General features: G+C 41.2%; 3 protein-coding genes across 3 annotated transcripts in view; 1 reads left to right on the top strand and 2 right to left on the bottom strand.

Annotated features, from left to right (window-relative positions):
- Nucleotides 1–7,375: 7,375 nt before the first annotated feature.
- map1lc3b (microtubule-associated protein 1 light chain 3 beta) lies at nucleotides 7,376–15,594 on the top strand. The gene is made up of 4 exons (XM_080437070.1): nucleotides 7,376–7,638; nucleotides 11,067–11,122; nucleotides 13,160–13,266; nucleotides 13,555–15,594. The coding sequence occupies exons 1-4, from the start codon at nucleotides 7,599–7,601 to the stop codon at nucleotides 13,730–13,732; spliced, it is 381 nt and encodes a 126-aa protein (XP_080293196.1). The 5' UTR covers nucleotides 7,376–7,598; the 3' UTR covers nucleotides 13,733–15,594.
- Nucleotides 15,595–21,802: 6,208 nt separating this feature from the next.
- Nucleotides 21,803–58,793, bottom strand: zcchc14 (zinc finger, CCHC domain containing 14). The gene is made up of 14 exons (XM_080438610.1): nucleotides 57,152–58,793; nucleotides 55,341–55,559; nucleotides 49,309–49,510; nucleotides 44,698–44,768; nucleotides 43,810–43,881; nucleotides 43,121–43,188; nucleotides 42,304–42,482; nucleotides 39,831–39,867; nucleotides 36,727–37,186; nucleotides 36,274–36,362; nucleotides 32,873–32,991; nucleotides 29,938–30,093; nucleotides 24,486–25,796; nucleotides 21,803–24,375 (listed from the first exon to the last, which is right to left on the bottom strand). The coding sequence occupies exons 1-14, from the start codon at nucleotides 57,647–57,649 to the stop codon at nucleotides 24,320–24,322; spliced, it is 3,537 nt and encodes a 1,178-aa protein (XP_080294736.1). The 5' UTR covers nucleotides 57,650–58,793; the 3' UTR covers nucleotides 21,803–24,319.
- A 4,805-nt stretch (nucleotides 58,794–63,598) lies between these two features.
- Nucleotides 63,599–67,365, bottom strand: part of jph3b (junctophilin 3b) — a gene marked incomplete at both ends in the record, with an annotated part of 45,404 nt that continues 41,637 nt past the window's right edge. The window contains one exon of the mRNA XM_080437004.1: nucleotides 63,599–63,679. Within this exon, the coding sequence (XP_080293130.1) occupies nucleotides 63,599–63,679 (81 nt within the window). The remainder of the gene's footprint in view (nucleotides 63,680–67,365) is intronic.

Raw genomic sequence — 67,365 nt, 5'->3', positions numbered from 1 at the left:
GCAAACAAGTCACATAACTAGAACCATTTTCCTTTTATGGTTGTGAGGTGTGACGTCCACTTACCAACCAAGATTTTACAAAATGGGACAAACACCAAATAGAACAGAATTAGAATGATACCCACCAATTATCCAAATTCAAAAGAGCGCATTTAAATTTTATAACAACTTCAAATAAAGTGACCCTGACACACTCCGTAGTCCTATAGAGAGAGACTCTCAAGAGATGCCCATCAGCTGGTTCTGGAACTCTGTTCACATACAATCAGGGCCACGACAGAAATCCCACAAGACTAAACCAAATTACTTGCCTATGAGGCAACCACATTAATTATAAGAAAACTAAAAGAACACACACACATTGGAAAGAATCAACGAAAAACCAGAGCAAATGTAAATGCTATTAGGCTCTAAACAGACAGAATATACAGTGGCAGAATACCTGAGCAGCATAAATCTTTAGAAAATAGCCGATCTACAATGTAGATCGGCTATTTTCAAATGGCTGAAATGTATATGGGGCTGAAGTGGCTAATTTATGCTTTGTACTAATAATCAAAATCTACAAGGTAACTAGTAACTAAAGTTTTCAAATAAATGTAGTGGAGTACAAGTACAATATTTGGATCCAAAATGTAGTGGAGTAGAAGTAAAAGTATTGGAAATTGGAAATACTGAAGTAAAGTACAAATACCTCAAAATTGTACTTAAGTAAATGTAGTTACTTTACACCTCTGGCTAGTACAGACTCAGGGAGCACAGCCTTGCCATTGAGAGAGGGCACCACACAGGCAGACCTGGCTCCCAAGAGAAGACAGTCTATGCACCCAGCTGCTCTTTCTTACTACCTGCCAACTGTATCAATAGCCCGGCGGTTCGCATCTCGGCCCCCAGTCTATGTGTAGAAGTGCAGTGTAAACTACATTTACTCAAATACTGTACTTAAGTATAATTTCAAGGTATGGTTTTGTATTTCACTTGAGTATTTCAATTTCTTGATACAGTACTTTATACTTTTACTCTCTCAGTATCAAATGTTGTACGTTTTACTTCACAACAATTATTTGACAGCTTTAGTTACTAGTTACTTTGCTTATTTATAATTAATCAAATTTTCGAATAATAAAAAAGAAATTGCAGATCTACAAGCTCATAACACGTCGCATCCTGACCCGTTGTGAGCTTTTATATCAGCTACGTTTGAATAGTCTAAATATAAAATAGGTCTTAAATAAATGGTTCATGCTCAATAATTGTAGTCCAATAACATGATACTCTGTATGGTTCTGACATTTTTTTTGGGCGGTGAAACCGCCCCTATAAGTGAGGTTTGGATATTTGTACAACAAATCCTGTGCTGTGATTGGCCAAAAATATACCTCGCCTAACCCTGCACCGTGATTGAAAATATAAATACATTTATTGAAACACTCTTTATGATGGAAGAAACCATAACTTAAAAAAAACAAATGTATTGTTTTTTTTAAAGTTATGGTTTCTTATATAGGGCTATGCACATGTGTCATGTGACACTGGCCAATCACAGTCCTGAATAGACTGTGATTGGCCAGTGTCACATGACACATGTGCATAGCCCTATATAAGAAACCATAACTTTAAAAAAAACAATACATTTGTTTTTTTTAAGTTATGGTTTCTTCCATCATAAAGAGTGTTTCAATAAATGTATTTATTTTTTGTACATGATTGGTTGACTCCATTCAGTATTGTGATTAGCTAGCAAGACACCGCCCACTTCACACAGGGTGTGATTTTTTTACTTTTGCTACTTTTTGAAGTAATAATGTAGTTTTACACTAACTGTGGTATTGCTACTTTTACTTAAAGGTATCATGACATTCATTTTCACTTTTTTTATTTTCAATGTTTTATTTGGGGTTTTATGACCCCAATTACACCCAAAAAACCTGAACTTAGAACATTCAGTGGATTTTCTGTGGTCTGGGGTTTTCTGAATAACTAGGCTGAAAAGTAATCTGAGCTTGGCCCTTCGACAGTGAGGTCACAGTCGATTAATCCCGCCCACTCTCCTCCTCGCCCCTCCCCTCCCCTATCCTTTCCTTTGGGGGGGGGCGGAGCAGAGGCGATGATTGACAGGCAAAATCCCTCACCAGCGACACCCGCAGGCAAAGATTTCTTTTTTCATTGCAGTTGAAAAGGCTTTAGAAATGTGAGAGAAAAACACCTGCCATGGATCACTGGAATTGAATTTTCACTTAAAACTTTTTGTACACTTTTGAAGGACCAGGACAAAGACTTTGAATGTGGTGTAAAAGTGAATGTCATTAAACCTTTAAAGGAGTGGGAGTACAAAATTACTTATTTTCAATTACTCACCCCATAAAGCCTTGAATTCATGGAGATTTCTTTGTTTTTGTCACATTCCTGAGCCAATAATTTGATGACCGGGTCATCGGTCAATAGGAGACTCAGTATCTCCGCCGGTCATTAAAATTATTGGCTTAGGAATGCGTCAAAAACAAAAGAATCTCCATGAATTAAAGGCTTCATGGGGTGTGTACAGTAATTGATAGAAAATAAGTAATTTTTTGGGTGAACTACTCCTTTAAGTCCAAAATCTGAGTACTTCTTCCACCACTGTCAAAGTGTCCCTGAGCAAAACACTTAAACCCTAACTGCTGTACTAATAGCGCTGACTGCCAATGTAGATGGGTAAATGCAGAGGACAAATTTCACTATGTGCAAATATACAGTGACAAACAATATCCCATAGGAGTGGGTACCAAATCAGAGACACATACTTCCCAGAGATTATTAACACCCACACATATTTTTTAAACATGACTAACTAATAACCACAAAAAGGTGAAAAGGAAAAAAACCACTGTAGAAAAAAAAAGGAAAAAGTTGTATAAATAAACTACTCTGTTACAAGTAAAAGTCCTATAAATCTTACTTGAGTAAAAGTACAAAGGTATCGGCATAACAAATATACAAAAAATACCAGATGTAAACGTCCTCATTATGTAGAATCGTCCATTTTACAATCATATTATATTGGATTGTAATTAGTAATGCATTAATGTGTTCATCACTTTAATGTTGCAGGTGGGGCTTATTTTAATCACTTTATATTCTGCTATAATAACCCTAATAATACATACATAAATAGTTACACAGTGGGGTAAAGTACCTAACTACATGTACTCAAGTACTGTACTTAAGTAGAATTTTGAGGTATTTTTACTTTCTTCAGTATTTCCAATTTTCAATACTTTTACTTTTACTCCACTACATCTCAGAGTAGTAGTTAGCCCAATTTTTGACAATTATGGAAAATGAATGCTTATAGCTTTCTTCACAAATGTGTTCATAAAGGTGTCTACTATCACCTCTGAATTTGTTCTACCACAACTCAATTGGGAAACTTTGTGGGAGCCAATCAAAGTTGGGGTACCCGGAGGGCCTGCATGGGCTGGAACTGGAAAAAATAAAATTGGCCAATACGAACTTCAACATCTATGTTTTTTTTTTTTTCAACCATTATTTTTTTGTGAAAAATTACTCCTGTGGCCTAGCCATCAAATTGTGGTGGTCGTAATTGTCACTTATTTATCTTTGTTGATTTGTATATTTTGATTCTTGGGGTTCTTAGAAAGTCAGATAAAGATATCTCCATTTTCTTCTGTTGCGTTTAGTTTGCGTAATTTGCATATTTAGCTAAATATTGGCAAAAAAATATAAATAGCTATAATTTTGATTCTAATTAACTTAGAAAGGTAATTCAATTCAAGTCCATGTTTGTGTTGTCTAGAAATTAATGTATTACTATGCAGTCATGCAACCTTTCCTCATTAGCATAATATGCATGAATAATGCAAAAAGCAGATTAAGAAATCAAGAAAGTGCTGCATGAGATGATCTCATACTCTCATAGACAAGTCTATGTTTATTGTTTCCATATCCAGAAATTATTATCTTGACATTATTAAATCAGGCATCCATTTTTAATTGGCATAAACAATGTAACAATTTGGCTGAAACCAGGAAATAGATATATTAGATGTTCATAAATTAATCTCTTCCAATAACTTTAGTTATGTAACTTTTCCTTATCATTTGCATAATTATCATCTAAAATAAAGAATGTAGAAAATGGTCACAGACTTCCCAGATTAAGTTACTTTTAATAGCAATAAACTGCATAGCACACATAAAATGTATGAACACAAGAAATGATGACCAAGTATAAATATACTCTAAATATATGTAGGTAATGTGCTTGCATAGCTGATGGTACCATCGGGTTGCAAGAAAAAAGACATCAGTGGCAGTTAACTCAATCCAGATATTTGTTGCCCCTCTTCAGACAGCATCCAGACCTTGCAGGTCATTATCCAGCCTCTTTGTGCACACTACCAGCTCAGTGGCCTTGTGATTTGAGTGTCCGCTCTGAGATTGGGAGGTCAGGGTTCAATTCCCCGGCCGGGTCATACAAAAGACTATAAAAATGGTACACAATGCCTCCCTGATTGACTAATAACCCCAAGTATCAAAATATACCACTCTGCAAAGATAAATAAGTGACAATTACGGCCACCACAATTTGATGGATAGGCCCCCTGAAAAGTAGGCGTGACTGATTTTATGGCCAGGAGTAATTTTTCACTCAAAACTAATGGTTGGAATGGATTCAGCACCCCCGAAAACCCATAATTAGACAATTAGACATTAGACAGACAAGTTCACATTGGCCAATTTTAATTTTTCCAGTTGTTTGCCCAGGCCCTCTGGGTACCCCAACTTTGATTGGCTCCCACAAAGTTTCCTAAGGGAGTTGGGTTAGAACAAATTCAGAGGTGATAGTAGACACTTTCATGAACACATTTGTGAAGAAAGCTATTGGTAAGAATTTATTTTCTGTAATGATCAAAAATTGGGCTAACTCTCCCTAACTAGAGGCAAATATTGTTCTTTTTACTCCACTACTCTACAAGCTCCACTATACTGTTATTGCTATTTTCAAAAGATTTGTATACATTTTGATCTTGTGAAATGGGACATTCTGCCCATCGAGTACTTTTACTTTTGCTACTTTAAGTATATTTTGACGCCAACACTTCTGTACTTTTACTCAAGTACATTTTGAATACCGGACTTTTATTTAATAGAGTATTTGTATGTGGTATTAATACTTTTACTTAAGTAAAAAATATGAATAGTTTCGTCCACTACTGCATACATAGATACCAGTGTTGGAAAAGTTACTAAAACATAGTAATATATTACTTATTACTTGTTTAAAAAGTAATATAGTTACTTTACTTATTACTCCCTGCCAAAAGTAATTAGTTACTTTACTAGTTACTGGAAAAAAGTAATATATTACTTTAAGTTACATATTACTTTAGTTCAGTGATGTGTTCTACCGTGGTACGCTGTATATGTAGTATGGCCTGCAGATTTTTTTCGTCGCCACCGTATACATTCAAAAACAGTTCGAAAAGGCGTATCTGATACTTTGATAGCATCTGATATGCTGCACCCAGGAGTGGGTGGCTGGGTGGCGCAGCAATACAAACAGCAAGAATGTGGTCTGCCGTCTGACCGTCTGACTAGTCTAACTCTGAGGTGAAGGCTTATCATGTGTGGCTATTGTTCTTGAGGTGATAATTAATGGCTATACTGGCGAAGGAATTCACACATTTCAACGACCTGCCATTCACTTCATTGAACGTAGGTCACTGAATTGAGTAGCCTACTTCATTAGTATTCAAATTGCGCGTCATAGCACAGCAAAATCTTGAATCTTCAATACAGTTTGTGTCTTCAATGCCAAGTTAATACTGTTCTGTAATAGATACAGGAATGCTTGCTGTTAACACTGCTATTATATATGATAAGCCTAACCAGCATTTATTTATAACAATCCTTGCACTTCTATGGTAATAAAAATAATAAAAATAAAATGCATCCAAGGCTAAAAGCAGCTCCGAAGTGGTTGAGTTACAGGGTAATTAACATTAGAAACAGTAGAAAATCAGTACAAAGCATATTGTAAGTGTAGCCTACTCAGTGTGTTACTCTGAAACTGGGCCTGAGTGGGCCTTGCCGAGTTTGTGCGGATTAATTATACGTGCGTGCGTGCGTGCGTGTGGGAGGAACTAGGGGGGAATTGTTATAGTATACCCTCCAAAAAAATCTAGAACACACCACTGCTTTAGTTACTTTCCAACACTGTGTTGGAAAAGTTACTAAAACCTTACTTTCCAACACTGTGTTGGAAAAGTTACTAAAACATAGTAATATATTACTTATTACATATTACTTGTTTAAAAAGTAATATAGTTACTTTACTTATTACTCCCTGCCAAAAGTAATTAGTTACTTTACTAGTTACTGGAAAAAAGTAATAATATTACTTTAAGTTACATATTACTTTAGTTACTTTCCAACACTGATAGATACATACATACATACATACATACATACATACATACATACATACATACATACATACATACATACATACATACATACATACATACATACATACATACATACATACATACATACATACATATACATACATACATACATACACATACATACACATACATACATACATACATACATACATACATACATACATACATACATACATACATACATACATACATACATACATACATATATACATACATATATACATACATATATACATACATACATACATACATACATACATACATACAGTGGTGGAAAGTAACTAAGTACATTTACTTAAGTACTGTACTTAAGTACAATTTTGAGGTATTTGTACTTTACTTGAGTATTTCCAATTTCCAATACTTTTACTTCTACTCCACTACATCTCAGAGGCAAATATTGTACTTTTACTCCACTACATTTACTTGAAAAAATTAGTTACTAGTTACTTTTCATATATAAATTATGATATAATGAAACATACATTAACCACTTTAAACCTATTTTAAACCTAGGCTATTTGAAAATAGCAGATCTACAAGCTCACAACGCGTCGCATCGCGACGCGTTGTGAGCTTGTAGATCGGCTATTTTCAAATATTTAGTACTTTTACTTTTGGTACTTTAAGTACATTTTGATGCCAATACTTTTGTACTTTTACTCAAGTAAGTTTTTTATTCCGGACTTTTACTTGTAACAGAGTATTTTTATATGGCAGTATTGGTACTTTTACTTAAGTATGGAATTTGAGTACTTTTTCCACCACTGCATACATACATACATACATACATACATACTGTAGCCTACATAATATGTCTTTCTGTCTGTCTGTCTGGGAGGGGGAGCTGGATGACGTCACGGGTCAGCTGACAGGTTTGTTTTGCTGCTCCAGTCTGTCCTCGGGCCAGAAGAGAAGAACACAGACAGACACAAGCAGAAAGGAAACGAAACGAACGACGGCGACATCAGACGACTTGAAACAACTTCGTATTATTTTAACTTCAAAATATCACAGTACCAGTGTTTCATATTATTTACAGTTTTTTGTCTTAATCGTTTTTATAATCCCGCTGCTGTCGTCGATTTCTGTCTTCAGCTGCTAAAAACTGGTTGACTTTGACGCAATATGCCTTCAGAAAAAACCTTCAAACAAAGAAGGACATTTGGTAGGTGTTAATCTAGCTTGTTGTTTTTGTATATACTATAATATCACATGTTTACTCATGTTCTATCTTTATAATGACATGGATTATTATGCTATAGAATAGATCCATCAGTAATCCGTCAGCCCCGATCTGTATTTTGTGTGTATCGTAAATGTTGACCAATTTGTTCTCTATGATCAATCTTAATTTAGTTAACATTTCCAATCATTAGCACTACTTGTTATCTACAGAAAGATAGGCTACTGACTCACTGGAGAAGTAGGCTACACTTCGCTCTGTCCTAGGCCTATATGATAGTGTCATATCAAAGATAAACAACCTGTCCCCAGTTATTACTTAGTTATTATTATTTGTTAAACTTTATATTATTATATTAATGTTTTAAACATTATATTATGTTGCTATTTAAATACAATTTCATGAAATATAATGTAGTTTGTTTGCTGCGTAAAAATTAGGCCTTTTGTTGTTGTTCATTTGCATCAGACTGAGACTGGTGGCAGAAAAACAAAGTGGTGTCGAAATGCGGGACAGGGAGAGAGAGAGAGAGCAGTGTTGCCATGTCTGCTTATTATAAGCGATTTTGGGCTTGTTTTGTTGTTCTGTAAAGTTGCTTGTAAGTATTGGTAGTTTTTGGGCTCGTTTCCGAAGTGTAGTTGACATATTTTGTGCCAGGGACCCCCATACCATTTGTGTTGTTAAAATGTTTAAACAAATATTCAAAATGTTTCACTTTTTTCCCCAAGACTTTCTTTTGAAAATAGCAGATCTACAAGCTCACAACGCGTCGCGATGCTATTTTCAAATAGCCCATGTAAATTATGTTTAAATAGCTCTGATCCAGAGCCTTAGCTAGTTCTCTCTAACGCTCTGTTAGGAGCTGATGCTATTCCCATCGACTGAAAATTCCAATACCGTGTGAGGTCTCCAACTTTAGCCAAAATAAAGGAAACGATTTAGCTACTCCTCAAAACAAAAGCGTTTTTGTGGTGTTGAAAGTCTATTTTCCAGGGTGGGAAGCCCCTCAGCACCCCACCTTCTCTGTATAATACACTTTTTGGGCAGAAAATAAAATATGTCCGCCAGACGGAAATTATTTTATTTACTCCACTGCGCCCTCTACAGGTCTGGTCAATGGTAATTTATATTAACCAGATCTGTAGAGGGCGCAGGTGAGTAAATATATATTTTTTTAATAATCTGGTGGACATATTTAGTTTTCTGCCCAAAAAGTGTGTTATACAAAGAAGGTGGGGCCCTGAGACGTTTTCCACCCTGGATAATAGTCTTTCAACAACACAAAACTGCCTTTGTTTCGGTGAGTAGCGAAATTGTTTTGTTTATTTTCACTAAAGTTGGAGACGTCGCACGGTAGTGGAATTTTCGGTCTATGAGAATAGCATTGCGCCTGGCAGAGCGTTAGAGAGAAGTCGCTAACGCTCTGGACCAGAGCTAATGTTTGAAGTGCTCTTACTGTGGCCTATTCTTTTGGGCTTGTTTTCATATATATCGTTGCTGGTTTCTCTCTCACAATCTGGCAACACAGAGAGAGGGCTGCAGGATTGGGGGATGGGACTGTTTGCAGTCAGAGGTGAAGAGGGGACTCAAAGATAAACCACAAAACGTGTAGCGTTAACACGTTTCTTTTCAGGACTTGCGTCAACGACGCACAGGCCAACACATGCAGATTCTGGCTTTAATTATGCGTTCTCACTGCCCCCAATTAGACGAAGAGGCCTAGTTTTCTAGTTATAGTTAGTTTTAGCCTTGGACCAAGACTGTCATAGATTTCTTTTATCGATTCTGACATTTGTGTATCTATGACACACAAAGAATCGATAAAATAAATCTATGACAGTCTTGATCCAAGGCTAAGTTAGTTTACACACAGTATCCATGTGTCATCATTTTTGCTTGTTTATGGCTGTCGTTGGTACTTTGTCATTTAGTTAAATGCACTTAAAACGTAATCTTACCTCAAGTGGAAGGCTTCCTACCCCTATAGCGATACCTAAGCCAAATGTATGCAACCGCATAACCTCAGGGCGGACACATACCAACACGTGTTTGCCTGACATTCAATCACCATCCCATGTAAACAGCATAGAGGGCATAGGCCTACAATAATTTGTGTTTGTTTTTGGCCAACATTTTAGATTTGTTGGTGCATTGTCTCTACACCAGATCTAAAATCATCCATTTCGAATTAAACTTTGTGTGAGCCTGTTTAAGGGGATTTTTTTAGTGCAATTGCAAATAATGATGACTCTAAAGGGTGAATTAATATGTAGTTTCACAATTGATAACTTTGTGTGGGCCCATTCCATTGGGTTTTCCCACATTAATGGAAACCTTGACACAGCAGGAAATTCTTCTCATGAGTTCTATAGTTCCTGTTTTGACACCATATTCGTATTCCACACAGGTGGTGACTCATAGTGGGATTGGCTGACAGTTGAACATTTGTATTTGAAAACAGTGTCCCTGCTCTGTGGTTGTGAACTCATTTAAATGCAATAATGTGACAACAATGGATCTTTATCACTAACAGACAGCTTTAAGCAAATATGGCTTAACACTTAGTGAATTCCTAAGATTCATTATTCAGTTATGTCATAAACCATTGAGTGACTTTTCATTTCCAATGACTTGTAGCCTAATTCACAATGCAAAAGCTAATGATTATGATGGCATTGGCAATAATAATGACAGTGATTGATCTCTATCAAATCCATTGTTGCCCGGGTAATCATATATTTAAAGCCAATATTTTCGCTGATGGTTGTTTATATTCCTTGTTTACTTTTACCAGACCAAAGTGCACATAGTGTTACATAGTGCTGTGGCAACAATCAACATTGATTTAGTCAAAATTACAGATGGCTTGAAAGGTCAAAGATGTCAGATCTCATGTTTTTTTGGCAGGTGAACATTTCTATCTAAAAAAAAATCTTAGTACAGTTGCTTTGTGTCTTAACTGTATTATTATTGTATTATTATATTGTAATTCACGCAGAGAAGCAAGAATCATTTACATTACATTACCATTCTACAACAGAGAAGGCATAAGCCTACCTAGATTGATTGATTGAGGTGGAAATAGGAGGTGTATATCGGTGCTGGAGAACTCTAAATGTAGAGCATGTTGATACCTGCCTGTCAGTTTGTCAGACCTTACTTCCTGTTGGTTTATTGTCTTCCTGTTCATCAGCAGATTTCTGTTTCTCTGTCTCCCACATGCTATATACAGTAAATGCACTCCTCACTGTTAATACTGTGTACACATTTGTACACTCTGATAGTTAAATGAACACACTGAGGATTTTGCAGTGTATGTAGTAGCACTCATTATTTTGTCTGTCTTGCTGTTAATCTGTCCTTTTCTGTTTGTCAACCTGTCACTCAGTTGGTTCTTTCTGTGTCCACAGAGCAAAGAATAGAGGATGTGAGGCTGATCAGAGAGCAGCATCCCAACAAGATTCCGGTAAGTTGAAACTTGCATACAAATATTATTGGCATACCTAGGTATGTGTGCACACAGTATGTCTCCATTTAGAAGTGTTCATTTCTAATTACAGCAAGAAGAACATGTTTTATGTTACTCTATGCATCATAACACATGCATTAACAAGTAAAAACAGGTTCAGCGAGAGACTGACAAACCTGCACGCCAAACTGAAACTGGCAATCATGCTACCAGGAAGATTTCCTGATTATTTTGACTGAATTTTATCCTCATCCCTTTTCAGAGCAGTTTTTTAGGACCATGACACAATACTAGAGATGTTTTGTTTGGGTGCTTTTCACAGTTGTCATGTTACAACCTCTGTACTTGTGAGTAACAGACAGGTGGGGATGTAGCCAGTTTTCTGTTACATCGTAACAACTTAACCCTCCAAATCTTCTAAATTATTTAAAAAATAGGCAATCTACAAGCTCACAATGCATCATGATGTTTTGTGAGCTTGTTGATCTGATATCCCCCCGACACACACACACTCAAACATACCTACCTCCTGTTACAGCTGTTAAGCTTGGAGATAGAATATCACCACAGCCTCCCATCTGCTGGCCCAATTAGGTTTTCCTCTCAAATTGAACCACACACACACACACACACACACACACACACACACACACACACACACACGCACACGCACACGCACACGCACACGCACACCCTAAACCTGCATGTCTTTATCTTCAGTACCCATCATGGCTGATCTCTTTGTGTGTGTGTTTTCTGTTTTTCCTTGCATGGTTAAAAATGGCCAAGTCATGCTAATTGTTCTGACCTGAGTCCAAATGTGCTGTGTCATTGTAATATGACTCCATTTGGATGGCCACATTGGAGCCTGGGGCAAGGGAGTTCTATGACAGACTGATTATAGCTCTGACACCAGCAATAGAGAGGAGCTTTCTTACCATATGGAGGCCAACCTGCTTCTGAAAACGGCTCCCAATTTCTAATTGGTGTACAGACCCAGTACACTTCACAATCATGTGCCCATGCAACTCTCCTACTGCCTCTCCTGTAATGCCTGCACATACTTGATCAATATTGCTGGGGACACGCACGCACGCACGCACGCACGCACACACACACACACACACACACACACACACACACACACACACACACACACACACACACACACACACACACACACACACACACACACACACACACACACACACACACACACACACAGCATACTGTTCATCTTTTGAGTTATTAATGTAATTAATATATAGTCTGGCATTGTGTGTGTGTTGCAGCGAGAGAGGAAAAACAGCTCTAGCGAATGAGAGAAAGAAAATACGTTGAAGTGACTTTTGTCAATTTAGAAGTGTTTGTTTTGACAACAACTGAGTGGATTACACAACTTTAGCCTGCTCTACTTATTTGGAACAAACAGCCTTTATGTCGCTCCCTCTGTGACGGAGGCTACAGCATCAGTAGGGAAAGAGTGCCACGAGGATGGCTGTCATACAAATACAGAATAAATGTTTGTGGATTTCTTTCTTCTCAAAATCCTTTCACGAGCCGGATTGCACCCCTGTGCCGGCCACATTTGGCCCGTGGGCTGAGAGTTTTGACAGCCCTAGCTTAGAACCAAATGCATTATGATCATGTGAATTCTCATTTTATGGGTTGTCAATTCAGTAAGGATGTTGGACTGATCACTTTGAACATTTGTCAATAATATCACCCGGTAATTTCTCCTTAGCATCTAGCCAAAATTAGCCAATGCAACGCTTTGTGAGCTTTTACATCTGCTATTTTTGGTGCGTACAACAGAGTATAAATTAGGCAGTACACCTCATCCTCATCTTCCTGACAAGTGCAACCTCATCTCCCTATTGGCCATCGAGTCTCGACTCAAGACCGACTCGTATGTCATGCAATATCAGACCCAAAATGGAAGGATAGTGATTCTTGTAGCCGCTCAGTAATGCACTACAGGTGAGTGCAGGATGAGAAATAATGTGTGTGTGTGTGTGTGTTTATGTGATTTAGGTTATCATTGAGAGGTATAAAGGAGAGAAGCAGCTTCCTGTTCTGGACAAGACCAAGTTCCTGGTGCCAGACCATGTCAACATGAGTGAACTCATCAAGATCATCAGGTAGAACCGACTGAACTTTAGATGCTAGAATATACAAATATGGAATACCCCTCCTTGATGCTTTATTTTTCTTTATTTCTCTCTTATCCTCAAGTTTCAGGAAATTAATTGGTTGTTTGATTAGTTGAAAGGATGAAAATGTGCATCTCTTGCTAAATCCTATGTATTTACAGGGCATTATATATATTGTTCATTAATACATGTTGTCCCTCCCAAATAAATAGATAAATGAAATGAAAGATTCCTCTTCTTGTCTGACCCCTCAGTCTGGTCTTTCTTCCTCACTAGGAGGCGCCTCCAACTCAACTCCAACCAGGCTTTCTTTTTACTGGTCAACGGCCACAGCATGGTGTCCGTGTCGGCTGCCATCGCGGAGGTGTATGAGCGGGAGCGCGATGAAGATGGCTTCCTCTATATGGTGTACGCCTCCCAGGAAACCTTTGGAACTACCACGGCTGATCACTGAGCAATGGTCCTTCACCCCCACATGGCCAGCGATTGGACAATGATCGTTTTAACCGCAACTCTGATCCGACCCTCCCTCCCTGCTGCCTTTCCCATAATGACGTCTGCTTGCAGTATCATGTCCTTAACAAAGATTGTAGGGGCCACACAGCTACATGCATACATGCCATTGAAGGGCTCCTATAGTTTTAGCCCTCTACTGTTAATTTGCCCCCACCAGTTACAGTAAAATCAGTTGGTGGATGTCTGATTCAATCTTTCATGGGACATCAGTTGGATGAGCTGTTAGGCCATTCATCCAGAACATTTGCTAGATTCAGTAGCATAAAGCCATGTGTGAACTTACCAATCAACTATGAGTTTGAATAGAGAAATCCATTAATTGATGTACTGCTACCAGTGCGGTTGTGAGACACAAGCCTTGATTGATAAGAGGTAATGACCAGTTTACTACCGCTCACCTATTCTATCAAAGTTCTTTGAGTTGATGGAGGAGGCGAATCATTCAGCTGACCTCGCCCCATTCGCACACACACATCTTCCACATTTGCATATGATTAGTGGTCACGTGATGACCTCAGTCTAAAGTGTTGTCTCTTCACCTCCTTATTATTTCCATGTTGAGAAACATGGGTTTTCAGGCAATTTAGTCACTCACATCTCTCCTGGATTTTGTGGAGTTATACAAAGTTTACGTATATACACTTTAGCCAATGGGCAAAGATTACCTTAATTTTTAAGATTTTAGGAGGCAGGCCCCTAGAAAGAGAGCAAGAGGGAGTGACATACGTGTTAAGGATTTGTATGCTCGCTTCTTGTTTTTAGTGGAACTTTTTATTGCAAATAAAAGGTAGAAGCTGGGGGATTTGACGTCACCTCCGGTATCCGAGACAACTTTTGCCCACGACAAATACCAAAAGAAACCAAGTAGATTGATCATGCAATGCCTCTATAGTGTTTGTTTTTTCATGACTTTGTTGAGTCTTCCTTGTAAAGGTCCTTTTGCAGCTTTGATATTTGTCCTGCTTTGTAGCCTATAACATTTTAGCATCTTACAAAAAAGAAAAGAAAAAACATGGGAAACTGCTATGCTATTGAAACAGATGATTGTAATTTGAGGAAGAGAAAAAAAACCTCAGTGTACAGATAATATTGATTATATGGTTTTGACTTTAAAGGGGGTTCATTGATTATAACTAGCCGGCTTTGGATGATATAAGGAGTATGTTTGATTGCACGTGATGACGTTTATGAGTTATGACAATGATGAATCGTGAAGGAATTGAGGGATTTGTTGGGCAAGCTGATCAGGGCATCATGGCACAGCTGTATGACTGTCCAGTTTAGCTTGTCTTTGACCTGAAGGCTAGATTTCCCCAAAATATCTTTGCATTAATATTACAACTCACAATATTAAACAGAACCTGTATTAGTGCTATCAGATTTTGGGAAACCTTGACCTGCCCACTCTGGAGGGAGACCCATTTAGAATATCCTATTGCCTCTAGATGATTCTTTAGACTTTATATATAGATTTTACTGTTGTGCTTCTACTTCCTTTTTGTTCCCTTTCCGACTTCTTAATGGATGCAGGTTTAGTCCTTTTGTTCTTTTTATTTAATGAATTTTTATTTCCTTGAATAATATGTCTATACTCTCTGTCACGTCGTACAGGGGCAACTTTTCTCAGAACAGTAAAAACCAATGTGTGTAACAGAGGGTTGGAGCATTTGTTTCTGGGCTATCTTTCTGCCTGGCCCTCTGTTTCACACCCACACTCAAATACATAGCAATATCACAGTCTCCTCTTATGTATTTATGTTGGTATTTTATAAAGAATAAAAAAGAAATATATATATAAAAGGTTTGGTTTTCTTGCATTGTTCTGGGGATGATACTGGAATGGTCCTCATAGAAGCTGATAAATATCTTAGAAACTACTTCAAAAGCCAAAGAACAATGTTGCATTTAATTTTTGTATTAATTCTAAAACTACCTGCTATGGTGTATTTGTTTGATGAAATAGAATGGAACGGCATATTTTTTTGTATAGTAGGCGACTACTATAGTAAGTTAGGCGACTATTCTTGTTTGAACTATCTTCTTTAAATATTAGTGGCATCAATAGACATCTGTAGAAGTTCAGCCCCACCCAGACCTGCCAACCCTTCTGTTCTCACCAGGATCCTGTTATTTGACCCCATCTCCTGGACGTCTCCTGTTCTTCCATTTCTCCTGTTCTTATCCTGTTTTGGGGGATTCCACCCTTTTTGTGTGGCCCCTCACTGATATGCAGCCACGGCCATTCATGTTAATTTGATATGCAAAAATCACAATGGCAGTTTTGATTGTTCTTTTTGTTGGAAGGTGTGAGTGGGCAAGGTGTGAGTGGTCTCTCTCTCTCTCTCTCTCTCTCTCTCTCTCTCTCTCTCTCTCTCTCTCTCTCTCTCTCTCTCTCTCTCTCTCTCTCTCTCTCTCTCTCTCTCTGATTCTGGCACACACCCCAAAAAAACTCTCTTTCTGAGAGAATGGCAATGTTACTCTTTAACTGTCGCTTTATGTAAACTCCAGTCCAATGCAATTTTAAAGAGATAGTCATTTTATGTAATTAGGCTAGTGGTTATTATTAAATATGGCTCTTTTATTGCTACTTTTAACTTTTTTAAAGTAAAGGCTGATAAAAGTGTCAAACTCCCAAAATCCACCAGAATACTGGAAATTACATCTACTGTTGTTATCTGACGGTCTGAGGTTGCCTGATCTCTCAAGAACAGATTCAGAGTAAAAAACAGCAGAGGGCGCTGTTTTTCCTTTTTATTTGGCGATGGGTTCCCAGATTGGAGGTTGGCAGGTATGGTTTACCTGTAGTCAATCTGGGAACCCAGAACCAAATGAGAAGGAAATACAGCGCCCTCTGCTGTTTTTACTAGAGCAGAATCTGTTCTTGAGAGATTAACCTGTAGTAAACACATGATCTACAGGCTGCAGATCATATGTCACACTAAACAAAAATGGTGCTAAATAGTGCTAAAAGTGGTTATTTGAATCGTGATTATGTTCTACTAGACTCGGGTTCTGGCCGCTACGCTACCCTCTGAGTCTGTGCTCAGGAATGTGTCAAAAACTAAAAAATCTCCATGAATTTAAGGCTTCATGGAGTGTGTAATTGATAGAAAATACATATTTTTTGAGTGAACTATTCTTTTAAGAGTCTTGTTCAGGGACACTTTGACAAGGCCTGGGATCAAACTTGGGATATATGGCTTCCTAGGCAGGCTCTCTAACCATTCAGCTATGGCCACCCCATCAGTAGTGATTTTTAGGCAGTTTTTCTCTGTAACAGTAAAGGGGTTTCAGGGGAAACTAGCAAAATGAGGAATAATATAATAACTAGAAAATGTGCTCCTCGGAGCACAAGTCTCCGCCAGCAGACTATAGCAATTATATTATCATAGCAATAACTAATGAGATACAGTAGAGTAAAAGATATATACTGTAGTTAAATAAAAAGGTGTATGTTAAAGAAATATTTATTAAAAGAAAAATGATTTAAAAATCATATTTTGTCTTCTAATGTTTAAAAATATGTTTAAAAAAATGTTTAAATTTTTTTTTTTTAAAAGATAGGATGAAAAAAAGACATCCAAAAAATTCTTTATTTATGTATTTCTTACAAAAATGTATATACTATGACGCATCTGATATATATCAATTATATTATAATAGCAATAACTAATGAGATACAGTAGGGTAAAATATATATCTTTTAGTTAAACAAAAAGTTCTAATACTTTTTGAAGTGACACACCTTTTTATTATAGGATTGTATTTCGTCATGCGTCCCTCTAGCCAATCAGAGACATTGATGTCAACATATTGACACGTATTAAGAGTTCGGCTTTGTTGTGGGATCATTTCAACTCTAGTCCTCTTCTACGTTACAATTGTAGATGAGTATGCTTTCTTAGCTTTGGCCTTCTGCGCCTTTGCTTGACCAATGTTAGGTGTTCTCAGAGGGAAACACACACGCACAGACGGGTGACTTGGACTTACTGAAGGTACTGTTCCAATCAAGTCTGATTGATCCTGTTTTACCTCACTTCAAAAAGTAGAAGCTTTTTGAAGTGACACACCTATTTATAGAATTTTATTTCGTCACGCGTCCCTCTAGCCAATCAGAGGCATTGCTGTCAACAAATTGACACGTGTCACGTGAAGCTTGCCCAATGTTAGCTTGGCTAACAATGTTTGCTCACACAAAGCGAAAACATATTTTCCACCTTCGGCGGAGACAATAATAATAATATAAAGACTGTCTTGCAAATAAAGCGTCATGTCTCTCATTTTTGGGCGGTGAAACCGCCCCTATATGTGAGGTTTGGATATTTGCACCCCCCAATCCTGCGCTGTGATTGGCCACCAGTGTACCCCCCTAACCCTGCACCGTGATTGGCCAATCACAGTCTATTCAGGACTGTGATTGGCTAGTGAAACATGACACATGTGCATAGCCCTATAAATAGGACTATGCACTTAAAAAAAACACATTTATGTTTTTTTTAAGTGAATCACACACTCATAAAGAGTGTTTCAATAAATGTATTTATTTATTGTACATGATTGGTTGACTCCATTCAGTATTGTGATTAGCTAGCAAGACACCGCCCACTTCACACTGGGTGTGATTTTTTACAATGTTTTGATATTAACTTTATATTATTTAATAAATTATGCATTTCATCCTCTATTGTCCAGCAACCTTTATGATAAAGGCGAAAAAAGATAGTAGACCCGTGGGAGACAGTTTGCTCAGATGCCGAAGTGTCTGTGCTATGATTCGATCCCATAATCTTGCGGACTGAAGTCAAGAGCTCTTCCGAATGAGCTAAGATCTCCTGTTATATCAAATACATTGTAAAAAATAAGAGACATGACGCTTTATTAGCATTTAGCAACTTTATTGTCACAGGTAGTTAATAGGAATCATATCTTGGATTTATTGAATTTAGAAGGGGTGGGGGGTATTCTACCATTTCGTAATTCATTGTCAGTAATCCATCCTATCAGCGTTTTGCGACGACGTCGTATCGACGTTGTAAAATACGTGTCTTTTCAACAGATATCTCTTTACCCACTGGGCACACACAATACAACGCCCATACGTCGTGCATACGCCGTCCATACGACGTCCGAGTCAGACCTCAGTCAGCAGCTGTTTGAAACGACATCGTATGGACGGCGTACGCACGGCGTTTGGGCGTTGTTGCATTGTGTGCCCAGTGGGTAGAGACGTCTGTTGAAAAGACAGGTCTTTGTGCAACTTGAATTATGGATTTGGAAGTGAACGGTGAACACCAGTGATATTGTAAGTTTATTAAGTGGAATTCATAATTGTCAATTATTGTTTCCCCCCCTTCCTATAAATGTAAGGCACGTTTTAGATTCATCACGCACAAACCTTACATTTCCCCACCAACATAGAAAGAATGCTATCAGTAATTTATCTATGTAATGTATATACACAATAAAAATATGCTATGAATAATTATGTTGTCAGTGCCATTTATAAAGCCCTGCATTGACTTTTTTCAGCCAGCAGGTGTCGTGGCAACAACATGAGACCAAAATACTTGATAGTCACAACTTTTTGCCTTTCGTAGTCAAATGCATTTATATAAAAATAATAATAATAATAATAATAATAATAATAATAATAATACCAGATAATGTCCCTGCCCCTTGACATCCTTATTTTTTAACTCTATGGTTGACATAATCATTTTAGCCTGCTTTACATATGTTCTTTATGGTAGTTAATGGAACCTCACTCTCTAGCATACCTGCCAACCTCAGACCGTCCGTGACCAAGATACTAACATGGTAGTTAGTCTTACTCATAGGAATTTATATTGTTGACAATGAGTTCTGACACATTTCTCTCTGTTGCTCTTAATGAAAGGATACAGAATAAAAATGTTAATCTAAATATCGGCATGGGCCACTGAAAAACCTTAATTGGTCAATCACTAGTCTTAATGCAATTGGGCTTAATACATCATCAACTTTTTGACACAGACTCAAAAGTAGAACAAAAACCTGTGGTCCATTGCAATGTCTAAGTTAAAGAAAGAGGCCATGTGCACTGGGAAGGAAAACAGAATCTGAATTGGTTTACTATTCAATTTCTTTTAATCTCTCAATATTTTGATGCAAAATATAAAACAATCACAATCATCAAACAATCATCTTAAACACACAAAGTGATATAAGATTTGAACTTAAAAATAAACAGGATAATTTTCAAGATCAAATTAGCTGCAAACAGTTGCACACAAAATATTGCAAAAGGGCATATTACTAAATATGAAGCAACATGCATGCTGCAGCACTGTAACTCTTGAATTCAGTCTTGCTTGAATTCACATGCAAAACAAATTACGAAGCACATTTCATTTGAAATCATTGCTTCTTTTTACAAGTGTAATCATTAAAAGGCCTCCTCAATCCTGCTGTAAACGCTTCCTTCTCAATCTTTTCGGTGAACATTGTTTTGAACACACAGTAGAAATTCACCTTCTCAATCTGGCAGTGCTAGCTCCCATTTTATCTCAGAGACTTGGAGACCACTGTATATGATATACTGTTTGAGAAAATGCAGGAAAGACTTTAAAGTAGCTGTACAATCACTGAAAACTACTGTACAATGTATTTTACGCCTCTCACATTCATCAAGAATGTCAGCTCTCAGGTGTTTGAATTTTCAAACATGGCAATTGCTTTATTCCTAAAACATTCTACAAAGTATATCAAAGATTTACAACATAGTATATTGCACATTGTTTTGGTGAAATGCAAACTATGTATTACTAGCAGAACTCAACACTAGCAGGATTGTATGAACAGCTGGTTTATTTAGATTTCTGCTACTATAATGCAGTAGAATAACCTTTATACGGTTCTCGATTTATCACTTGAAAAAGTTGTGATTGGCAACTGTATAATTAGAAGTTACCATTTTAAATAAACATTCCCAGTGCTGCATCCTCCAGGGGTACAGCTAGAAGGTCATCTGAAGGACAAACTATGTCCTTGAGTCTTTCAAAAGACTGGTTCCTGCCCAGAAATAAGCTCTTGTCAAAGTCCAAAGTACACCGGGTAACTTTTTCAACAATTCTGCCAGGTAGTTGTGTTTCTCTCTTCTTTTTTTTTCTTGCTCAGTCTGTCTTTATTAATTACATTTCTCAAATAGATCCAAAATTCCCATTTTATCTCCCTATTCATTAACACCTTTTAGTGTTCATCCATCTCTAAAATCCTGTTTATTAAGGTGATTCAAGTGCTTCACTGGCCACGGCCAGGTGGCTTTGTACCGAACTAAATTAATTTAAACAATGCTATGAAATGTACCAACATTCTTTCAGATAATCAATACCGCCTTATCAAAAGCAAGAAAAAAAGAACCCCTGAAGATATCAAACAAATAAAATAGGGTTTCCAACCATAAAAATGTCAACAACTCTTTAACACTCAAAAACATGTTCAGAAATGTCAGCCTTGCATAGACTCTACACACTTATTACAAAATAAATTGCCCCAACTTTCCTAAAGACAAGTCTTTGAATCACTTCCAGGCAATTCAACATTCATACATCAACATTAAGAATTACATTTTTGTTGTTGTTGTTGAATACCTAAAGAGGTCAAATGTGGAGGTGAATGCACAGTATATATTGTGCATCCTGATGACACTTTCTTGTTTGATGGCCTTGTTTATTGAAAAGCAGTATTTGGCATCAGCAGCCATCATGCCATCAGGTTGACCTAGAGGTAGAGAGACTAATCAATAACCAAAAGGCTGTTGTCTAGCCCACCTGTGTCTGTGTGTGTGTGTGTGTGTGTGTGTGTGTGTGTGTGTGTGTGTGTGTGTGTGTGTGTGTGTGTGTGTGTGTGTGTGTGTGTGTGTGTGTGTGTGTGTGTGTGTGTGTGTGTGTGTGTGTGTGTGTGTGTGTGTGTGTGTGTGCGCGTGCGTGCGTGCGTGTGTGTGTGTGTGTGTGCGTGTGTCTCTTGTGTGTGTGTGTGTGTGTGTGTGTGTGTGTGTGTGTGTGTGTGTGTGTGTGTGTGTGTGTGTGTGTGTGTGTGTGTGTGTGTGTGTGTGTGTGTGTCTCTTTCACACATGCGCATGTGTGAAAGAGTTGGCTATGTGAAGAGTAATTCCAGTTACCCTGTCAATTAGCCAATTAAAGTAATATATTTGTGTAAACTGGAAGGCATAATCATCACAACTGCAGAAACTGTAGGTTTATAGTTCTATTTTTTACTCTTGTGACCCAGTAAATTCTCAACTAAGCCATACATAATGGGCTCTTAAAAGTAGATGACCATATTGCTTTGTCCAGTAGTCACAACAAGATGTGGGACACTACAATTACTTGTGTATTCTCTCATGGTTGAGATGTTGCAGACTTTCTTGCCCAGAGCATATCTGGTAACAAAAAATGCTTTGAAGATGCAACTAGGGCAACAAATGGTCTGGCACACTTCCCCCATATAGATTCTAAAACAGTAGTTGGAAATGACGACTGGAGAAGAAAATATAATTGCACACTATGGAGTGCACCGTAACATGGTGCAGACAGCAAAAACAGAGTAACGTGGCATAAAAAGGTTTCATACTTCGTCGCATGATGGTGTCGTGTAGAAAATAGCCGACCTACAAGCTCACAGTGTGTTGTGGATGTGGCGCGTGAGTTTGTACGTCTGCTAGCATAAATTAGGCTTTAGGGAAACTGATTCTCTACCCTTGTTCTGTATTCTCTAATCAGCTATTTCCAATTATGTGTGTCACATACACTGAACCCTTCTACTGCTGCATATGTTGTCACGTCTTGCTTTTGATATCTCTCTAGTATTCAGCAGAGGTATTATTGAGAATAAATTGGAAGGGAGATAATCACACTGTCATAACCGTCACTGGTTTGTACCGTATCCTACAATAAATACAGTGTGTGGTCTTTAGCGTGAGAAGATCACCAGCCTCCCAAGACATGAAATGAAAGCTCTATGAAGGTGCAAGTATATAAACCTAGTTCAGATAAAAGCTGAAACCAGAAGTGAAACAAAACGCTGAATAGGATAATGTGTATGCATGCTGGTATACAGTACTTTCTATAATTTGCATATTCATAGAGGGTAGAGCTTTTCCAGGTTAAGTGTAAACAGCATCTGATGTGTAGGGTACGTTTGTTATAACAGAATACTTTGGCATCCTGAATATGAGTAGTTATTGGGATGCATGTAAACATACTCAGGGTCTTTGGTTTGAGAACAAATGATCCAGTCTGATCTCTACTTACTTCTATCTCCATTATTTCCCCTTCCTGAAAACTGTAAATGATGAGAGCTTGTATGATAAAGAATCTCACCCACTTTTTTACACCTGTAAACCTGTGATGTGAAATAAAGTTGAAAATCAATAGATAGAATTATCACTTATTATCCTATCAATGTTCTTAAAACAGTCCTTTTACTGCTGAGCCTAAGATGGCTTTTTGATATACACAGTGTATATGAAAAAGTGCACTGACAGACACAGTGAAGCAATGTTCACTTCCAAAACAAAAATATTACAATTCTATAGCAATCTTGTACCGAAGGAGACAATCGACCACCATACACCAATAAACCTCCTTTCCATTCATTCTTAGACTTTGTTCAGACTGCAGGCAAATCTGATTCGTTTCTCAAATCTGATCCTGGGCCGACGAGTGACACAGACGAGTGATCATCATGCTGCCCCTACCAAAAAGATGGCGGACTGTTGGCACTACTGCTTGGATGAAGGTTCAGTTTGTGGTCATGTTTTTATGGACGAGACAGAGATCCAGCTTTGACACTCTGGAACAAGTGAAGACATGCTTCATATCACTGGGGAAGTCGGGTCTCCCTCTACACTCCGTATAGGCAACACTGGCACCCTAAGGAGGTTTAACCACTTAAACCCAATATACTTAGTTCACCAGGGTTGCCCAGAGCTCCATACAAGTGTAGGTCCGCTCCCATTTCCCTCTACACAAAAACAGCCGATCCACTAGCTCACAACTCGTCGCATTGCAACGAATTTTGGGCTTGTAGATCTGATATTTTTGCCAAACGTTCGCCCCCAGAATAGGGACGCTAGGGTTCATGTGGTTAAGACGCCAACTGCAGGACACAGTTTTAATCTCTTCACCTTGTCAGAATAAAGAGTTTTGAGGAAAAGTGAAAGATCCACACTCCCCCTCCGGCTATCCCTTGGTTAGGCATGTTCTTCTCAGTTGTTTATCTGTGTAGTCAGATTTCCGCGACTGCTGCTGTCGAAACTCTACTCTTTGAGGGTGCAGATGACTCTGAAACGGATAGAAGGCACTTTCCTTTTGAAGTCAACATTCTCTGGACACAACCAGAATGCTAGGTCGTGCCAGCAAGTGTCCTGTTCTATTAATTCTCATTCTGTCACTGCTGAGTGGCATCTTCAGGACAAAATAAGGTGCAGATGTGCCACAAGGTTGGCGGAAGGCGGCAGAGAGGTTGCCTTTTAAAATACCCATGGTTATTCCCCCGAGTCCTGGCTGTCAGGATGAGGCGTGTACTTCAGTCGAAACATCCCTGTGAAATACAACAAGGAAAGAAAGCCATTATTATGAGGCTTTTGTGTAGGTGCTCTCTACAGTATCTTGAAACGTGAATGTAATTTATTCAGCCGTTCATTGTCTCACCTTGCTGTGTAGAATCCATAGATGGCTGCTTGCAGTCCTGAGCCCTGTGTCCACCGGCACCGCAGTTATAACAGGACAGGTTCCCCGCTGCCCGCTTCTGGCCTCCATTCCCCATCACACCGTGGGGCTGGTAGAGGCCGAAGCCGTGCTGCTGGTCATGTGCCACCGGGCCGTGGTGGTAGAGGGGTGGTGGCGCCACCAGGGGGTAGGAGAAAGGTGCTGTGCCAGCGGCGCTGGAGGTGGCTATCAACGGGCTGAGGTGGAGCAGGGGGCCCAAGGTGAAGAGGGAGGGGCCGGCCGAGAACGGCTGCAGGTAGCTGGCCGCCGCTGCGGCCGCAGCGTACCCAGGCAAAGCCCCATAGGCTCCACAGTTCCCACGGCAACCACACGAGCTGCAAACGCACACAGAAGACGTGTGGCCCGAGCCTTGACTGGCACCATGGCTCTCCAGTGAGGAGGAAGACGAGGAGGAGTGAGAGGGGCTGGAGGCAGGTGGGGGTGGGCCGTAACTGTTGCCGGGAACGGCCGCCATGGGAACGCTGCTTCCGGTTGCCATGGGGACAAAGCCGCCGCTGCCCCCGCAGCTCCCGGACAGAGAGCCAGACTTTGCAGAGGAGGAGGAGGAGAAGGAAGGGAAGGTGGAGGGGGAGGACATGGAGCAAAAAGAAGAGGAGGTAGAGGGATAGGAGTAGTACCCGGAAGGAGAGAGGGATGACGAAGAAGAGAGGTGAAAGTGAAGAGGGGGATGAGAGACATGATGGTGGCTGTTGGAGGTGGAGGTGAGAGCAGAGCTGGTCTCCACCATCAGACCCACAGCGCCCCCTGCTGGGCCACGGCACACGACCGAGTCCTGGAGGGCAGAGGGGTGCAGGGGAGAGGAGACGTCCACGTTCAGCCCATGGAAAAGGTTCTCCAGCCTCACTGCAACAGTCTGGCCCTGCCCGACTCCTACCCCTGTAGCAAAACCCGGACAAGAGCCAGGCAGGCTGGAACCCAAAGCCTTGGCCCGGTCCTCTGGGCACAGAAGGGGAGGCCTGGGCTTGCGCGGGGAGGTCAAGATGCGTGCCGGGTTTAACACCGGGGAGAGCAGTGTCTGAGGGTAGCTCGCCTGGACCTGGTAGGGAGACTGAGGGATGCCGAAGGGGAGGTGGGAGGAGCAGGGAGGCGGCGGCGGAGGCGGAGGAACCGGATCCGTCTGGACGGGAAGGACCTGGGCTGTGGGCCGACTGGACCCTGGAGAGCTGGAGCTCAGGAGAACCACACACGATCTGTCCTTCTCCTGTCCTCCTGCTGCGTCTGGCCCTGACAAGCCTGAGAGGGGAGGGGGACAGGGAGGGGGAGAGAGAGATCAATCAATAAATAACAATAATTTAAAAAGGCATGAATCAGAAATGACAGAAAATGCTTAACTAAAATCCAAGATAAATTAATTAAAACTGATCCAATGATGGAAGTTAAAGGGAAGACTAATTCCAGGCAGATGGGGCACTGACAGAGAATGCTGCCTTTCCTAGCTCAGTCTGAGCACGAGGAACCCTGAGCATCAAGACGTCACTGGAGGGGGTCTGGTAGGGACTGGGGTCCGAGTCAACATGGAACAAATTTAAGGAGGGAGCAGGGGCGCTCGTTTAATTAAATAAAGTTACTCAAACTAATCGATTCCATCTATAAAAAAGATATAATGGATTGTGGGGGGGGGGGAAAGGTAAAAACGAAAAAAAAATCTATTTGCATTTTTCTCTTTTTAATAGCCACAACAGCAAATGTACATGTGCAGATGGAAATTGAAGTCATTGGTGCTTAGAATAGCCACAGACACAAGGATCCACCTCTGCGTTCGTTATTACGGGGCCAGAGCTCAGCTCTGGACCTGTTTTAATATTGCCTGTATTCTTCTGTTTCTGCCACTTTTCGCAGTTCTGGCTGAACCGTGCTGTCGCTTTTTACGAAACGGCCATATGGTAGATGGTCATGAAAAACTATCAAGAAATAAATCTCACAATCTTTCGTCAAAAGGTGGCGCTATAGCACTCAATTGAAAATGCCAACTTTGAACAGGTACAACTCATGCCCTGTTTGACCTACAGCCATGAAACTTGGATACACATATGCGTCTCTTCATGCTGAACAACTCAGAGGGTTTCACCCTCTGACTTTTGACCTCTGACCTTTAGATCTCCCACCATTTTGAATTATATGAAAAACAGTTCAAACCTATCTCCTCCTGGGATTTTTTAGTAATCTGCACGAAACGTTTTACACATGAACTTTGGACCTATGCCGACAAACAAGCAGCAAAGATTTTCCATAAGTGAAAAAATGAAGCTTTAATGAGCCAATGAATATTGCAGTTTTATGACAATTATTCATCTGCCCCTAACACATACATGCAGACTCACATTTCTTGAAACTTTGCGTTAATGTTGAGGGTCATTCCAAATATTACTGAAACCAATCTTACTCCAATTGGTCAAAGGGGGGCGCTATAGCGATTTTTTTAAAGTGCAAACTTTAAACAGGCAAAAGTCATGCCTCGTTTGGCCGACAGCCATTAAACCTGCTTACACATGTGCCTTGACTCATGAGGAACACATGTATCACGTTGACCAGTAAGCTCCGCCCTTAGATTGTCCGCAATTTTGAGCAGTTTGAAAAACACTTAAACCCAGGATTTTTCAGCTATTTGCGTGAAACTGTATCATCTGTGTGATCTCCTTTTTCACAGGTTCTTGTCTGTTGGTCCAATGGCTTCTCCCTTAAACGTGTGCCTCACAACCTGATGGTTGCCAGTTCAAGCCTCACTTGATGCGGACTTCATTAAAGTTGCATTGAACACAACATGATTGTGTCAATTAATACATGTGCAATTGTTAAACATAACCTGAAATACTTATTTGAGAGGGTATGTTTTTGCAATGTATGACATACTTCATTCTGAAAATAGCCGATCTACAATCTCAAAACTTTTCAGATAGCAACGTGTTTCTGAGCTTGTAGATCGGCTGCTTTCACTGGTTCACTTTTATCTTCAACAGACAACCTCAGCCTGGACAAAGCTATAGCACTATAGGTAATGTTGCAGCCCGTCAATCCGAAGGTTGAGGGTTCGATTCCTGTTAATGGCAATAGGTTGACACGTCCAATCAATCCATTCTGCTTCCATCCTTCTCTCTCTTCAATCTATTGTTTCCATGTCTCTCTCTCTTCAATCTATTCCGTTTCCATGTCTCTCTCTCCGCCCTTAGATTGTCCGCAATTTGGAGCAGTTTGAAAAACACTTAAACCCAGGATTTTTCAGTTATTTGCGTGAAATGGTATCATCTGTCTGACCTCCGTTTTCACTGTATCAGGTCTGTTGGTCCAATGGCTTCCCGCTTAAGTGAATGTTTCACAACATCAAGGTTGCCGGTTCAAGCCTCACTTGGTGGAGACTTCATTTAAAGTGCATTGCAAACAACAAGACTGTATTAATGAATACATATGCAATTGATAAAGATAACATTAAATGCTTATCTGAGAAGGTATGTTTTTGCAATGTATGACATACTTCATTCTGAAAATAGCCGATCTACAATCTCAAAACTTTTCAGATAGCAACGTGTTTCTGAGCTTGTAGATCGGCTGCTTCAGTTTTATCTTCAACAGACAACCTCAGCCTGGTCAAAGCTATAGCACTATAGGTAGTGTTGCACCCTGTCAATCCGAAGGTTGAGGGTTCGATTCCTGTTAATGGCAATAGGTTGAGATGTCCAATCAATCCATTCTGCTTCCATCTCTCTCTCTCTCTTCAATCTATTATGTTTCCATGTCTCTCTCTCTCTCAATTAATGCATGTGCAACTGTTAAAGGTAACATGAAATGCTTCTTGGAGAGAGTATGTTTTTGCAATGTATGACAAACTTCATTGTGAAAATAGCCGATCTACAATCTCACAACTTTTCAGATAGCAACGTTTTGTGAGCTTGTAGATCGGCTACTTTCACTAATTTTCGTTCCGAGGAGACACAAAAATGCCTTTATTGGTAAATGGTTTGTGAACCAGTGATCTAGAGTAGTTCGGGACACAGAGGCTTGGTTCATAATGGACGGAAATACTTATAAATATCAACAGACACTACCAGTAATTGTGTCAATTAATACATATGCAATTGATAAAGATAACCTGAAATGCTTATTTGAGAGGGTATGAAGTATGTATGACATACTTCATTCTGAAAATAGCCGATCTACAATCTCAAAACCTTTCAGATAGCAACGTTCTTTCTGAGCTTGTAGATCGGCTGCTTTCACTGGTTCACTTTTATCTTCAACAGACAACCTCAGCCTGGACAAAGCTATAGCACTATAGGTAGTGTTGCAGCCTGTCAATTCGAAGGTTGATGGTTCGATTCCTGTTAATGGCAATAGGTTGAGATGTCCAATCAATCCATTCTGCTTCCATCTCTCTCTCTCTTCAATCTATTATGTTTACGTGTCTCTCTCTCTTCAATCTATTCCGTTTCCATGTCTCTCTCTCTCTCTTCAATCTATTCCGTTTCCATGGCTCTCTCGCTCTCTCTCTCTCTCTTCAATCTATTCCGTTTCCATGTCTCTCTCTCTCTCTTTCTCTTCAATCTATTCCGTTTATCTCTCTCTCTCTCTCTCTCTCTCTCTCTCTCTCTCTCTCTCTCTCTCTCTCCTCTCTCTCTCTCTCTCTCTCTCTCTCTCTCTCTCACTGCCTCTCTGCCTCTCTCTCACTGCCTCTCTTACTCTCTCTCTCTCTCTCTCTCTCTCTCTCTCTCTCTCTCTCTCTCTCTCTCTCTCTCTCTCTCTCTCTCTCTCTCTCTCTCTCTCTCCTCTCTCTCTCTCTCTCTCTCTCTCTCTCTCTCTCTCTCTCTCTCTCTCTCTCTCTCTCTCTCTCTGCCTCTCTCTCTCTCTCATCATCATGTAGATCAGCTACTTTCACTGGTTTCTGTTCCGAGGAGACGTACAATTTCGGTAGATGGTTAGGGAACCAGTGATCTAGAGTAGTCAGCAAAACAGAGGCCTGGTCCATCAGGGACGGAAAGACTTATATATATCAACAGACACTAGCAGGGTTATCATATCTATAGCTCAATGAGAAGAAAGGCAGCCCATGAGTCCGGAGGTCACTGGTTCAATCCCTGTCCCCGACGATGTGCTGAGGTGATCATGATTTGGCATTCTTGGGTTTACACATAGTGTTTCTTGAGGATAGGCTTAGGCGTTGTTTTAGTGAGGGTTTAAAATGCTCATTTGTTAATTGCATGGTCTTCTTTCTCTCAAGTTCATTCTTCTATGTTTCTATGGCTTATTGTGCATATTACTTATCATTGCTTCTTTCTTTTTTCTTTCTGCATTCCCTGGCCCCGCTTATCGCTGCTTGCAGCTATATTTTCACTTATTCTTACTCTAGTCTAAATTACAAATGTCTGTTTCACTGATGACTCACGTCTATGGATGTCTCTGGCCCGATCAAAGGCGGAGTCACGGCAGAGCGGGATCCGAGGTGAGCAGGGAGAGCTGGAGTATCCAGAAGATGAACTGCTGTCTCTGGGGAGAGGGACGGGATGGTGGTGGGACATGGCGTCCACATCCACTCGCAGCTCTAAAAAAAAAAGAATGTGTCACTGTCCAGTCAATTGAGAATGTGTGCTACAACACTGCTTAACCACTTTCAAACAGACATACCGATTTTGGGCATAATCATTTTAGGTGGAAATTCAAGAAAGAACATTTTCAGAAATGGCAGAAATCTGCTATTTTTGTGGCGTGACACCGTGGTACAATGGAGTATAGGGTTTACGAGGTTAAGGATTAATACAAGAATATCACAAATAATTATAAATGCATAATGTAAGTGTAGACCAGAGGTGGGCAACCTTTCTGGGGACATGAGATCTACTTAGTCGTTTCCAAGGCTAGCAAGATCAACCATCACCTCGCAATGTAAATCACCGTCATACAGCCTGTTAACATCAGAAACCCATTCTTTGTTCTCAAATTATGTCTGGGAGAGACTAGAATAAATTTATGGATTTCTGGAGGCCATTGAGAGAGCACAAGAATTAAGCTTCCCTACAATGTAAAGTATAGACAGTCTAAAGCTCTGTGAGCTGGCAGGACTGCTGCTGGAGTTGCAGGTGGCAAAGCAAAATGGAAAATGTCCTGGTTTAACTTGACACAGCCAGAGGCATAGGCCCAATCGTTGTAAAACTGCCCTTTCATCTGCAAGAGAAGTGGATATAAAAAGGCTCTAAGGCTCTCAAGAAAATACTGTCAGATTTCCACCTTTTTCTTTCTTCTTGGATGTTATCGTGAAAGAAGCGAAAGAAACAACCCCAGTTTAAACATGACTTTCTTCTCTGCCATACTGAAGAAAGACAGGCCAGAAGTAACCCATATGTACATCAGAGTGAGTCCCTCCCTAGCACAAATGTGTCACCCACAGGCCACTTTATGGAAAAAAGACAGCAGTCGACAGAAGCTCCAGGGAAACAGTGCCCCCTACATAATAAACCGCATCCCCTTAAAAGTGCCGAATGTTCAGGAATATGAACTCAGATGACCGTAGGAAATTCCTCAGACAGAATTTCATCTGTTTCTGCTGTATCCAGGGTTCCCACACATTTTTACCAATACATTTTCAAAACTTTTCCATAACTTCTCCCAAGTATGTTACCACAGTTCCAGGCCTGGTATATAGCAATCATACTTACTCCAGTGTGCTATGCCCCAAGAAGACAGGCAGTGTAGAAAAAACATTTTTTTTTAAAAGAAAGCCACACATTATTACTTCTAAGGCATTGCGGATAGGCAAACTGCTTGCGCTCCTTTTAAACTTTATTCTCCCCGCCTCTGTTGCACAATGTATCACGTGATTGATTTATTCTCTAGCGAGGGTGTCACGTGACAATAAACAACATATCTACAAGCTAACAATGCATCACGGTGAAACGCATAGTGTATACATGTATACAATGTATACAAGTATACATTAGGGGTGCGTTCAGAAATATGCTCTGAGAGCACTGAAGCATTCTTCTGACGTTCCGAAATTCTGAGTGGTCACCGCCCTAATTAACTGATATCAGAGCACTCTATGGCGCCAACCCCAGAGCGCTCTGAAATCTGAGCAAATTATCAGCATATATTTTCCAAATGCACCGTTGGACACATTCATGCAGAACATGCGGCACATGTTCTCAGTTCTAAATATTTCCGTGGCAACCCTGTGTATGTCTTCTACTGCACACCAAGCAAAGAGCTGTAATGTCCCCATCCAATGTGCTGAATATATTAGAGCGAGAGCATCTCACTGCACTCTACCCAGGTCCAGCTACACTGTACAGACAGCAACACATTCTTCTCCTTCCACTTCCTGTTCCCTGATAGAGCATGTCGAAGAAGAAGATCAAACGTCTGGTCCAGATGTTACCTCCAAGTGTAACCAGATGAATGGTGTCAAGTTTAGTGGCAAATCCTGTTCAAAGGTACAGTATGTCTGGTCAACACCTATCCAGATGGACATCAGAAAGAGACCCACAGGGTGTATACCATCTTGGATGACCCGAGCAATCAGTCTCTGGCCAAACTGGAGTTCTTCAACGTGTTCATTATAAAGGGAGAATAAGCTCCATACACGTTAAAGACATGTGCAGCCAGGGACAGTTGAGACATCTGGCAGAAGGGCTCAGGGTTTAATTGTCAAGTCAGTCGATGGCAAAATGTCCTATAAATCTGGTCTATTGATATACTGCGAGGGCCATTACTGTGTTAATGTTCAGTGCTCCACTCCCCTATTATGATTTGTTGGGGTTCAGAATCAAACCAGCAAGCCTGAGCATGATTGGACAGCGGACCCTTGTTTTTCTCTGGGTTTTAAAATTGCGCTGTGATAGACCAAAAAGACCCTCAGGTTCGACCGGTTGACATGTACATATAGCATTATTCTTTTTTTCTGCATTTGTTGTTTGTACATAGTGTTATTTTACTGTATTTTTGTGTTGATATTTGAACTGTTGGTGCCACTATATATGACTATGAATTGAATACCAAGGACCTCAATGGAAACAAGGACTTTTTTGAACTGACGTAAGTTACATTTAAAGTATTTTAAATGTAACTGTGCTGTTTTACATTTTTGCCTAATAAAATATTCAATCAATCAAAGATGTGGTTGCGCAGCCCTAGTTTGGACAGTCCATAATAACTTAATTATTAATAACATAATAACTGTTTTAGAATATGATTCAAGACTAAAAGCAGGTCACAGGTTATTATTATTCGTTTTTACTTAAGTACAGTAGGCTACTAATGTAAATATACGTAGTTACTGTCCACCACTGTCTATGTGTACATTTTGTCACAACATGATTGGTTGTTACCTGTAGTGGATGAGGGTTGTGATAAGGGTCCCATGTGACTGGAGGGGGTAACCCGGGCGATGCCACCACACGACACAGGGAACTGGGAGGCTACATAGCGCTTCTCCATCTTCAGCTCCCTGTTGGACACACACACCATTTAACATTTTCACATTGTTTTTCAATTAAATAAGATTTATAATACCAACAAGGGGAAGAGTATAGCTAGTTGAATGTCATTTGAAATTTTGATCATATACAGTTACTGTTACAGTTACTTATATACTTGGTAGTGGTACCCATGACACATTGCGCAATCATCCAAAGTGAGGAGCTAACAGGTAAAACGTTAAAATGGTTGTGTTTAGGCATTATAATAGAGATGGCATAGCATTATAGGCATGGGCTTGGTGATGTTACAGTCAAGGTAAGAATCTGGAAGGGAGGTTAGCCAGCAGTTAGACAATGAGATTGCGTGACATCAGAGCTTGAAGCAATTAAGTACCAATATGCAATATTGGTTCAGGAGTTATAATCTACTGAATTTAATCTAACATGTTCTTTCATAGAATGTTCTCACGCAGAGGAAACTACTAAATAAATGCAGTTTGATCCTAGAGAAGTGTGCTCATCAGGGCGCAGATACTTGTGCTATGATGTCAGCTATACTGTATTTCTGCTGGGGTCCACAAACAACCAACCTTCTAGCAAGAAGAGAGTTTGTGTCCTGAATCTTAAAAAATAGAACTGATTCACTCTGTGGCCACCAGAGGGAGGCATTGTCCTCTGAAAATAATTCTTAAAGCTCAATGACACTTTGGTAGAGATTTCCATTATGTAGTTGTAGCTACCTTGCCATGATGTAACTCTAAATATTGGTATGGTATCTTGCATTGTTGCTCCATTGATTAGAAATTGACATTCCAAAACTAGTAACCTCATTGACTTACATTGCACAATGACATAGCTCTAAAAGTCACTCTATTAGCACATAAACAAATGCAAACAAAGCAGATTCTGCCAATAACATCACAAAAACCTGGTACATCTTTTTTTTCAAAGAAAAATGTCAACTAACGATTGATTTTACTGCTTGAAGATCCGGATTTGGATCTGGATTCGCGGATCCATTCTGGGGCTTCTTCCTAATACAAATAGCTAAATTAACATTAAAAAACAATAAATAAATGCCTGGGTTTTGGGATTTTATATATTGGCATAATATGCTTTGCGTTTGTTTTGCTTTGAGACCTGTTTCAGCATGCAATGTAAGTCAATGAGGAGATTATTTCAGAATACCAATTTCTGATCAACGGAGCAATGGAGCAAGATATCTCACCAGTATTTGGCACGATCTGGTACGCCGGCAATGGACCCTGCTGAACCGCCTATGTACTGCATGGGTCGGCTGCTTCAAACTGCCTATGCAGAGGTGGGGCCTGGCAGACAGCGCAGCATGCGAGGTGCGGGGAGCTTCAGCAGACCCCCGACCACGTACAGTAATCCAGTGATTCTCAAACTTGTGTTTGCGACCCACCCATCTAACACGGCTACCGTGTTAAGTGGTCTGATGGGTGGGCCGCGTGCATCAATGGAACTAACATTAAGTTCCTATTCATCAATATCACAATCACATTTAAAAAAATATATAATAGTATTATATTATCATTAAAATCGTAGTGTATTGAGAGTTATTTGGGGGCCCACTTGCAATATCCCCACGGCCCACCAGTGGGCCCCCGACCCACAGGTTGAGAATCACAGCGGTAATCGACACCTGTCCTCTGTATAGAGGGGAGAGGGCCTCTTCCTAGTGGGACCAGAGACGAGGGCGTGGCTGCACGACACTGAGTTGGACATTTGATGACGATACACGAAAGAAGATGGCCGGGTACAGTAAACTAACTAACTACACAACCCAAACCTGTTCTGAAGCCTCATTGTGCTTTAACCTGAACACTTCACATGATCTGAGTCTATAAGACATGCTGGATCTGTCAACCTTCCCTCTCATGGAAAGCCACCATAGGAACTTTCCATTTTCTCTCTAGTGCTAGTGCAGTAGATAACACGCACGCACGCACGCACGCACGCACACGCACGCGTACACGCTCACACACACACACACACACACACACACACACACACACACACACACACACACACACACACACACACACACACACACACACACACACACACCCACACACACACACACGCACGCACGCGCGCACACGCACACGCACACGCACACACACACACACACCCACACACCCACACACCCACACACCCACACACCCACACACACACACACACACACACACACACGCGCGCGCGCGCGCACACACACGTACACGCAGTCACGCACACACACGTCATCACCTGCTAATGGGAATGTGTTGAAACTCTGAATGGAAACAGGAGATACTGATCTGGAATCTAGGTGTGTGAGTAGTGCGTGAAAGCGTGCATGTGCATAAGAGTGGGCCGTTGTGAGTGGATGTGGTTAGTGTGTTCTAAAAGTTGTTTCCTTTTCTATTATCTCTTTTGAAGTACATATTATCTGCCGGAGCTCATCTAGTACTGTAGTTAACCATTGACCATGGTCCACTGCTGTTCTTTATTCACTAACAACGGTGCTGATAGTCTGCCTGTTAATGGTTAAGGGGAGACATGATCAGCCTCAGCTCACCGTGTTGGCTCACCCGTGCAAAACATAGTAAAATCCTGTGTTAATCTAACTTTGAGAGTTAATTTCACACTAGGGAGTGAATTTAACACTGATGATTCTACTGGATGAGGCCAAGGACAAACCAAACATTGTTTTACAGCCTTTTATGAAATGTGGTAAACACTCATCAGGCCCTAGTATTTAGAATCAATGCCAATTTGGACATAAATGCATAATGTTACTGATGACCCATATGATTTATTTTTTTCACAGTACAGACTTGCGTGTTGCTCAACACGCTCGTTGATGTCATCAAGCGTGCGTCCGCGTGTGGGAGCGACAAGTTTCCTTTTCAGTGTTCTACATTTCTACTATCAGCACTGACCATGTGTTTAGGTTCAACATGATGATAGCCTACTGTACTTTAAACTGCTGTGAACCTTGTGATATTGAATTATTTATTATATTGAAAACTTTTTTTTTTGTTCATCCATCAAGTTTTTCTCAAACACATGGCTAGGCCAGTGACTGTACACACAGTAAAATCCTCAGTGCTCATTTATCCAATTGTAACTCAAATGGTTAAATTTGCAAGCTCTCAGAGTTAAATTAACAGTGAATGCAGTGAGTGCTCAACTGCTGCTGGGTTTGTAATCCCATAATGGAACAGACTATTGTCTGTCACATTCCTATGACAAGTAAAGGCAGTGAAACGTGCACAGGAAGCATCAATGCCTCATTCAACACTGACTTCTGTAGCTCCAGCTGAGTCTTGAGTTTCTTCTTGGCTCCCTGGGTCAAGTCATACTTGTTCAGGTCCTCCTCTGTCAGCGCTAGGAACTGTGGGAAACGTGGGAAAGTGGTTTAGAAGTGGTTCCCTGCAACCTATCTTAGGTGAAGTACGGTAATCATATTCACTCATGTCTATACACGTGGTTCTCAAAGTGGGTTGTGGAGACCCCCAGGGGTCCTTCAGGTAGTTTCAGGGCATCCCCAGCTAAATGATTGATAGTTGAGAAACAAATGGACCCTTACAGGTCTGTAACTCAGAGGATGTACAAATGGAACCGAATGGACCCTTACGGGTCCATTCGGTTCCATTTGTACACCCTCAGAGTTATGGGGGAGTCCCTGGCCTAAAGCATACCAGTCTGGAGGGGGTCCTTGAAATGAACAAGTTTGAGAACATCTGGTCTATTCTCACCTCCTCCATGGTCAGCTGTTTGAAGACTGGGTAGTACTTATGGAGGCGAAGCCGACGCAGCCAGTCCAGGATACCATTTTGTTCTGGAGTGTTGGGCAGGCACAGGGGAGAGGTCTGGGAATGGGACTGGGAGTGTGAGTGGTGCTGGGACTGGGAGTGGACCTGGCTACCGGGCTGACCACTGGTCTGTGGCTGAGGATGGTGCTGGGCGTACGAGTGGGACTGACAATGGGACTGGGGTTGGAGAGCGGTCTGAGACTGAGACTGGTCCGACGCTACCCCAGCGGTGGTGGGAGGCTGAGCCGGGGGAGGGGGAGGGAGAGAGGACAACTGAGGGGAATGCCTGAGGGGAGGTATGGAGGGAGGTAGAGGGGGAAGCGAGGGGAGGTGCAGAGGGGAGCGATTCAGGACGGAGCAGTGGATGCTCACAACTGGCTGGATACTGGCCACTCCACACACCCTGAACAGACAGGAAGGAAAGGGATTTTTGTGAAATCATAATGCGGTTTTGAGCTTCATTTACCGTCCTTCCTAAACGCCTTTCCGAGGCACACCAACCACACATTATTATTGCACAATTTACAAGTATAAAAGTTATGAATACATTTTTAATTTACCATATCCGTATTTTGTGTTCATTTCCCAATACAGAGGCACATTATATACCCTAACAATATTATTTAACTACTTTTGACCTGGAATCCCTGGCACTTTTTAGCTAATCTACAAGCTCATGTGTCGAACCGCGACACGTTTTGAGCTTGTAAATGAGCTATTTTTTTTTTAGGTGTGCCTTGAGATTTTGACTTGCCCATTGGTGTGCCTTAGGCACAAAAAGTTTGAAAACCACCAGGGTAGAGCACCCTTATTACTGTTTCAATAACATTCCACTTTGCACTCACACGGTTTCACACACTCACACAGCTGAGCTGCCTATTACATACTTGAACTGCAACCACAGCCCTCTTCTGTCTACTACTGAAGGCTGAACTATGTTTCAAAGCATCGCCGTCGCTGCACATACCTATGACTTGTACGGTGTACATACCTATGACTTAGCGAGTTATTTATTGCGAACGCAGCGGAAGGAGGCGCGCCAAAGGCGCGCCTCTGTGCAAGTGGAGCTTACTATGACACCGTGCTCGGCTTGTGTACTGCCTGTGTGCAGCCAAGTAAATGTCCAATATAGACGTACCATACATCAAATGAAAGGTCTTTGAAAACTGAACACACCTGTCAAGGTTGCGTTTAAGCCCGCCCCTTCCCCCGGAAGCCACGCCCCGGAGAAGGCTCCTAAAAACTCCCCATTGAAACCCCATGTTAAATGAAAAGTGCCTGAATCGCTACGAACAAATACTTTGGCCTTGGATTTTGGCTCCGCCCCCCGGAAGTGGGTGAAACAGGCACTTCAAACACTTTGTTGAACACTTTTTAATTTGTATTTTTCTAAGATGCTCCTTTTAACGCAGAATTTTTAGTTTTTTTTTTGTTTTTGGTTACTTAAAAAAAAACAAAATCATTAATAACTTTTTTTTTTTTTGCGTTCGCTTCCCACGTTCGCGCGTCTTACTTGTAATACAGTGTCATTCACAGGAACAGAATTTGTTAGCAGTGACATGCTTATATTCTAAACCCAAATTAAATGTTTACATTCTCTCACATTCACTTTGTGGTACAGAGCGGTAGTGATGAAGACATGGTTTTTACTGGAAACATCTGGCTAGATGCTCGATGACTGGAAGAGGCTGAAACAGTGACCGGATGTATGGTCCATGAGACCACTGAACATGACGAGAGGCAGGAGGGGGAATTTGACGTGCTTGTTTAAGCCTCCCTTTAGCCTGGGGTCCTCAGATGGGCTCTCCTAAAGGTCCCAAGATCACGACTAGCAATTAGGGGTGATTGGGTTTTTGCTGTCCAAGCTCCTAGACTCTGGAATGTCCAACCCGAGGCTATGCGATGAGCTGACTCTGTATCAGCTTTTAAATGACTTCCAAAAACATACATGTTCAGAAAAGCCTTCCCGTAATTCACCTACTGTATCTCTTCAATCTCTCGTTTGCTCTTTTTGAGCTGTCATCCTTCTGTTAGCATGCTATTTTGATGTGTGATTTGTGAAGCCCTTTGTAACTCCTGTCTAAAAAAGTGCTTCATAAATAAAGTTATTATTGTTAAAGTTATTATTGTTTACTAAATGTAAATAGATTTGAGAATTTAACACATCAGTTGCGCTTGTTCATCACACACACACACACACACACACACACACACACACACACACACACACACACACACACACACACACACACACACACACACACACACACACACACACACACACACACACACACACACACACACACACACACACACACACACACACACACACACGGAGGCAGCTCCACTGATCATGTCCAACCCAGATTTGGCACAAACAAGGGAATGAACTCGTTCTCATGCTATGCAACAAAAATGTGGAATGCCCTACCAAGAGGAATGAAGGAGTGTAAAACCCTACTCACTTTCAAAACTGCCCTAAAAAAATACCTTCAGGTGGCTGCAATTCCAAACTGGCCCCTGTCAAAGTCTTAACCTAACACCCCCCCCCCTCGAACTGTTTTTTTGGTACATATTTCTTGTTTTTCATACCAGTAACCTGTAAGCTGATTGTATGACGTTCAGCATAGTAGTGTATATGTCTGTTTTCTTAAATGTCATCATGATTTGAGTGCGTGGGGATCTCATTTGAAATAAGCCATTGTGCTTTTATGGGCGATCCAGTTTAGAGGACCTAGTATTGTTAACTGTACTTCCATGTACTTTTTCCATGTCTCTCTAAATAAAGTACTTCAATCAATCAATCAATCACAGAGGAGTCTTAACTCTGATGGAATGGACTGGAATTAAGAGCCCTACTACATGTATAATCAAAGGTATTTATAAATGTTGTTCTTTTCTACAGGTGGCATTCTGATCACTAACTTGTTTGCTGAACCTCGAGCTTGCCAGCGGTTCACTTGTGAGTTTGTGATGTTCTTCTTTATTAGAGGAAGAGAGAGAGTAAAAGGGAGAGAGATAGATAGGTAGGTAGGGATTGGGTGTACCTGCTGGCTCCTTTGTACTGAAGCACACAGCCAAGATCTGAAAAGAAAAGATAAAAGCATTCAATCATAATCATCATCTTAATTGTGAAACTATTTCATGGTGTTGTTTGTGTTGTATTTGATAGTCAATGTTTCTCATGATAGAAAACATTTCCAAATCAAATGTTACTTCAAATAAACGTGTGTAACAAACAATAACACATAATTCTGTCATTTGTACAGTTTTTTTTATATCAAATAATAATGACTTATTGCTAGAAAGAATAAGCAATTAACAGCCTGTTATCTTGGCTTGGATTATATTTGTGATAAAGGGGAAAAGATGTAATTCAAAGACAAAGTTGTTACAGCATAAGGTGAGGGGGTTCTCTGCTGTCAAACCATGAGGGCAAGTCAAAATCAGAAGTTCTAGACAACTCAGCTGGCCCACAAATATTACGACTGCAAATAACTATAACTGCAAAATGCTATGATTACTATTATCAATTCCTGGAGCATCTACTGTATGCAGGCCATCTTGTAAAGGACCTGCAGAGCCACCTGAAGGTTATGTCCTGAAGGCTTCACCCTCTGCCAAGAGATCAAATCTATGTGACAGATTTGATGCTTATCAACAAAAGTTGCAAACAAAAGTGTCCTGTGTGGACACTATAATCTGTGCATATGGGATAATGGCATACTTATGCCTTGAAGTGTGACCCAAGTATGATAAATACAATACTGCTTGCCCACTAGACTGGGGTTTGTGTGGGCGTGGTAACACATTACAGTGGTAACACATTACAGTAGACCTAGACACAGTCATATGACTCCCTGGGGACTCCTGTGAGTCTGGCTCTCCCAGACATACACATATACTCATGCACACATGCATGCAAAAAGTACAAGCATGCACGTGTGCACAATACTCACTGCTTTGGGGGCTATAAATACTACCCGGGATGAGGTCACACTCATATACTCTCATACACGCACACGCACGCACGCGTACACACACACACACACACGCACACACGCACACACGCACGCACGCACACACGCACACACACACACGCACACATGCACACATGCACACACGCACACACACACACACACACACACACACACACACACACACACACACACACACACACATGAATGCGTGCAGGCACAGACACATAAATATGAGGTCACCAATACTCTAGGCCTCCCAACACAAACATGCCACACTGAATTCCCACAGCAGACTAAAATAGACCCCCGATCACTCCCCCACACACCTCCAGAACCCCGACTGAAAATCCCCACTACAGCCCAAGCCCTACTCACTACTGTAACCTCACCTTCACTGTCATTACCACCAACGACCTTGTTAAATTAACACTCCGGATCTTGCTGTTTGCTCACCTCTCTCCCCCTCAGCCAAACCCCGAAAACCGAGACGTGGAAACCCGTTCATCCTGTTTTTGTTTGGCCTCGCCTCAGTGGCACCTCTTTTCTTGCATCCAAGAATAGAAAACTTTTTTTCTCCACCCAGCTCTGAACCCCTGTGCCTAGTTCACACCCAACAGTGATAGTGTTTTCCCGCTAAAGTGTTCACTTCCACTCAACGGGTGTCCAAAACATCCAAAACATCCCCGCCATCACCTTCATGTGTAACCCTTGTTCAGCCTCAGTTCAAACCACAGCGAGTTTCTCATCAGTTGTCGCTTTGTCTCGCCATAAACCTCAGTGAAAAAGTCAAACTTTCCTCAACTTTTTTACACCACTTTTTGCTTGCTCGCTCCGCTTCCTGCAACAAAGTCACTCATCGCCATAGTAGACAATGCATGGAACCATGCTGCTTTCTCAGAAAGCGGCATGATTCCTGGAAATCTGGTGAAATAGGCATTACTCTGCTAAATAAAGACTGGTGCTGCGAGGTCGCACACCGGCTTTACAGGCTGAAACAAGTCCAGCAACTAAAGGGTGATTTATGCTTGGTTGCGTGCCAGTGTCATGCACCCAAAAATAGGCAATCTACAAGCTCACAAAGAGTCACTCTGCAACGCATTTGTGAGCTTGTAGATCTGCTATTTTTGTTGCTGTAGATTAAACAAAGCTCGAAAAAATATCAACTTAGTATGGAGGCAGTGTATACTGCCTCCAAAATCATTGGCCTTCCCAGAACCGAACTCTCAGACATGAACGACAGAGCAATGACACTGAAGTGTGAATCAACTACTCACAATAATGACATCTGGACCGAAATATAGGACTTTGAGTTGAGTTTGCTTTAGCAGGGGGTTTGACCACTTTTCTGTCTCGCTGACATGTTGTATGGATGTATTTAGGAGATTCTATGTATTGTCTTTACTGTAGTCTTTACATTACATACTGTTCTTTATGTATTTCTATGTTGAACAGGCTGTGAAAACAAAAATCTGTTTGACACAAACATATGTCTGGGATCATTGGGATCATTGAAGTCTAATTTAATCTAATCTAATCTTACTGTTGCTGGAGGTGAACGTAGATGCCGGTGCCACAGGAGCCATGGGAGGGGAGGAGGGCAATGGAGAGAGGGAGGAGGCGAGAGACGGAGGGCAGGCAGGTGAAGGAGGAGTGGAGGGGGAGAAGAAGAGGTGGACAGAGTGATGCTGGAGGACGTGGCAGGGGAGTGCTGTCAGACACCTGGAGACACAGTTACACAGACAGAGAAATAGTCGCAATTATTTTTGCAGAATTGTTTTCATTCATCTGTATAAATTCATCTATTGAAGATTTTCATTTTTTTTTTAAATAATAGGTGTAAGCTTGTAAATTGTCTATTTCCACAATTTTGGCCATAGTACAGTATTTATTTGGATTATTGGTACTGGTCATCGTCAGTCATTGCTTTGATTTAAGTTGGTCACACTTTACTTGAGCATGCAAATTCATACACATAATTAACGCTTAATTAATGATGAATTAATGATGAACTGTGCAATTTTTGTTCACAAAGCCTAAAAGGCAAACAGAAATGTAAATTGTATTTATGTTAATGTCAAAAACACAATTAAACGGTTAATCGCAATTATTTGTGTGATTAATCGTCAACTAAAATGTTATGATCGTGACAGCCCTATACACGGAGATGAAGAGGGGCAGACAGGCGCATAGACTGTCAGTTCAATATGTAAAACAATTAATGAAACATGACTTATGACTGTTGTTCACTTGCGGGCTGCAGGTAGTGCAATACATAGGAGACTTGTTGAATTAAAACGCCTTTGGAAGATACAGGTAAGTGTATGATAATAATGTATTAAGTGTCAGATGGGACTCACCTGGGGTCCAGCTCCAGAGACTGAGACAGGAACTTCTCTACTCCTTCCTCAGGAAACACCTGTGACAGCTGTGGGACACATGACACGCTGGATACTCACATACACTCACACTGGATATACACAGTAAAAGTGTTCATGTAACCTTGAGAGTGTACAAATGTAACTTGATTCTGATTCTGAACTCATGTCACAAATGGATAAGTTAACACTGAAGAGTTTACTGTGTAAGCACTTTGTACAGGAAGTAGATTTGCTGTCTAAAATGGTTTGATTCTTCTAATTCTGCTAACACAGGAGGATTTTTTTCCCCAAATAATTTTGAAATTATATTATGAACATGTGTATATTTTACTTTTTATTTATATTTACATTTAAGACCTCACTTAAATGATAGATTTACCGTAGATCAGAATGTGGGATTTGTATTGCAAAATACCACAACAAACCCAACAAACACAAACACAAGCAACATGTGTCTACAGTATATACAACACGATACAAAAGAGCATAAGCTAGCATGGTACAGTACAATGTAATAACATACTACTACTGTACACCGCTCCATGCAATAAATAAAATGACACACACCACAGCAATAAAACATTACAGCACAGTAATACAAACAAATACTACAAAAAACTATGAAAACCATAATAAATATCTCCACATGTGATCTTGATGCTCCTGACCTGGGAAAGCAGCTCTGTCACCTCCTGTTGAGTTCTGACCACCGACAACACACATCCATCTGACCAACTGGCCTGGAGGAGTGAGAGAGAGAGAGAGAGAGAGAGAGAGAGAGAGAGAGAGAGAGAGAGAGAGAGAGAGAGAGAGAGAGAGAGAGAGAGAGAGAGAGAGAGAGAGAGAGAGAGACCAGTGGAGGAGACAGCAGGGATTAGGGGTGCCAGTCAATCAAACTAATTGATTTAATCGATTATAAAAAAAATATTGAAAATAAATTATTAAATAAATTAAAACATTAAGGAAAAGAAAAATAGCAGATCTACAAGCTCACAACGCATCGCAATGCGATGGGTTGTGGGCGTGTACTGTAGATCTGCTACTTTCCCTATTTTTTATGACAACGTTGTGTGACGTTGTATAAAATCGGTCTTACATGATTAATCGATTTGTTGATATATCAAAAATGTATATTTAAATATATATTTTTTTAAACAATAAAAAATGCGCTTCTCTGTTATTTGGTTAATTGAAAAGATAATCGATAGAATAATCATTAAGAAAATAATTGATAGTTGCAGCCCTAGGGATGATGAGACGGACCACAGACATCAATGCTCAGGGGGAGGAATAGAGGAAAGAGGACGAGAGGAGGAAGAGGGAAGGGTTAGCCAGAGGAGGGGGAAGGAGAGGAGGTTGAAACAGGGGTCAGGAGAGGATGGAGGGAAATAAGGAAACAGGGTCGAGGAGAGGGTGAGAGAACAGAGGATGAGTGAAAAGAGTTGGCAAAAAAGAGGAGGTGAGTGAAGAAAGGAGTAAGCAGTATTAAAGAGGATATACTGTACAATACAAAATGTATAGTATGTGAGCGCATCGGGCGCACAGAGTAGACTCACCTCCAGCACAAATTCACTGGTGTCATCAGACTTACGCGTCACTGCCCTCAGCGCCACTTTCTCGATCACCACTGAAATGACAAGAGAAACGCCATGTTTTAGTTGAAAACCATTTCTGTTCTGCCAGCAACACATCTACTAAGTACTAAGAATGGCATGCACGCTGACGCATGGGGTCACAGGCTGCTCGCCTGGAGGCTCGCTGGGGCACACCTCAAGCAAGGCCTTGCTGTCGAAGCACCTGCCTTGTTTTCAAGTGATGCAAGAAGTAAAACATTTTTACGGACTCCCTCCGGTCCATCCAATCCACCTCAGACTGCTGAATATGGATGTCATTCATATATATATATATATATATATATATATATATATATATATATATATATATATATATATATATATATATATAGTACTGTGTATACATACATATACTTGTGTGTGAGAGTGTGTGTGTGTGTGTGTGTGTGTGTGTGTGTGTGTGTGTGTGTGTGTGTGTGTGTGTGTGTGTGTGTGTGTGTGTGTGTGTGTGTGTGTGTGTGTGTGTGTGTGTGTGTGTGTGTGTGTGTGTACACTGTATGTAAGTGCCTTAATGTTTGACTCTGCCACAAAGACATGCCACGTCTAGTCCATTGGATAGGAGGTCCATTACAGTAACTAGAAGGTGAGAGTTAAATAAATGGGAATGTTAACCAGATGGGTGTGTGTAGCTCCAGGTACTTATTTAGACACATTAGACTCTTGACTCTCGATCTGAAACCACAACAGATACTGTAGACATGCAGGGACAGCACAGAGAGAAAAGACTGAAGGAAGAGAGAAAACAAACAACAACGGACAAGAACAACAAGAGAAAGAAAGAGAGAGACAGAGAGACAGAGAGAGAACTCAAAATGTATATGAAATGATTAATGGTACATGTCAGATATGATCCTGACAAACAATCTCACCAATTCTCTGTCTCTGTCTCTGTCTCTGTCTCTGTCTCTGTCTCTGTCTCTGTCTCGCTCCCTCACACACACGCACGCACGCACACACACACACACACACACACACACAAACACACACGCACACACTCCAAACATCCCTCACCACCTTGCCTTGTGCCCGCTGGGCAGCAGCTGTGGAAGTCTCTAAATGCCTGCTGTCATACACACTAATCCAGGCTTCGGGCTTCACACACACAGACACACACACACACACACACACAGACACACACACACACACACACACACACACACACATACTGTACACACACAAACGCGCAAACACACGCACGCACGCACGCACGCACGCACATAACCCCAACTGCACAGTAGTAACTCCTGCGGTGTGTTCGTATGTTATAATGACCCATGATTAACAAACAACAATAAAAGATAATGTTTTAGATTCACCTCACAGCCTTTATCTCAACAAAGAAACCACAAGAGATAAATCTTTCTCTCTCTCTCTCTCTCTCTCACTTTATCTACCATTGATGTTTTTGCTCCAGACGAGGCATGGTGTACAAAAACAGGCACAGTACATTAGGTGTACAAAAACATGTACAGCGCCGTACATGAGGTGTGGCTGCTTCACTTTGACCTGAGTCAGCAGAAAACTGCAAACACCCACAAGTTCTTACAAAGGGAAATTGTTCCACAAACTTCAATATGTGTGTGTGTGTGTGTGTGTGTGTGTGTGTGTGTGTGTGTGTGTGTGTGTGTGTGTGTGTGTGTGTGTGTGTGTGTGTGTGTGTGTGTGTGTGTGTGTGTGTGTGTGTGTGTGTGTGTGTGTGTGTAGTGTTTTATGCTGCTGACAGCTATGCGGTGTGACCATGAGGTAGTGAGATAGTTAGGTATTGTGTTACAGACAGAGGCTGGAGGCCAAGACAACAGACTGACAGACTGGCCTGATCCACTTCACCTCCCCGTCCCCCGGAGAGAGAGAATCACCAGGAAGATTAAATCACATACATCATAGAAAGTCATCATGAAGCAATGGACACCAACCTGTCAGTCAAAGTACTGTTTGTAGGCCCTTGCGAAGACCCAGTCACATTATACGAATTAGGATCACGAAAATGAAAACCATTGCTGTTTTGCACTACTGCAGTGGATCCCAACCTTTTCAGAGCATGTTTATACTTTAAGTTCCTATTTGTCGGAATCACAACGAAAATTCAAATTTCCAAGGTTTTAAAGAAGAAATACATTATATAGTTGGAACGCTTTTTTACGTCTACACCACCTCTTTGCCAAAGCAGATCTACAATAACAGATCTTCTTCTTGTAGATCTGCTTTTCTCAGCTAATGTTTCCCCAAAATATGGATGCTGGGGTTCAAGTGGTTAAATCTCTGAATTGTTTCAATCCAGTTTTAGCCTTAAAACTGAATTCAAATATCACCAGACGTATCGGTAGGCAAAGATCACTGATTGTGTGGCTATACGCAAGACTAGTATTCTAGCTATAGCCTAGGCCCTAGGTCCTGTAATGTAACAGCAACGTAATGACGACGACAGGGACGACAGGGGCCTGACAATCAGGTGCTAGCGCTATAGAATGACTTCGCCACTGCCTCATGGTCATAGACTACTTGCTGCTTAGGACAATAATGTCACACATAGAATGTGTGATCCTTTGGGGCGCAGCACGTTCATGATCTTCTTTCAAAGGATCTTTTGGGGGGAGTGAGAAATAGAGGTATCATATGAAGCAGCCATATGGAAATAGCTATAGATAGCTCGGCCCTCTGCACAATGCAAGATTTCCCTGAATGCCCAAATGAGTGCTGTCATCAATGCTTCTGTCTGTTATGATGGTGAAACAGTACCATGCTTGGGTAATAACATGCTGTTATTAGTAGACTAACCTAATATTGACTTTCCTACACCACTACGTATTGGTGTGCTATAATCACTGGGCTCAGGGAACGTTACTGTGGGCCTGCTTCAGCACGCTGAATTGCCAGTTGGACAAAAACCCATTTCAAGGCATTTTTCAAAGTTTGATTGCTTTGGTCTTCGTACAGTATATAAAAACTTCCAGTAGTGGACTAATCCATGGAAAGAAAAGTTGCCATCTTCCTCAGAGTCTGAGGAAGACATCATGTGCTTTTGAAACGTCACATAAGAAAAATGTGTCCTCTGACTGTGTTTTTAAGAGTGCTCCAACATTTCTTTCCACAAATTAGTCCACTACTGGACATTTTCCTGGAACATTTTTGTCCATTGCATTTTGCCTTGGGTTTTTGATCACGCCTACTCGTTCTCTCTCATTTCTGTAGTGAGAAGACACATCTGTATGGTAATAATATGGTTATTAACCACGAAAATGGCCGATTTTCACCGAAGAGGAAAGGAAAAAGGAGGGGAGCAAGTATAAAACCCTGGTGGGTTTATACTATGTTCAACATAGTTAAGCTGACATGGGCACTCTTCCAATTTTGCTGGTGTACTTCTTGCTTTTAATACGGATGGCAAAAGTCACGTTTTGCTCAAAACGGTTGGTAGACATTGCCTGGAAGAATCACCATCAACCTAAATTGAAAGTATCCTAAGTAACATACCTTTAAACCATGTCACTTTCACTCACTACTAATTTCACTCTCTCGTACATTCAAGCTTGCATTCACATTCTCACACACACCCTAAGTAGGCCTTAGGCTAGCATTCTTCCAGCTGAGCTGTAGTGTTCAAATGTGTCAAGCATGTCACATCTTGTCCTCTTGCGTCTGAGTGGGTGTCATACACCCACAGACATTTCATGCACAGACTGTATGCACAGAGGTGGGGGGTTGGGGGTGGAGGTGGTGATATGCAGACAAACTAAGACAGAAAGAACATAACACAAGACGACAGAATAAGACAGAAAGAACATAACACAAGACGGCAGAATACACCAGCCTTGTACATGTTTCCTGGTATGCCAAAATGTTCGCCAAAACTATCGATAATTTACGTAGCGTTATTCTATTGATTACTTTTTCGATTCATCGAAAAATCGAGAAGTGTTTTTTTATATCAACGCAAAAAAATCAATTACTCTGATTAACCACTTAATCCCTGTTTCATACTTTAGTGTACAACGGTGATGTGCAGAAACAAAAATAGATTATTTTATTAACCACATGAACCCTTAGCGTCCCAATGCTGGCAATGTCATAATAGGCAAATATTTGCCTAAAATAGAAGATCTATACAAGCTCACAATAGGTCACATTGTGAGCTTGTAGAGCTGCATTTTTCAACTAGGATCACAATAGGTCACATTGTGAGCTTGTAGAGCTGCATTTTTCGACTAGGACTTTTGGTGTAGAGAGAAAAAAGGAAGGGGCCAAGTACAGTCAACAAATTATACAGGGTTTAAGTGGTTAAATACATATTTCTTTATAATCTATTAAATCGGTTAGTTCAATTGACTGTTGCACAACTACTAGGTTAGTAGGGTTAAATTCATTGTACTGGTGTTTGACTAGATGTTTGAATGTTTATGAACCATGATGGAAACAAGCCTTTGGACTTTTTGTGATCATTCATTTTCCTTTAGTTTTTTTAACATATACGTCTGCACCTTTTCAAACGTGGATAAAATATTTAATCAATCAAACATACTGTAGATGCAGACCAACCTTTTCCTGCTTTCCCCTGGTGGCTCTTTGCTGGCACTGGAGCATCCTGCCCTGACCCGGAGGGCAAGGGAGGAGATGGATGTGGGGGTGGGGGAGGCTCTGGGTGAGGAGGGCTGACGTTCTGGCGGCTGGCCTGGTCTCCTCGCCCCACCCCAACCCCTGACCCCAGCCCTGATCCCGGGCTGCTCTCCTTAGCTTGACTCTGAAACATAAAGGTTAGGGGTCATTGAAAGAGGGTGATGATGATGCCACTGACCCAAAGGTTAGGGATACACGTATACAACTTGTCCATACAACTGTTACTTTTCAGGCAATGGGAAAAAAGAGCCTGTGTCCCAGTCGAGCCAATGTAGTTATTGTTTTGTCACAAGCTCTTGTTAACCCATTACAACCGGGAAAGCATCTTTGTCATTTTAGTTTCTAGTGTGGGCTATTCAAAAGTAGCCAATATACAATCTCACAGCGCGTCACTTCGTGCGGCACTGCGAGCTTGTAAATAAAAAAAAATGTTTTTTAATACAGGTCTTCTCTTCTTGGGGTCCCTGGCACAATTTTTTTTTTGATGGGGGTCTGTGGCCATATATATATCAATTTGGGTGTCCATGGCACAAAAAAGTTTGGAAACTACTGGTTCAGAAGGCATTTGTTGAATCGACCTCAGGTCTTAATGGGTTAATACAATGGGCCTTCCAAAATGAACAACATTTTACACAAAAAAAATCACCCCAGTAAGTACTGCATGTTGTTAGCATTTAGTTCATTCCCACATGGGAGCTGCCCAGTGTGACCTCCATCAAACAGCAGCAGCAGCTGTGTGTGAAATGCTTTGCTCAAGGGCACCTTGACAGTAGTTGTTGATATACTGAAGGTGAGAATATTTCATACTCACAGGATGTCACATCCCCCACTCACATTTTCCCCACCTTGTGTTGGCATTTGGACTGAAAACACTCTAGTCTACTCTAAGCGTCCTGGTTCAATGTCTTAGCAGTGTAAGGCTGGGCAATATATCCAGCAGTCACAGTGATGGGAAAATACAGACAAACATGCCGTACAAATGCGTGCCAGCAGACACATGGTTAAATACAACACCATGTAACCCAATACAATGCATCTGGAAGCAGATTTCCAACACGACAAAGTGTTTGTTTATGGCCGGCCCGTCGCTAATAAAACCGCATGTACCTACCAATCTATTACTGCTCTTGCTTTCAGTTAAACACACATGTACTAAGAGGGGGGAAAGAGAGTGAAGCAGTGGTATCTGAAACCAATTAAGTGTGCTACTGCCACATCCGCATGCTGCTCCAACAAAGCCCGCCAACTCCTCCCCTCTTGGTAGACAGTACTGTACACATACAGTATGGAGAGCAGACACCACTGGTGGAAGAAGTGCTAAGATTTTTTACTTAAAATAAAGGTAGCAATACCACAATCTAAAAATACTCTGTTACAAGTAAAAGTTTTACTTGAGTGAATGTACAAAAGTACTGGCATCAAAATCTACTTACAGTAGTACCAAAGTAAAAGTACTAAACTTTTCCAAAATGTTCAGCCAAAGTATGAAATAGGGCTTAAGTGGTTAATTCATGTTTTGTAATAATAATCTAAACCTGCAAAGTAACTACAATTTTGTAACTAAAGTTTTCAAATAATGGTAGTTATATAAAAAGTATAATATTTGCCTCTGAGATGTAGTGGTGTATAAGTAAATTATAAACGTGTTTAGGGTGAGTGAAGTCAAATTAAACTCAAGTAAAGAAAAAAGTACCTCACGATTTTTTTTTACAGAAGTACAGTGCTTGAGTAATATACTCCATTCCATCACTGGCAGACTCTGACACTTGCATCAACTACACTGATAGACTCTCTGGCTGCATAACAACTACTTAATAACTTGGACCGTATATAAGCAATAGACAAAACACGACAAATATTTTTAAAGTGGTATGTAGCAGTTGCTTGAAATTGAGATCTATGTTCAAAAACCCTGAAAGAGTGAAATAAAACATTTGAATAATTCATTCTGAAATACTGGTATTGTCTAGTTTTGTTTAGTTTATTTTTTTAGGGCCTAGGAAGCCTAGGAAGTCATCAAGATGATGTCATCAACATGACTTCAGAGAACCACGGGAAGCCATGCCGGCATTATACCCTGTATTGTTTTTCCCTTCTGCCTAGTAAACCCTGCTTCAGGGAACAGCTTATACTGTAGATACCTTATCAAGTACATATCTGTACTCATATACTCACTGGTAGTCTGGCTGCACAGTGGTATATCATACAGTGGTGTATCATATATCAACCTCAGCACTGTCACATCCACAGTCGATAGTCTGGCTCAGTACAAATATCCATTAATTGAGGATAGATACAATATGAACATATTATGTTCATATTACAGGTGATAGATTATACATTGTATCTATATTTAGTAATAGTTATACATTATGCTAAACCCAGCCAGTCCAAGTGCAGATGGCTACTGTAGGTCAGACTTAATTCTACCAATTCTTTATTAATTGATTTATTCATTTTATATATTTGCACTTTATTACATTTTTCTTCTCTTAGTTGTACTCTTACCTGTATCTATCCTTTCTTTTCCATGCCTATCGTGTTGCTGCTATGCGACCTGAATATCCCCAATGGGAACAATAGAGCTCTGTCTGTCTATCTATCTATCTATTGTAACTACTATCAGTTATTATCGTTTAAAGCATTGTGTAACTGAGGGATAGCAGGTCTTGTGAAAAAAAGTAAATTATCTGTTAATTTAGCTCTGAGAGGAAATCATTGGGACGTTCTAAATGCTCTCTCATTCTCTCTCTCGTTCTCACGCACGCACACACACACACACACACACACACACACACACACACACAGACAGACAGACAGACAGACAGACACAGACACAGACACAGACACAGACACAGACACAGACACACACACACACACACACACACACACACACACACACACACACACACACACACACACATACGCACATCCTAAACCTATATTTTCCCACCTCGTCTGGGCTGTCAACTCTAATAATTTGGCAGCCCTGTAATCAGAACACCTGTAGTTGTTTGCTACAGCAATTGATGCTATTTGTTCAGGTAATTCATCATGATAACCCAGGCTGATCATCAGGCCGACATCTAAAGCCTGATTTATACTTTGTTGTGAGCCGGTGTCACGTGCCAAAAATAGCCGATGGGACACGTTATGAGCTCGTAGAGCTGCTATTTTCGGCGCGCGACATCGTCGTATGACTGGGTATAAATTAAGCATTATATTATTCCTAGAGAATATATTGTATTGCAGTGAGAGATTTTGGCAAAGACATACTGAGAGCGTAAACAGACTGGGTCCATTTTTACACTCTCTGAGTTACATTTTACAGGTCCATTTGGATACATTTTGACACCTTTGCAGTTAAATTAACTCTGAGGATTTTACTGTGCAACTACGTAACTGTCTACTGGATACTGTACTGTACAGTACAGTATGCAACTGCTCTGCTTCACACTGAAAGGCTGTTCTTCTGAGCTCCGTGAGGAGAAAGAGAGAACGCATTTAAAACTTCCTGGTGATTCACTGGAGACACACACACACACACACGCACACACACACACGCACACGCACACGCACACACACACACACACACACACACACACACACACACACACACACACACACACACACCACAGTGAGTTGATTTCAGCATAGAGAAATGTGCTGACCTGCGCGAAGCAGAAGCCAAGAGCAACAAAACACCAAATACAAACGCTCCTCTCTGAGCAGGGTACTTTCCCTTCACTGCTCACACATGTTGAACCAGCATGCTTGCCTGCCTGCTCGGCTGTGTGTACGGATTATGTGCAAGAGAGAAGCACACAGAGAAAGGTAGAGAGAGAGAGGGAGAGAGAGAGCGAGAGAGAGAGGGAGAGAGAGAGAGAGAGAGAGAGATGTAGAGGGAGAGAGAAAGTAAAATGGGTGCTTAGGAGTGAAATAAAAGGCACATGAAGGAGACAGGACACTGTCAAATCCTAGTTGTTAACCACTTAAAGGAGGAGTTCACCCAAGAAATGACTTATTTTCTATCAATTGTACACCCTATGAAGCCTTGAATCCATGGATTCTTTTTAGTTTTTGTCGCATTCCTAAGCTAATAATTTGATTCCCGTCTCCTACCGGCTAATGTATCCGGTAGGAGACACAAAGTAGATTATTTGTGTCTCCTACCGGAAATACACACAGTCATCAAATTATTGTCTTAGGAATGCCACAAAAACAAAAATAAATCCATGAAATGAAGGCTTCATGGGGTGTGTAATTGATAGAAAATAAGTCATTTTTGGGTGAACTCCTCCTTTAAGCCCTATTAAAATATAATAATAATAATGATAATAATCAAATAATCATTATTATTATTAATTATTACAATGATAATACAAGCTCACAACGGGTCACGATGCAATGCGTTGTGAGCTTGTAGCTTTGCTATTTTTGAAAAGTTTTGCCTATAATGACATGCCCAAAATTGGTACCAGGTTGAAAGTTTCTGCGGATTTTAATGTTTTTCTTAATTTTTTTGTCTCGTAATCATTTGCTTATTTTTCTTTCTCTCTTCCACTGTCTTGATCTTCGCTCGTTATTCTTAATAGTTTGGATCTTTGGCCCCTCCTCTTCTCTCTCTACGACTATTCCAGATGTGACAGTACAGTAACAGAATGTTTATAAACAACTATGCTCACTGGGATGGGAAACTCCCCCATTCCCTTCCTCTCCCCTTCCTTCCCCTGTCCCCTGCTTCCCTCTTTCCCCCTCTCTCCTTCCCCCATTTGCTTCACCTTCTATTACTAAACATTCTCGCAAAGCTACATACATCACATGTGACGGTAAAAATAATTACTACACTGTCAAAAACATCTGATCTCATAACATACTTTTTGGGGGTTCTTCAACATTATTTTGTCAAGTAGGATCACCTACAGAATATTTAAAAAGGCTGAGCCTCAATGTCTTAATTAAGCTGTTTACACTTTGTATCCAAATGCATCTTGAGTAATCAGATTGCTAATGTGTGAACGCATTGTAGACACATTGAAAATCTGACTTGTGGATGTGGTTTGAGCAATCTCATTTCAGTCTATGATGTGTCTTCAGTGATCTTTATGTGGTTAGAGACTATCAGATATGATTCTGATTACTCAACACACATTTGTGTCTGTTAACACATACTGTACACATGCGCACTTCCCGACCACACACACACACCTAACACACAGAGTTAGAAGATGAGCTGTTCAGCACTTCCTTGGTGGTTGGTTACACATCTAAATTAGCGCTCTGGGAGTCCGTTAAGGTCACACTGTGTAAACAGGATTGATCTGGGACCAGGCAGGGAATTTCTTTATTAATCTGTGAGATGTTTAACAGGGAGCACTTACTTGTGCCATGTCTCTTTTCTACATGATAAGGAAGAAGAGGTGCAATGATATTTAAATTGACTCCATATATTCTAGGACTGCCTACACAATCAATAGCAAAGAAAATATAAACTGAAAACTACAATTACTTTTGGAAACTGGAGAAACATTCTGAATGGAAGTAATCAGAGCATATCCAGACTGTCCTTCAATTTGGATTTCACTGTAGGATTATTGCCAGTATTAATTAGTTAGTTTATGATACAGTATGACCTTTATCTGACATAGGCTGTGTTCTATCATTGCCAGAGTTTGCCAGATTTGCATTGAAAGAGATCGCAGATCTGCTATTTTCGCCAAATGTTGGCTCCAGAATAGGGATGCTAGGGTTCACATGGTTAAAATGAGTAAAGTAAAGTCAAACAGTGGTCCCCAATTACATTGAAACTAAAGCGTACACATCAATGGACACAGACGCGCGCACGCGCACACACACACACACACACACACACACACACACACACACACACACACACACACACACACACACACACACACACGCACGCACACATTACGAATTCTGCCAGTTCCTACCTTGTGCCAGCATGAGCAGTGTGTGTGACAGGGTTGGCAGGAGGGCTGGGGCAGGTAGGCGGTGTTGGCATCAGGCATGGCACAGGTGGCAGGACACAGCGATGGATGGGCCACAGACACTGTTTGACGGTGATGGTGGTGATGATGCTGGGCGTAGCAGACAGCAGTTCGATCCCCACTGGACCCTGCTGCTTGACCCTCCCCTCCCCCACTGCTCACCTATAGGGACAGATGACATCACTCTAATCACAATCAGATTATCAGAACCAACTTTATTGTCACATCACAGGTTTACAGGTGTAAAGAAGTGGGTGAAATTTGCTTGTGCTCCATCGTTTTGGTTGTTTCCATGAAGAGAAAAGAAGGGCAGGGGGACAGGGAGAGCAAGGATAAAAAGAAATCAAGCAGTAAAAGAGAAACTCAGTGAGAGTGAATAGGTAGTGGCTCCTGAAATGTCATTATCAAACCCACAATGCATAGCACAAATCAGCAAGAGGTATGACACTATATTTGAGTTATTATGTTAGAGATGGTTGAGTTTAACTGTATAACCACCACAGAATCCACCAGCGGCGGACTGGCCATTTGGCGTACCGGGCAATTTTTTTTATTTTTTTTTTTAAAAATCTTTTCGCTCTCGTTTTAGGATTATTACGGTCATTTCCGGGTCGCGCGGCCCAATTATTAGTTACGTTAATGTTTGGGCTGGGATGCTTTCCAGCAAGGGCCTCAGTGCAGCTGCAGAGTTCATGTGCAGGGCTTGACAAACCCCCCCCCATTGACAAAACGGTCCGGGGGGTGGTGGGCCGGTTCGGACCAAAATGCCAGGGCTGAATTTTGGTCCCAGTCCGGCCCTGGAATCCACTAACCCGAAACAACTACTGCTCATCCAAAAGGGCATCCCCTTTGGCCATGGGAGATTTTAGGTTTCTTGTCTTTAGGCAGGACTACACTGCTACATCCATACCCCTTTGCCCCCCAACCCCACCCCTAGGAAACCCAACCACAGAGACGAGCCGACCAATTTAACCACATTGATTTAAACCTGGGTCTCTCACTCATTGGAAACTAGATATCTAATGCTCATCCAAAGGGGAATCCCCCTTGGCCAAAGGAGATAGTAAGCTTCCTAACCTCAGGCAGGGCTACTCTGTTACACAGGCATGGGTTTAGTGTGGTTATGATCAGAATAAGGATCTGGTAGGGCGGGTAGCCAATGAGATTGTGTGACCTCAAATTCCCGGATATGGAGCTTGTAGAAATTGGGTACCAGGGGGGGCGGAAAGGGGAAAAAAGGAAAAGGAAAAAAATTAATTGGGTATTACTATTCAGGAACCATGCCAGAAAAAAAGGGGGAAAACAGGAAATAGACTGTTTACATCAAGCCTTAAAAAAAATATATGCCTAGAATTGTCATATCTGATCATGGTTTTATCATCTTTATGGTCAATAAGGTTCATATTTAGAAGTGTCGGTACAGCACCATAACTTTGCACACGTTTTAGTTTTAGCACTAAATTCATGCCATTTCAAGCCACTCTAATGAACCAAACTACATGAACTAGCTACATTAAATGTGATTTTCCCCAGCCTGTTTCAGATGATAATTGAAACGGGTCAATGAGTATTTTCCCTTCGGCAGCATAGGTGACAGAAGTTCTGACAGAAGTTCTGTGACAACAGTTCTGTCACAGAACTGTTGTCTCAGCAGTTGCTTTTGGAAGCAGGAGTAGGAGTTAAACTTTCTTAAGGTATAGACTATTTAACCTTAAGTGGCAACCTTTTCATTGAGATGTGCACTTTAGTCTCACCTGCAGTATGTCATGTATCTGGCTGAGTTCCTGCCTCAACACCTGCTTTTGGTGAAAACTGAAGGCTGGGTGGTTCGAGGCCATGGTGAACAGCAACAGAAACTGCTCCTCGGTCCGTCCGTCGTTGAGCGGCAGGCCATAGTTATTGATCACCGTGTCGATGTGCGTGAGCGTCCGGTACAGAACCGCCGCGGCCGCGTGGTTGTCCGAGCTGAGCAGAGCCAGAGAGACCAGCAGCTTGCTGCGGACCACCTCGTCCGTGATGTTGGTCAGTCCCGAGAGGTCGGCGGGGTTGTTGGCTCTGATCTCGGCGTCCCGCAGAGAGTGGTAGTCCTTGCGGGCCAGGTCCTCCAGGCAGGAGCCGAGGAAGCGCAGCTCGATGGGGACGCAGAGATCCAGCAGGCCGCACAGGAACTCTGCTCTGTGGGCTGAGGACAGCGAGGAGAACCAGCGGTACACCCCTTCCCTCTGGACCCAGCTCCGGTTCTCCACCATCATCACCACACAGATCACCTCTCACATCAACGTTGTGGGGGTGATGATGTGTGATAGCAACAATGTCCTATTATAGGCTCGATAGCTGCTGTTAAACAATAAAAAAAATCTAAATGTGTGGTGTAGATTAGTGGAGGCTATTGTTTGAAAGTTAAACTTCACAACAAAGGAAACGCGTGTCTACGTGTGCGTAATTGCGCACGCGTGCGTGCAACCCGATACTCTTTGAGTGGCCAAAAGAACGCAGCGACTTCGTAAACTTTCACCTGAGTTATTTAGGGTGACGGTGTAAGTTTTTCATTGGATAAATATGCCCGTAAAGCACAATTCATCCATATACGATTATAATAAAAAGTGAAATAGAAGAAGCGAAAACATTCCCTTTGTCTGTAGACCAGCAGTACGGCACAGGCCGCCGTTTAACATCCTGAATCTTTTCAACTCTCATCATCATCATCATACACATGGAAGCGTGTTGGTTTTTGCGTTGGTTCACGACGAGCCACGGATCACGGAATATTCCTGCCGTTTTATTATTCCTTTCTCTGTGAATGTGTCAGTCAGACCATTATCATACCCTCCAGATTACCCACGTCAGACGATCGGGCTCCAGTACAGGACGTCCACGGTCTTTCCTGGAGCAAAATGGAACAAAACGCGCCGTTTCATCCAGGGGGACATTATCATGGACATATGATTCATATGATTCAAACATCGTAGCCTACTTTACTGTTCCATGGACTCTGCCTGGCCTGCGGCGCCCGGCTCTCCAGTCCCACTGCAGGAAAATTCCTTCCCGTATAGGAAGGTGATCCTGATCCTAAATCCTCATGGTTTCGCAGAACTTGTGAGGCCACCGCGCCGTCGGCAATAAACAAAACCATAAAGCCCTCTATTGCTTCAACCGATAATACTGTGTGCTGCTGGGTTAAAGTTTAAAAACTAAACTATTGCAGCCATAGGCTGCTGGCTGCTCCTGTAAATACTAATAGCAGTCCTTGCCGCTCAAGCACGATTCGTGTTTATAATCATGTTATAATCCTGTTTGTCCAATGTTCGTGATTTAAGTTAGTGCAAATCCAGAAATAATACGCCCCCTTCATTCTGCCATGGTCCTGAAAGCGAGAAAAAACAGCTGTGTATAACATTATCCCTATAACTCTGGTCGTCAGAAACCAGCCTAACATCTATAGAAATAGCAGCTCTGATTGGAGCTAAGTCTTGTCTGTATGTACAGCTTCTCCTATGATTGGCTAGGAGTGTATCCAGTGATGGAAAAAGTACTCCATTTGTTTTTTACTCAACTTCAAGTAAAAGTATCAATACTGCCATGTAGAAACACTCTGTTACTCTGTTAAGTAAAAAGTCAGGTATTCAAAATGTTGTACAAAAGTACAATAGTATTGGCATCAAAATATACTTAAAGTACCAAAAGTAAAAGTAGGCTACCCATAAAGCAGAATGTTCCATTTCACAGGTTTCAAATGTATACAAATCTTTTTAAAATAGCAGTTCTACAAGCTCACTGTGAGCTTGTAGATCGTCTATTGTCAAATAGCCGATCTGCAAGCTCACAGTTTAAATAGGGCTTAAGTGGTTAATGTATCTTTTTAATGTATGTTTTGCAATAATAATGATAATCAAAAACTACAAAGTAACTAGTAACTAAAGTTGTCAAATAATTGTTGTGGAGTAAAAGTACAATATTTTCCTCTGAGATGTAGTGCAGTGGAGTAGAAGTAAAAGTATAGAAAACTGGAAATACTCCAGTAAAGTAAAAGTACCTCAAAATTTAACTTAAGTACAGTAGCCTACTTGAGTACATGTACACTTAGTTCCTACTTTCCACCACTGAGTGCATCCGCTGGCCTGCTATTTCATATATTTTTCTAAAGCGCTCATACATATCTCATCAAACATAGCCTACAGCAACTCGTTCCACCTTTATTGAGACGCTTTGTGTGGTTATCATCAGAGGTTAGTTTGTATCGGTGTCAAAGAGCATCTTAGGGTCACCAAACTTTCCTCAAAGTCACAAACTGCAGTGCTCAGCAAAGAATAAAGGGAGAAAGTTCACCAGGCCAAATACAGTTGGAACTGGGCGAAGATCTGCTATTGTAATTCCATGATGTCAGTGTTGCAGATGGTGGCGCCAAAGACTGCTCTTAAGTTTGCAGTGAGTTGTAGTCCAACATGAACTAGAAAGAAATGAGACATTTAAATCAATTTAATACTGGACGTTGCCCACTATTTTATTCTCAAACAGCATTCCCATCGGAAAACACTAGCTACGCTCACAGTTCAACAGCCATAGATGTCATCTTTTACTGTTGTGAAAATATACCATCTGACTGCCACTCAAAATTAATGTCCTCCACTGCTGGTATCTTGTAATTAACATGTTAGTCCAGTAGATGGCACTATAAGGCCTTGTTGAAGCATGGTGGAACAGGAATTTAAAGGGGTTATGATGGACACATTTGCCATGCTGACAGAGGTGATCAAAACATTACATGATGGGGACTTACTTACTGTAAGTCACTGATGTGAGTGAGTGCTTACTGCTCATATAGACTGGCGTGAATTTGAAATATCTCGTTATCACTCAAGCTCCTGATTTATTTCACTTCCCCTCATCTTCTCTTTCATCATCCCTCCATCCTTACATCTATCTCTCTCTCTCTCTCTCTCTCACTCCCTCACATTGAGAAGGTAGGTCTCTACAGATAAGCACCGCCTCTCTACCCTGGCCCTGCCCCTCTTGTGACGGAGGATAGTTCAAGCAAGGTTGCTATAGTAACTATACCCCTCCTTCCCAACCTGGCCTGTTCCACTTCCTCCGCATCAGGGATGCTCTCTCTCTAGCCCCCCCCCCACACCCCACACCCACACACACACACAAACACACAGGTTGACTTTCTGAGAGAAAGAAGCTAGAGAATAGATGGGCGGAGAATAGAAGACAAAAAGCGTAAAGAAACCTAGTCCAACAAACGACAAGACTCAGTCGATATCTTTCAAACACTTTCATTATTTTCTCCACAGAACTCAAAAACAAAACAGAGTAAGTCTCAGGAAAGTAAAAGAATGAAAAGTAAGAAAGTAAAGCAAGAAAGAAAGAAAGGATATTAAACCTAGAGAGAGAAAGAGCTGGGCATGCTGTAGCATGCTGCAGAGTACAAGGGACTGGGTGGGGTGTACAGGGCCTGTTCACCAGGCTGGTGGCACACAGCCTGTTGTCAATGTTAAAAAAAACATGGGACCCACCAAACATAATTGGGCATATTCACATGGCATTTGTTCTTATGTCATACTCGTGTGAATATGGTCAATAGAGTATCGTCTCAACCTGGGACCCAGGCACAGTGTAAAGTACTTTTAGTCATGTGGGCCCAGAAATAATCCCACTGTTAAGTGTTCATTTCCAATTAGAAAGAGTGCCAGCGTGTGCCCTGTACAGCACGAGAAACACAATCAGTTCCTGCTCTTCCAAGTTGTTACCAATGTCAGCACGCTCACCAGACATTACATGGACACACACACACACGCACACAAATATACTCGCATAAATACACCCACAGTAGCCAGTCTGCCAAATGTGGACAGGTACACAGCAAACATGAGTCGGTTTACCTGTCACTGAGACATCTGACCAAGGCAATGGATCACTCATATGAAGACATTTGGATAATTTAGATTATTTTAAATGCCCATTTGTTTAGGTCTACAGGAATACCAAAAGCTCCTGCGTGTCTATACTTGATGCATATTTTCACTGTTACTGTATGTTCTCATAGGCAAGAACAATAACAGTCACTCCCCACAATATTGCCGCTCCCAAAACATAACAAGTCACATGTTTTTATGGAAGTATTTTAGCTTTCAGAGCTTTGACACACAAAGGACATACATATGCATGCATTTTTGTACTGTATAAATTTGCTTTACAAAAACAAGGCAGGAGGCAATTTATTATTATTTTTACCCTGACATCTTGCAAATACGGTATAGCTAAGAAAAACGGTTGGTTGTCTCGGTCGACGCAGAGGTACGTTTTGGGAGTGGCACATGGAGAGAGGAGCTTGTTTTGCATCTTCTTTTCTCTGTTCAACAGAACAGTAGTATGTAATGGTTCATCTTCAATCTGCAATCCTTTTGTTGTACGACAAATAGTGAAAATAGCCTACAAGCATCACAACACATTGTGAGGCTGTAGATCTGCTTTTTTCAATATCTATAAATATAAAAAAGGGCGAACATTTGCCCAAAATAGGAATGCCAGGGTTGATGTGGTTAAGGGTCACAATACGTAGGTAACATAACGAGGTAAGGAAGATAATAAAGTAACAACTGACTCAATTTTGTGACTTTCTTTGCAACCAATGTTGCTTTGATGTTTTTGTCCAATTTGTGAAGCCTATCCCTGTGCCTGCTGAAACCAATACTGCCTCAGAAAAGGAGCCATGAGCCAGATCATAGCTTTATTTATAAGTTGTCAGGAGCAGGCCTTCACTATACACAGTAAAATCCTCAGTGTTCATTTAGCCATTAGCACGTTCTTAGTTGAACGAACACTGAGGAAATTACTGTGTACTTCTCAAGTTTTAAGAACTAAGGCGATGCTGCCTCCTCTGACTGGTCTATGTGGGGGTCAGATGAACGATGGTCAGTAGACAACAGAAAGAGAGAGAGAGAGAGAGGGGGGCAGATGTCAGCAGGTGGTAGTGGGTAGGATAAGGATGAACAGTGACAGTGTCCTGGTGAGCTTGTCCTGTAAAGTTCACCAGCAACATGAAAGGCCACTGAGCTACTGGGAGACCACACAAATAAGCAGACGCACGCACACACACACACACACACACACACACACACACACACACACACACACACACACACACACACACACACACACACACACACACACACACACACACAGGCATGAGCTCATTTGCACACACAGCCCCAAACACACTATCACTCTGAGACATGACACACAAGGGATGAGAGGAGACAACAGGAAGGATGGCTGCTGTGAGGAGAGAGAGAGAGAGAGAGTTGGTAGATGAAGAGAGAGATATGGATTAGAGGAGACCACGGGGGGTAGGGGGGTAGCGGTCCAGTGGACGCATGGCGACTAAAGGAAATGATGTCATTCAAAGAAGAGCAATAGGTCGTCTTCCATCAATCTGTTCTTCCCTAAAGTGCCAGGTATCCAGGCAGCTTAGTGACTGCTCTGAGTCAGTCAACGCACGTAGGCACGCACACACACACACACACGCACACACAAGTAACAACATCTGGAAAAGCAAGGGAACCAATAAGAAAGGATTATAAAGACGGGGCGGGGGAGGGGGGAGTGTTACAAAATGAAGAATATATCCATTAACATATCATACATGAGAGAAAATGAATTAATAAATTCATAAATAAAGTTTTAAGTTACAAATCTGTCGAAAAAAACTAGGATCTGAGGATGTAAAAGTCTGTCGCAACAGTCCTCTCTGCAGACAGTGGAAGCAGATGTCTCATTGTGATGATGCCTGCTGCATCTCACCTGGCCCGGTAGCCAGACAAGTTCAGCCCACTTTGGACAGGTTTGTAGCCCAATCGTTCCATATTTGAACTATTTAAGCTCATATTAGACCAATTTTCGGTAGACTATGAGCCCTTCTTTAGTCCAGTTACCTGTACTAGCTGACCCTGTTTCAGTCCACTCCTTTGGACTGTGTGTTTAACCAGCTTCTCAGTACAATCTCTGGCCCGGGTTTAGAATGGGTTAGCCCACTTGTTACAGCCTAGTCAGGCTGAACCGACTGTGCAGTAGCCCTCGTTCCTTCAGCCTGGTGCAGCCTTCTTGCCAGGAACATGAAGAGGCAGCGGGTTCATCATAATATATGAATTTATAGTTGTCATAGCATAGATAGGTGGACTCTGAAAGTGTCACTAGTGTCTTTAAATAAAAAAGTGGATAAACAAAACAGCCACTGCGATGTTGAGCAGAATCACCATGACAACCAGGATAGAGCTGTAGGCCTGCGTAGGAGAGAGAGAGAGAGACAGAGAGAGAGAGAGAGAGAGAGAGAGAGAGAGAGAGAAACAGAGACAGAGAGCGAGAGAGAGAGAGAGAGAGAGAGAGAGGAGAGTGTTAATAAAAAAAGATACATTACACACATATACCCACAGACACACAGCATCCACCTGTCTGAACAAACTAAGACAGGAAACCCAATGAATTCTTGAATTTAAGTCGGGTCATTATGTTATGATGTTAATCTGATGATTAAGTTGGATAAACCCAATACGCAGTTTTCACACAAAAAACACATTTAGGTAGAGCAAATGGGGACAATGCTTAACAATGTGTAGCATTACTAGCTACAACTAGGGCTGCAACTATCGATTATTTTCTTAGCGATTATTCTATCGATTACTTTTGTGATGAATTGAATAATCAGGAAGCACTATTTCATATTTTTTAAATCTTATATATATATAAACGAATTGATCAACCACTTAATTCATTGTACAACAGTGACGTGCAAAAAATAGCAGATCTACAAGTTCACAATTCTGCTATTTTCACTTTATTTCTTATTTTTTATAATCGATTAAATCGATTCGTTTGATTAACTGTTGCATCCCTATTTACTACACTGTTTATCCATATCGGCCGGCTAACCCTGCCCATGAATCCAGAGCGATAGGCTTACCACAGTAGATCTGCGTCATTGATGATTACTGAACTAGAGATGGAGTAAATCCTCTCATTTACTTTTTCTACCTTCATTTACTGTACGTTAGGATGACTGAGAAAACCTCTCAAGCTGCTGGTTATCTGCTACTACCTCTCAATTAAACTTAATTGATACTTATAGTTGCTTGTGGGTGGTGTGCACCAAAAATAGCAGATCTACAAGCTCACAACACGACACGTTGTGAGCTTGTAGATCTTCTATTTTTGGCGCCCGACACTCACGCGCAACTACGCATAGCTCAGGCTATATTTAAGCAATATTACACGAGAGGGTGTGCTTTACCGTCATTATTAGCACGCCTGTGATGCGGTCAGGAACGAGGCGCAGCCGAGTTCCGCCGCGATCACAGAAGTGCTAATAATGTAAGGTAAAGCACACCCTCGAGTGTAATATTGCGATTATACAACAGTTACCAACAAAACACATCCAAATGTATTCATATTGTGGGGCAATTCATAATAAAAAAAATTCGCTTATCCGTTTCCCTGTAAAGAGAAGAGTTTATTTGACTGAGACAAAATAGTCCCTGTGGCAGCGCAGCACTCTGTCTCTCTGACTCTCGTCTTATCAACACAGCTGATTCCAGTAGGCTATATGCTCCGTCGTACGATCGTGTTACGTGGCCAAAATAACTGATCTACAAGCTCACAACGCGTCAAGATGGCGATGCCTTGTGAACTTGTAGATCGGCTATTTTTGCCGTGCGATACCTTCGTATGATAAAGTATAACATACACTGGACTGTTAACGAAATGGGAGTAATTTTACTTTAACACAGGAGGATATTTATACAGTAGGCCTATGGATGTTACCATTGAAATAAAGCACACTTTTTTCCAGTTATCCCTTTTATTATAGGATTTTAGGCGATTTAGTGTGCTCTCTTCTAACCATTGATCAACAGTAAGTCCACCAAATAAGTCAAAATTAACAACATAGTCCATCTTGCGTAGCTGTTTGTTCTCCGCCCGGTGGCGGCGGTGGGTACTGTCTGTTTGTTTTCCTACCGTGGGACAGTCACAGCGTGACTTCACAGCACAGCTGTGTCATATATGGTCTAATCAGGTGCGGACTGCAGAGCGGAGTGATTTATTTAATGTGATTAGGCCCGTGATATGATGCTGGTTTGAAGCACGGCTAGAAAGCTATTTCAACCAATCAGATTGCTTGGTCGGAACTACCTGTTGTATAATTCCCTATTCACACTGCAGGTTGGTTGAGCAACAAAAATCTTGTGATCGTTCCAGTTATGCAAAAAGAGGAGTCAGTGGGGAACACAGACTCGAGTATAATGATGGAGAGTAAGAAACAAACCCTGTGCTGAATCAACTTACTTACTAAGTGGTTTTTCTTTTCTTTTCTTTTTTAGCTCAGGACCCAACATTAGGTTTTATCCTAGTAATTGCTCACTGACACATTAATATGCCTGTCATGTGGGGTCCCCAAGGAAACAAGACTGTACCACGGTGTTACTCTGAATCAACAACCATTGTGCTATGATGAACATGTACATTGTTCTAATGTTCTGACTATTAGTAAAGGTACAGAATGGAGCTTTCCGCCAGCTTTGTTGGAAAGAGTATGTACAATCATTCAAACCTAGCCTGGTTCCAGCCGAATCTGCCTTTGCAAAATCGCATCGCACTTTAGCCCTCGGCAGATGTGTCGTGTGATATTGTCTGGCCACGCGAGGCTAATTCAAACCTTTCCTGGACATTAGGGTGAACTTTGAGGGGGAATAGGAGGGAATGGCACCACCTGTGACTAATTATTGAATGCAGTTTAATTAGCTTCATAGAAATTGTTCCTCATACTCATCATTTTGCATAAGCATTGAAGCACAAGCTTAAAAGCCTCTTAATTAAAACCATTAATTGAGGTTATCCTTGATGACATAAGCCAACAATACAATAACAACAAGCTGGTACAGTGATCTTAACACTGGTGGATGTGATATCTACGTAAGTGCTCTCTCTCTCGCCGCTCTCTCTCGCCCTTTCTCCGGGAAAAAAAGCTTGAAATGCATTTGCAAACATGTCATAACATCTTCCAATTCTCTGCAGCAGCTCTGGCCCCGTATCATGTGGTGTGTGTGTGTGTGTGTGTGTGTGTGTGTGTGTGTGTGTGTGTGTGTGTGTGTGTGTGTGTGTGTGTGTCCTTTTCAGGTTTCAATATCTACATACATTAATGTGTACTCAGTATACTGTATGAATATAGTATGTCCCCATGCGTGTGTACGTCAGTATGCATACATAAACAGTGTGTGTGTGTGTGTGTGTGTGTGTGTGTGTGTGTGTGTGTGTGTGTGTGTGTGTGTGTGTGTGTGTGCGTGTGCGTGCGTGTGCGTGTGTGTGTGTGTGTGCGTGTGCGTGCATGCGTGCGTGTGCCGTGTGTGTGTATGTATCCATTTGCGCTTGTTGTCCAAGTGTCTGACTCTGCATACAGTAATGTGTGCTCAATTTCTGAGTGTGCGTGGGTACTCACTCATGCATGTTTCTGCATACATGTGTGCTTAAAGTCTACATGTGTATGTCGTTGATGTCGGGTGGAAACCTCATATGTCCCAAACTATTATCTTCTCAGGATTCAAATGAAAAAATAGCAACATTTGTATGTCGTATGACGAAGTAGGGCATTAATATACGAAAAAAACGAAAAAGTATTAAATCTGGAGATAAGAGGTTTCTGCCCGACACCAACGATATACTGTATCTGTGCAGAAGTGTTAAAGTGTACAGTATGTTACAGTACCACAGTGCTCCCATTGTCTTAGCAGTGTTCCAGTGAATGTATCTGGGTGATAGTAGCGGCACAGTAAAATCCTCAGTGTTCATTTATCCAGCTGTAACTCAAGACAGCGTACAAATGTAACCAAGTGGGCCCGTTTGTACACTCTCAGAGTTCAATTAACACTGAGGATTTGACAGTGTACAGTAGTATCTGTGTATGCTGTGAACCTGTTAT

The sequence above is a fragment of the Gymnoscopelus braueri genome, assembly GCF_963280865.1.
Source record: "Gymnoscopelus braueri genome assembly, chromosome: 9".
Classification (NCBI taxonomy): Eukaryota; Metazoa; Chordata; class Actinopteri; order Myctophiformes; family Myctophidae; genus Gymnoscopelus; species Gymnoscopelus braueri.
This window is presented reverse-complemented; position numbering and strand designations above follow the sequence as displayed.

What these genes read in the sequence shown, in the direction of transcription:
- map1lc3b (XM_080437070.1), top strand. Translation starts at nt 7,599, where the DNA reads ATGCCTTCAGAAAAAACCTTCAAACAAAGAAGGACATTTG. An exon ending in CAAACAAAGAAGGACATTTG is followed by an intron (nt 7,639 to 11,066) that starts GTAGGTGTTAAT and finishes CTGTGTCCACAG; the next exon opens with AGCAAAGAATAGAGGATGTG. An exon ending in AGCATCCCAACAAGATTCCG is followed by an intron (nt 11,123 to 13,159) that starts GTAAGTTGAAAC and finishes TATGTGATTTAG; the next exon opens with GTTATCATTGAGAGGTATAA.
- zcchc14 (XM_080438610.1), bottom strand. Translation starts at nt 57,649, where the DNA reads ATGATGGTGGAGAACCGGAGCTGGGTCCAGAGGGAAGGGGTGTACCGC. An exon ending in ACTGCTCATGCTGGCACAAG is followed by an intron (nt 49,511 to 55,340) that starts GTAGGAACTGGC and finishes TTTATGTTTCAG; the next exon opens with AGTCAAGCTAAGGAGAGCAG. An exon ending in AACAGCTGACCATGGAGGAG is followed by an intron (nt 36,363 to 36,726) that starts GTGAGAATAGAC and finishes CGTTTCCCACAG; the next exon opens with TTCCTAGCGCTGACAGAGGA.